We start from the raw sequence: 71,661 nt of genomic DNA, 5'->3' as shown, positions 1-71,661 counted from the left end.
TCCACCCCTCTATTGTATCTGCATCAGTGTAGTTTGATGCAGATCCCTTCTTGCAATTCATCCATTAAATATTAAGCACTATACTAAACCACCGGGACTCAAAGATAGCTCCGATGGGCTCTGATCTCCAAAAGGTTTCAATATAGTTTTAGGTGAAAGTCATACACACATAGGTGATGCAGAAAACATAAGACACGAGAGAAAGTGTTAGATTCTGTTTGGCTTTCTCTAGAAAGTACCTAATGAAAACATTTGAGTTAGAGCCTTAATAAGTACCTTTTTTGGGGGGAGGGGGAGAGGGAAAGATTGGGGATGGAGGTGTATGCTGTTATGGCTTGACTGGTAAACTGCTGACTCAACAGTTGTGCAATGGCTCCTTCCCTGCACCCAAGACCCTCAGAAGAATATTAGACCCCGTATTTTAGAAGTAGCCCAGTTCTAACTCTTTCCCCAAATAATGTGAGATTGCAACTTAACAAAATTCATGAAGTCTATGTGTAATTGGAGATGGGAGATTCAAGTAATACTAGGAAACTAAGGTCAAGAAACCTACAGGAAGGCCCCCAAGCTTGTTAGATGGAACCATTATGAAAGATTTATGGGACACTACAGAGGAGAATTGCACAATTTAAAAGTCACGGATTACAATCTGTGTGTTAGGAGGGAATCCTCATGTCAGTAAGATCACCAATGAAGTGATGTTTACATTTCCGAGAAAACTTTTTTCTTTTGTTTTTCAAACTTCTCTAGAATTTCTTTAGTCTTGATAAGGACATGGAATAGGCCTTTTAACACCTACTATATGCCAGGCACTGTACTAAGTGCTTTTTACAAATATTAACATATTTGATCTTCACAACAACCCTGTCATTATTCCTATTTTACAACTCAGGAAACTGAAATGAATCCAGATTATGTGATTTGTCCAAGGTCACATAGCTAGCAAGTATCTGAAATTGGATTTGAACTCAGATCTTCCTGATTCCAGGTCCAGGGTCTATCCCTTTGGTCATTTGTTTCCTAAAAAAATAGAGTGTAACTCTTTTTGTTGTTTCATTGCATTTTGTTTTCTTTCTCATTTTTTCCCCTTTTTGATCGGATTTTTCTTGTGCAGCATGATATTTGTAGAAATGTGTATAGAATTGCATATGTTTGACATATATTGGATTACTTGCCCTCTAGAGAGGAAGTGGAGGAAAGAAGGAAAAAAAAATTTGAAACAAGAAGTTTTGCAAAGGTGAATGTTGAAAAATTATCCATGCATATATTTTGAAAATAAAAAGCTTTAATAAAAAGAAAAGAAAAGCTTTAATTGAAAAAAAAAATAGAATCTAAGCTCTTTCAGGCAAAGTCTAATTCTTTCTTTCTATCCCCAGAGCTACACACAAACATATGCACACACACATAATTTAAGAAATGTTTGATTGCATAATTGAATATATACCCAATGGAATGCTGATAAAATGTTTAATAGCTAGCTCTCTGTTTAACAACAACAAAAAAAGGTGTAGGTTTTAACTTTAATCTCCATAGTTAATATTCTCTCCATCATTTTCTTTTTTTAAGTTTCTTTTTCCATCACTTTCTTAAGCCTAGACAATCAATAAAACCATAAATCTAAGCCCTGTTTGCAGATTCTGAGGCATAAATGCTCACATTGAAAATTTACAATTTGCTCAGATAGTCTGAGCTGGCCCTCTTACCAAAGCATATTACTATGGAGAAGTGCTTTTGGGAACATGTAAACAGAATTCCTTCCCTCAAAATATTTGCAGCCCTCCTGGGGAGGCAGAATATGCTAATTTAAAGATTTATACCTGCAATATAAGACAGTAGGAAAATAAGAAGATCCTGGACACAGAGAAGAAGTCACATCAGATAGGTAACTGATCAACCAAGATAGTGTCACAGAAGCACAGGGAAAAGAAAGTTTTAAGGAGACAGTGGTGATCAACAGTGTCTGAAGTTGCAGAAATAAATTCTAAAAATAATGAGAACTGAAAAAAGGCCCTCGGATTTGGCAAACAGGAAGTCATTGGTGACTTATAAGCAAGTGGTTTCAATGGTCTTGTGGGAACAGGAAGCCAAATTCCGGGGGTGGGAGTGAGAGGGTGAGGAGGGATGATGAAAGAAGGAATGGATGATGAGAAAGTGAAGGCAGCCATTGGAGAAAGCATGAGAATGCTTTGAATTCAATGAGAATGTTCTGTTTAGCCCCAGAAGGCAGAATTAAAAGCAATGATAGAAGTTGAGAGAGAAGAGATTTAGGCTTGATATAAAGGAAAAAATTTCCAGCAATGGGGAGATGGTAGTGTAAGAGTGATTACCCTGGTCCCCATTAACTGAAGACTAGGTAGGTTACATTTCCTCCCTTCCCCAGAATTCTCAGTTACTTTTAAGGATTTTAAGATGTCCAGTCTTTGTTCCATTGGCTCAACTCTCTACTAATTGTGTTTCTTCGATTTCAGGGGTCTTCTGCACCCTAGATCCATTTAACAGTTAGATTAGCTTTGTCTGGGGTATAATCCCCTCTTTTCAACCTTATTCTCCGAGAAGAAAAGGGGGTCGGGGCTCATAGTTTAGCTCAATTTCTTACATGGCACAGTTCAAGGAAGTCCTGTCTCCCGGGCTCTGGTCCTGAGAACTCTGTAATCTAGGCTGGCAGCAATATCTGGCCTGGAATAATCCTGTTTCCAAGGTTGTCGTGGTTTTGAGTCCAGGTCTGAGGACTTCAATATCTGTGCCTAGAACTAAAAAGTATACATGAAACAGGATACCAAAAACCCAAGGCCATTTCTCTGGGCTACAGGGCTTGGGGTGATGAGGTCCTGAATGGCGGCTGTGGTTGGCCCTGAGAAATTGAAGTCCTGATAAAAGTTATTCCCTGGGGCAGACAGGGAGAAGACTCTGAAAGAGATCAGTTAAGTGGCCGCACCCTCTCTGGAGGTCTCTAGTCAAAAATCCAAGCCCTCAGGCCCTTCTCTGTAGGAGTTTTGGGCAGCTTCACTTTGCCATGTCCTGTCAGAAATCCCAGTCCTTTTCCTGAGGTTAAATTTTCCCTATAAAACAGCTTGTGGGCCATAGCTATTGTCCTTCTTTGGGTCAGTCTGGCAGGACACTCTGTACTGTGATGTCTTTCCCCTTTCCCCATGCCATGTGGTGTTTCTTGTCTCAAACCCCACTTCTCCTTTAGGGTGCTAAAAGTCCCTTTCAGAATTTAGCCTTGCCAGCTAAGGACATGGAGTGCTTCCTTTCTCCTGGTAAAAAACAAATTCCAAGATGGAACTACTCTTTCCTTAAAACCCCTTTCTATGTTCTCCCAACCCTATTTTGTATTTATTATTCCTGGTATCCATTGTATCTCTTTAGTTTGTAATCTTTTCTCCTAAATAAATCCATCTTTTGCCAAAGAGAATGTAAATTCTTCACATGACTGAACCCTAAGATTTTGAGCCTACCATTTTCTGGTGTCCACATCAGCCATGTTAAGAAGACTCATAAATTTCAATTCATAGTGCCATATTATGGATGGATAGGATCTTTACTTCCTTTGGATGAGAGACAGAGACAAGGAAAGAGAAACAGAGAGATACAGGGATGGAGAAACAGACAAAAGTTGTCCAACTCAGTATTTTAAACATGAAATTTGTTCTGATCACATAGCCAATGGTAAGAGGCTGTTCCTACCCAAGTGGTAGAAGAATATATGTTGAGGTGTGAGAATTGAGGGTAAGAGATCCTCTCTGGTTGATGTCACAGATTCCTTGTGAAAGAATCGGGAAACCCAAAGTTTGTGGCAAAAGGGGATTTATTTAAACTGAGAAGACAGTTTTCTTAGTGGGCAAAATCCCTTAGGATAATTTTGCAAAATATCAGGGCCATACAACTACATATATTGGGGCTGCTTTGAGACCCTGAATCACCCTTCCCCCAAAGATTTCTTTCCAACCCTTCTGCCCCACGATTAAAGGGGGACACGATAGAATGTCTTCTCTCAGAAGCTGGTTTGTGGCATTTTCCATTGGGTGGTCCTATGTTAGGTGAACCAGGCAGGTATGATTAAAGTCCTGTTTAGTAGATTAGATATGTATTTGGATTTGGGTTTTTTTGTTTTTTTAAATATGAGGAAACTGAGGAAATTGCCACCCCTCTCTAGTTTCCAAGTAAAAGTTTGATCACTTGTCAGATATAATGTAGAGAGAATCTTGGTCAAGGAGGAGTTGGAGAGATATTGGGCAGAGAGAGGACAGTAGTATTCAGTGAATGCTTCTAATCCAAAGGAGACACAAAAAATAAATAAAACATTGTCACTGCTCAAGGATGATTAAGGCATTATTCCAGTCCTTCGAGAATTTATAATAATGTATTATATATCATGTTTTTGTAAGTTTTGCATAGCACTTTACATATGCCATCATATTTATTGTACATAAATAAACACAATTTAAAGAAAGTGTTGGCTTTTTGCAATGTATAGTCATAAACTGGTCTATAATCTGAAGTGAACTGAGGGGGAGGGGAGGGGTAATGCTCAAGATATACAACTAATGTGCAGAGATAAAACTTTTATCCAGATCTTGATCTCCAAGCAAGACTGACTGTCCATTATTTTAGCTATGCTTGTTGTTGCTATTGTTGTTTAGTAGATTAGATATGTATTTGGGTTTGGGTTTTTTGTTTTTTTAAATATGAGGAAACTGAGGCAAACAGGATTAAGTGACTTGTCCGGGTTCACACCAGCTAGTAAATGTCTGAGACCCATTTTGAGTTTTGAACTCAGTTTCTCCTAGCTCCAAGCTCAGAATTCTGGCCACTTTGATATCTAGCTTGAATCAGTTGAAAGCCAATTATTAAATTTTCCAATATGAACATTTATATCTCAGAAATCAACAAAGCCTACAGATCAGAACTTGGTTTATTGTTTTGTTGATTGTTACTCCAAAATTAAGACAGTGATAGAGAAAATGTTAATAATATAAATGAAACATTCCCTCCCTGGAGAAGTGATTGTTAAACATATCAGTATATCATTGCAGAAAAAGGAAAGTATAGGGTATGTTTGAGGAATGGTGACTAATCTGGTTTGGATATAGCACATGGGTATTCAAAATAGAGAGATATGAAATAAGGCAAAAAAAAAAAATAAGATTGGAGTCAAAAGATTTTTTATGTAGAGCCTTGAAAGTAAGGAGTTTGAAATTATAGTTTAGACAAAGGGGTGCTTTCAAAGGATTTTGAGGATGAGAGTGATGAAACTGCAGTTGTGCCTTAGGAAGATTGCTCTGGCATCAGTATTTAGGGATAAATTGGAGAGGAGGGAGACTAGAAACAGGGAGTTCAGTTCCTGAGGAGGGCTGTAGGATGAGGTATTGCAATAATCTAGGGAAGAGTTAATGAGGATGTGAACAAAGGTGGTGATGGGGAATGGAAAAAAGGTAGCTGATGAGTGTGATGTAACATCAATTTATTGGATGGAGGTGGTGAGGAAGAGGGAGGAGTCAGAGATGACTCAGGTTTCAACCCTAGTTGACTAGTACAATCAACAGATATTGGGAAGCAAGGTGGAAGAACAGGTTTGGGGACGCAAGATGATGTATTCAAAAGATGGGGGAGACTATGTTTGAAAGAAGAAAAAGGGATTGAAGATGCTGGGGAAAGAGGGAATAATTGTGAGAGCAAGTTTCCTCTGGAGTCAGGAAGGATGGGATCAAGAGCACAAGCAGAAAGAATAGTTCTATTTGTCAGTTTCTTTTTAGAAACTAGTTTTATTGATTATCTTTTGTTTTTAAATCATCTACATTCCCATTGTATCCCTCCCCAAGTGAAATTCTTTATAATAAAAAATAAATTTAAAAACCTGAAGAAATAGCAAAAAGTTCCACAAAAATAATATACCCCAAATTTCTGACACCATATTCAATATCTGGCATTCATATTAACTATTCTCCACTTCTGCAAAGGAGTAAGAAGAGAGCTATCATCTGATATCTCTTCTTTTGGGACAAGTCCAGTGGTTATAACTTCTCACCATTCCCATTCAATAATTTTGTTGTTCTTCATTTACATCATTGTAGTCATTGTTTGTGTTGTTTTTCTGGCTCTGCTTTACTTTGTATCAGTCTGTATAAGTTATTCCAAGCTTTTCTGTGGGACCTAGGTGGTGCAGTGGATAATGTTGGGTATCGAGTCAGGAAGAGCTGAATTCAAATGTGACTTCAGATACTTAGTAACTGTGTGATCCTGTACAAGTCACTTATCCCTGTTTGTTTCCATTTCTTCATCTGTAAAATGAACTGGAGAAGGAAATGGCAAAGGATTTCAGTGCCTTTGCCAAGAAGACATCATATGGGGTCATGACAAGTTGAATGGAACTGAAAAAGACACAAGAAGAACTTTGTGGGAAGAATGAGAATACAAACAAACAAGCGGTCAAAGAAGATGATGGATGAAGGCATAGGTACCAATTTCACTTAGTTAAATAAACTATGCAATGAGAGTATTGGAAGTCTCTGAGTCTATAGATGCAGAGGAGAGAGTAGAGTCTGACCAAAATATCAACAATTAAAGAAAGATTGATGTTGTGCTGTAAAGGCAAAGAAGAAATCATTTTCTCAGTAAAAGAGGAGTTGAGTAGATATTCTGAAATCGAAATCAAAGCGAAGAGGAAGTAGGATTGGGATTTAGCACTAGGAAATCACAGAAATCTGGAAATGTCTTTGAAGTTGTGCTAGAGAAAAGAGTGACTAAATGACCCTAAGAAACAGAAATGCTATTTTCTGAAACAAAATAAGGGATAAGAAGGGAATATAAGAACAGGTAGGTTTAAAAGATGATTTCCTCAGTACCTAACTCAGAAAAGTCCACCATAGTAGGAGAGTGATCCCTGTGGTCTTCTATAGCCCCCTTTTTGGGGACATATTGGGTCATGGGATTTTCCTTTACCTACAGAAAGAAAGGTAGCATATCACAGTTATTTTGTATGTAAGAAAGGGAATATGAAGAATCATCTTGCATGTCAACATGACTTGAAGAGATAAATGATTCAATAACTGATTTGCTTAACCAGATAGCATTCTACTTGAGACATCAGCCCAGTGTTTTCATAGCAATGTCTCTGGCCACATGAGTGGAATAGCCTTTCTAATATTTGTTCCCAGAGAGTACTTGACCTAAAAACAATTAGACGGATTCCCCCCTCCTCCAAGAAATAAATGTTCATTGTTGACTGTCTGAAGTCATAAAGTTAAGAGGAATAACAATTAAGAAAAAGGCCATTGGTTTGACAAAAAGGAAATCCTTTAAAGAGAGAAATTTTAGTAGTCCAGTGGGAAAGGAAGTCAGACTGCAGGAAGGTTCAAGAGGAAATGAATGGTGAGAAAGTAAAGGGAGCCACTTCATGTTTTTATTTGGAGCATGTATCAGATTTGTCTCTGATGATGCTGTCCCTTTCCAGAATAAATCTCAGCAATATTATTCAACATATCAGAATATGAAATCCATAGTTGTTTTTATAGATTATGAGCCCCACCTCATCTGTTAAGACTCCCCTCTTTTCTGAATCTTCGGACTTAGAAATTTCAAATACTATCATCACAGAATTCTTTTCTTTTCTTTCTTTCTTTCTTTTTTTTTTTTCTGAGACAATTAAGGTTAAGTGACTTACTCCGGATCACACAACTAGGAAGTGTTAAGTGTCTGAGGCCAAATTTGAACTCAGGTCCTCCTGACTTCAGGGCTAGTGCTTTATCCACTGAGCCACCTAACTGCCCTGACAGTTTTATTTTTAAAAATAATATATACATATATATATATATATTACAATTTTAAAGTCTTTATAAATGCAAAGACTATTTTTAACACCTACTTTTTAAAAATTAAGTTCCAAATTCTCGTCCTTCCTCCTTTACCTCCTTAACCTCCCTAAGATGGTAAGCAATTTGATATAGTTTATGTATATACAGTCATGTAAAATGCATTTCTATATTAGTCATATCACATTAAGCAAATTAAAATTAAAAACAAACATCCTAGGCCTCTAGTTATTTCCTTTGATTATTTGTTTATTTATATTTTTCTTAATATCTTATATTTTAATATCACCTTAAATATATCACTCCCTATTTCTATACCTAGAAATAAGGGGGGGGGGGTAAGGTAATTTAGTAAAATTAACTAATATATTTATTGAGTTTGACAGTCTATGGACCAGTGTTCCATATCTATGCTCTGAAAAGAAAAGGAATATTTTCTCACCTCTTATTCAGAATCAAGTTTAGTCACTATAATAAATTTCTTTGTTGATGGGTTGTTTGTTGTTCTTTCCATCTGTGTTTTTGTAGTCATCATGCACTTTGTTTTCCTTATTTGCCTTTGCCTGGGTCATTTTCTAAACCACCTCCTGCTTGCTTTTACAAATATTTAGGGATGACTGGCAGGGGGGAATTATTGACCCCTTTTCTTCTAACTGAGACTCATAGGAGATAAAGGAAGGGGAAATGCTGAATTGATCCTGGCTCAGGATCACTGACTTTAATTGGGAAAGTGGAGGAAAGAGCATGAAAGAAATTATCTTTCCAGCCCACCAGCCTAATGGAAATCACAACATGGGACTAGAGCTTCCCCTATTTCAAGCTAAAGGCTTCAGTACTAATATCCTGACTCTGGTCTATCCATGGAAGATCAGAAGACCCAAATCAAGACTTGTGGGCATTTTTAACCTGTCGTCCAAATGGTAATTGGGAAATCCAACTCTCAAGTGCAGCAGAAGTGGTTGAACCTAGACAGTGCAGTAGCAGGTTCTTTCTGAGCTTTCAGGTATTATCTCCTAGTAGTTACACTCTGGCTTTCTCTGTCTGTCTATCTCTCTGTCTCTTTCTATCTTTATGTCTCTGTCTCTCTTTGTCTCTCTCTGTTTCTTTGTGTCTCTCTCCCCCCCTCCTCTTTTCCCTTTCTCTCTCCCTCCCTCTTTTACCCCCTTTCTTTCTCCCTCTCTCCTTTCCTTCCTCCCTTCTTTCTCCCCTTCTCTCCCTTCCTCCTTTCTTTCTTCCTCCCTTCTTCCTTCTCTCTCTCTCCCCCCTTCTCTCTATCTTATCACATGACTACCTGCCTTTTACCTGATTAGGAAATGGAAGTTATCTTTTGTGCATTAAGAGAGAGTCAGCTGGCACTGGAACAGGGGTTACATGTGTTTGCCAGGATCATTAAAAACCATTCTCTCTCTCCCTGAACCATCATCATCCTAGGACCAAAGGATAACATTTACAAAAGATAAGAGGGCAAGGTGTGGGTTCAGTCCATAGGAGATTTGTAAATAAGAAATGTAACCAAAAATCTTACTGTAGTTGTACTTTTTGAATACATTATATTCACAAAAAATCCCCCTGCCTCTATGCTTTTGCTTGAACAATTCCAGATGCTTGGAATGTATTCCCTCTTCATTTCTTTCAGGATTTTTATCAGGTACTATCTTCTCCATGAAGCCCACCAGTGGGCAATATTCTTTCTCTTTCCAAATGACCATGTATTTATTTGTACCTTGAAGGCTGGACTTTTTTTTTTTTTTAATTCTGTATTTCCTGTCTAGAATGGTGCCATGGACACAGTAAGCAGGTAAACATGTTTGTTGAATTTAATTGAATATCTCCAAGTTACTGAAAGGAAATGTCCCAATTTCTTTCGAGGGGGGAATGCAGTGGTGTGAGTATGTGTATGTGTTTGTCTGTATGTGTGTTTGTGTGTGTGTTTGTGTATGTGTGTGTTTGTGTGTGTGAGTTTTTATATGTGTGTGAGTTTGTGTGCTGTAACTGGATCCTGAGTCCTAGGGGGAGTCTGGGACCTGAAGAACTTCACCCAAGCTGGGTTTGATGCCCCTTTTTGGGGACAGTGAAGAATCAGTCCGGATCTTGGCCCTCATTCTCACCCGAAAGGGTGAACACTCCCTCCCTGAATCCACCTCCAGAGGACTGCCCACAATAGTCCAGGGCAGCCAGGGAACTGACTTTTCTCCTTCCTGCCAGTGAGAGGCTAAGAAAAGCCTGTCTCGACCCCTAGTCCCACCCCCTTAAGTACAGGTGTCTGGAGTGGAAAAAGGAGAAAGGGAAACAGGGTGGGAAGGAGGGCTGGGGCCCTCGGGGGAAGGAACTGCTTTCCTAGCCACCTCCCGTTCATTTTCCCCACACCCATCACCAGGGGGTGCTGCTATCTCACAGACTTAGAGAAAACTTGGGTCTTCTGAAGACTAGGGCTGGCCCCCAGAGCCAGGTCCTGCCCTTCTATCTATAGCTCTGCTGCTGTTCCTTTCCCATAATGTATATGGAAGGATTTTAAAATACTACATAACTTGAGCTATTATTAATTATTATTGGGGTATGTCGAAGGACCATGGGGAGTATTTGGGAAATCACTGTGATGGCAAATACTAATAATTCATAACTACACAGTATATTCAGGTTTGCAGATTCATTAAAAAATCGAGGTTTGAAAAGAATAATTTTTCACAAGCCAGGGAGGTAGAAGAGGAGAAAGTGTCATCTTCATATCACAGATGAGGAAACTGAGACTCAGATAAGCTAAGTGACTGTGCTAGAAAGTGTTGGAGCACAGGATCAAATTCCAGTCACTTCAAGATCAGTTGTTCTCTTCAGTAGGACATGGGGATGGAATTGAACTGCCTCTGTCTCCTGCCCACCCTGATTCCCCCACTGCCTCCATTCTCAGACTCTCAGTCTTGCAAAGAGATTGGAAATATTCAACAAAATCCAATCAGTTTTTCCTGGCTGGGTCAGCCTAACCTAATAGAGCTGGAAGATATTATGGAAAAGGAGGAGGGGGTGTGAACTTATAAATGGCTTTTTCAGTAGTTTAAATTGGGAATAATGGGCACAAAAAGGTCATAAGTTCCTTTCAGTCAGGGAATATTTGTTCTTATCCTTCTGTATCTCCAAGATACCTGTCATAGTGTTGGCTATGTAGTTGGAAAGCAATAATTGCCTACTAACTGATGCTAAACTCACCATTTCTCATTCCTAATTGCCTCCCCTCCACAAATCCCCCAATAAAACAAAACTTACTTTTCCCCCTCAACATCATTGTTTCTATTGAGGGCCTCACCATGCTCCCAATCAACCAAAGTTCTAAATTTCAACTCATCTTTCCTTCTTCTCTCCTCAAATTCTAATCTATTGCCAAGTCTTGCTGATTCTATAACATTTCTTGTATAAATCAACCAACTGAGCAGCAAGCATTTATTAATTACTTAATATGTACTAGGCATTCTACTAGGCTCTGAGCATACAAATACAAAAATTAAACACTCTCTGCCCTCTAGGAACTTATATTGTATCCAAGACATAAAATAAGACTTCCCTATTACTGTGGAGACCACCACCATCTTGCCAGTCACTCAGGCTTGCCATCTAGGTAGGTGCCATTCTCAATTTTTCACCACCTCTCATCCCCATAACCAATCTGTTGTCTAGGCCTATAGATTTCATCTTTGAAATTGTGGGTCTGCTTGCCACAAGTCTTTCCTTATTCCAATTCATTCTCTATTCAGCCACCAAAGTGATTTTTCTATACTACAAGTCCAACCATGTCCCTCTCCTTCTTGCAAGCTCTTACTCAATGAACTTCAGTGGGTCCATATCAGCTTCAGGATCAAATACAGAATTCTCCTCTCCCCTATTTCCCAACCTTTCCAATCTTCTTATCTCATACCTTAGCACTGTATTCTTTGATCTAGGCTGTTCTGCAACAATATATTTTCAGGAATTTTAACTTGCTGTCCCTCTTGCTTGAATGTCTTCCTCCACATCTTCACCTCCTGCATCCCCTGGCCTTCAAGTCCCAGCTAAAACCTCACCTTCTACTGAAAGCCCCTTCCAATCTTAATTCCTATTGCCTTTTCTCTGTCAATTATTTCCAATTTATCAATAAACATTTATTAAGCACTTACTCTGTGCTAAACATAAGTGTCGATGATACAAAACTGCAAAAAAGCCAGTGCCTTCCTCAAGGATCTTACAATCTAATGGAGGAGATAACATGAAGACAGATAGATGTAACACAGGACAAATAGGAAATGACAGAGGGAAGGCACTGAAATTAAGAGGGACTGACGAAGGCTTCCCCATGGAAGGTGGGGTTTTAGTTAGGACTCAAAGGAAGCCAAGATGGTTAGTAGTCAGAGCAAAGCGGGGAAGCATGGGAGACAGTGAGAAAATGCCCATCTCACAGCCTTTCATCCTGTATATACAGGCTTGTTTAGACATGACTGTTTACATGTTCTCTCTCCTCTTGTGAGCTCTTCAAGGGCAGGGATTATATTTTGCTTTTCTTTGCACCCTCAGCACTTAGCACAATGCTTAGCACATAGTGGGAGCTTAATAAGTGCTTCCCCATTGACTGAGATGAATAAATATAAAATACAAGCAAAATGAACACAAAGTAATTTTGAGGAGGAAGAGACAAGAAACTGTGAGAGCCAGGAAAGTGTTGATGCAGAAAATGATGCTTGAGTTGATTCTTGAAGGAAATTAGGAATTCTAAGACATGGAGGTCAAAAGAGAATGTGTTTCAGGACTGGGAAATAGGCAATACAAAAGCAAGGAGAGAGGACATGGAGTTTTCTTCCTGGAGTTCAATAAGACCGGTTTGTCTGGAGTGCTTGCAAAGCAGAGTAATAATAGGTGATAAGTCTTGAAACTAGAGATAAAGTTACAATGGTTTTATGACGGAGAGAGTCATCTGCACTCAGAGAGAGGACAATGGGTACTGAGTGTGGATCAAAACATAGCATTTTAACTCCTTTTGTTGTTTGCTTTCTTTTTGGTTTCTTTCTCTCTCTCTCTCTCTCTCTCTCTCTCTCTCTCTCTCTCTCTCTCTCTTTAACCTTTTTGATCTGATTTTTCTTGTGCAGTACAATAATTATGGAAATATGTATAGAAGAATTGTACATGTTTAACATATTGCTTGCCATCTAGGGAAGGAGTGGGGGTAAGGGAGGGATAAAAAAAAATTGGAACACAAGGTTTTGCAAAAGTCAATCCTGAAAACTATCTATGCATATTTTTGAACATGAAAGACTTACAAAAAGAGAATGAAAGTAGAGGGGATAGGGAGCCACTCGAATTTAGAGGACAGACAGATGGTACCATACTGCATAGAGCCCTGAGCTTGAAGTCAGCAAGACTCATCTTCCTGAGTTCAAATCTTGTCTCAGACACTCACTAACTCTGGGCTAGTCACTTTATCCTTTTTGCCTCGGTTTCCACATCTGTAAAATGAAGTGGAGAAGGAAATGCAAAACACTGCATTATCTTTGCCAAGAAAACCCCAAATGGGATCAGGATGAGTTAGAAATGACTGAAAAATAACCACAAAAGAGTTTATTGCGAGACATGGTCAGATTTGTGCTTGAGGAAAATCACTTTTGGAGCTGTGTGGAGGAATGATCGGAGTTAAGAGACACTCTAGGCAAGGAAATCAATTCAGAGACTATTGCAATAGTCTAGGTGAGAGGTAATTCTTTCTACTCATAATCACTTTTCTTCATCCCCCTTCTTACCTTTTACCTATACCAATGTAACATATCTTTCTATGTACAGCTCTTTCCCTCTTCAATCCTTCTAACTACCAGCTTAATCTTCCAACTTAATAAGGTACAGGTCTCATCATGCTACTTCCCGGCTCAAAATGCTTCAGTGATTTTATATAACTTCTCTTAGCTTAGTTTTTTTTTTTTTTTAAGGCCCTCAAGATACTGCCTCTAATCTACCGCTTCATCCTTATTTTACATTATTCCCCTTACTATATTCTCTTCCAGTAAAATTGGACTATTACCTGAATTTAGCACCTCATCTCCTGTCTTTGTGCATTAGCTGGAGTTGTGACACTTGTCTAGAATATATTAACATTTCTTTACTTGTACCATGAAAACTTCCCTGGGTTTTCTTTTTCTTTAGATATTCCTAGAGCCTTTGTCTGGATCTCTCTTTTACCTTAACACTCTCCACATTGTATATACATGTATTTATCTGAGTGTATTTCGATTATCTTCTCCACTAGTAGAGTGTAAGCTTCCTCCCTTCCTCTCCAATATAGGGAAGGAAGTGCTGGGAGGTCAAGAGGTAATAGGGAAAGAATAGAGAGAAAAAGAGAAATAAAGAAGCAGAGAAAAAAAAAGTCATTGAAACAGCTTTTTTTTTTTTTTTTTTTTTTTTTTTTTTTTTTTTTTTGATGAGAGGGAATAGGAAGATCAAAAAACAAAAGCACAGACAAGTAGGATAGCTTTGAAAGTTACAGGTTGAACTCTTTATATGCAGAACTTAAAATGAAAAGTGGCAAATAAGAAATAAGTTGTTTCATGAGCAATTTTTTTTCTGATCTGACATCCATTTGAAAATACCCATTTTACCTGATATTCAAGTTCAAAATAAAATTAATCAGAGTTGCTTACACCCTCTAAGTAATTTTCTTAAATGTAAAACAGAGACATGATATTTCTCCTTCACAGGATTGTTGTAAGAAAAAAATGTCATGTGTTTTATAGTGCATTTCCATACATTTCATACATATAGTGTAAGATTTTTATGTTAAATAAAGAATATAAGTTTTTTGAAGGCAGGTGCTGTTTCTTGTTTTTTGTTTCCAGGACCTTTTGCAGGTAGTAGGTGCTTGATAATTTTTTTTTTTTTAGTTTGTATTTCTTTGTATCCGCAGTGTTGGGCATACAGCTTAATAAATTCTTGCCGACTGATTCTTACCCCAGCTCACCCTTGTCTACACTGCCTGTCTGAGGTGAAGGGCATTCATTCATCTTTTAGTATGAAACAGATTGAGATTCGCTGCTACGTCTCTGATGGCCTTGGCATCCCTTGGGGAAGTGAATTGCCCCACTTGTTCACCTGGCCCCAGACCACAGTTTGTGCAAGGGAAATACCCTTCACAGGCAAACCAGGAAGACAGCAGGATGTGACCAGTCTTATGAGACAGTGTTCCTGCTTCATTCTTTTTGCTCCCGTGTAGTGAGTCATGAGCTACTTTGGGCCTTGGGAGGAAGCCTATTCATCCCTCGGTCCCTAGGTCACTGCCCCTTCCTTTTCAGTCCTGCTCCCGCCACCCCAACGATGAGCCCTTGTGGTTAGTCTCTTCCTCCCCAGACTCACAGGGCCTTCAGTGAAGGGGGAGGAGTGAGGAAGCTGGTGGGATTTGCTGTCCCATTGGGCTGCAGGATGGGGGCTGGGGAACCCAGGCCCTTGGGGATCAGTTGAAGAAACCCCTTGGCTATGGTATCTCCAGGGGCCCAGGAGAAGGTGGCAGTGGAGGTCGGAGGGGGTTGGGCCTTGGCTTGGGGAAAGCCTGGCTTGGGAAGAGCTCAGCCATCGGCTATGGGCCAGGGTGGAAAGTATGTGTGAGTGAGCTCATTTGGAAAGCGGCGGCCTGCTTCCCTTCCCCCTTCTGGGCTCTGGTCTTCCCTGTGGCTCCCGAGACTGTTGGGGGACAGGATGGCCACTGGCCGACAAGGTCTCCCCAGGACAGGCTCCTCCCCCTATCCCCCCAGCCCAACAGATATAAAGTCAGACCCAGGGGAGGGGCCACACCAATGACCATATCAGTGGAGTAACTTTGGCAAGAACTTCCTGCTCCCTTCTGATTCCCAAATCCTCCAGTGCCCCTTCCTAAGCCAATGATTAGCTCTTCAAGACCCCAGGGAGCCTGTCGTCCTTTCCTGGTCTTGACCATTTTTATTTGAGTGGAGAGTGGGATGAACCCCGAAGGGAAGAGGATTTTTTTCTAAGCCAAACAAATGCAAACAGGTTCACTTAGAGCTTCACACGTATTGACAATTAGAAAATACTCCCTAGAGACTTTCACACAGAGACCTATGGACACCCAGACTTAAAGAGCTTGGAATTCCCATCCAGAGCACCCGAGTATGTTACAAGTTTGAGGGCTGGCCTGGGAGCCAACAAGACCACCTCTGACACATGCTGGCCGCGTGACTCCGCGTGGCCAAGGGAGTTAAGCTCTCAGTTCCCCAAGCAGCTCCCTGGGATGCTAAGTTGTGGAGAAGTTGAGGGAGAGTCACCCAGAATCAGAAGAGCTTCTGACTGGGAATGGGGATAAGGAGGTCAGTAGGAAGAGGGGAGAACTATGGGAGGGGGAAGGGGAAGGGAGGAGCAGAGGTGGCTGGCCTGGGAGGAGGAGGGGAAGTCAGCCATAGGGTTCCCTCCCTTCCATGACTGGGCTTGGTTCAGCTCTTCCCTCCCCATCCCGCTGACCCAGCGCCTGGCTGGCAGCCCTGCAGGCGGGGAGCCTTGCCGGCCGCAGGAGTCTCTGGAGAAGAGGAGAGATGACAGGGGAGTCCCTAGCACCCCCCCCCAATTAAATGGAAGGGGTGGGGGAAGAAGGATACCCTACCCTCTAGTGGATATCCTTGCCCCCCCACTTCTCTACTTCCCATCTTCTTCCATCTTCAGCCTGGCTCTTTCTCACATGTTGCTGCTTTCGAATAAAGGAACTTGGAATGGGAAAAAGTGGGTCAGGCCGGGCTGGGCGAGTTGGGTCAGGGAAAGATCCAAATAGGGCCAGGTGGCTGTTCTCTCATCCCATAGTTTTCTCTTTCCTCTTCCTCTTCTTCCATCCATTACCCTTGTCCTTCCCCTCCACTGCTGTGGCCCAACCAAAACGATACTTAGGGATACAGAGTAGGGGTGGGGAGTGGGCTTAGGGGACAAAACTTCCATGTTTCTGCTCTCTCAAAGGGGCAGGACTGGGGCTTTCCCAGCCCCAGTGGGAGACGGCACAAGTGGTCTGGGGAGAGATGAATCTGGGGGTCCGCTCTGATGCTACTGGGCTTGTATGGAAGCTACCCTCACCTCATTCCCCCTCTTTTTTTTCCGCCTGTCCCGTCTCTCCCACTTGGCTGCTGAGAGCATCTTGTGATTGCAGAATCAGCTCCAAATAATTTTCCTCGTGATGGGGAAACCGCACTCCAGCAGCAAGAGCCCTGGGCTCCCCTCCTCTTTTCCCTTGGCTGCCCCCCTCCCTCTAGGCTCCACCATTCTCCTTCACTGGCTCCAGCTGTGTTTTGTAGAACTCCCACTGGAGAACATCTGTAATTGCCTCCAGATGTGCACCACACAAACACAAAGGGGCCATGAGCTCATCTTTGAGCTCCATGCCACACGAACTACCCTGCCACCTTTGGAGGCTCCCCCACCCAGGATCCTCTCCCCACCCAATTCCCCCAGATGAGGAGGGGCAGGATGTCTCTGATGGGAGATTCTGGCCCTGCCCGGGCAGGGGCAGCAGTCCAAACAGCTGTTGGCAGGGGAAAGGCAGGGGGCCGGGCATAGGGTCAGGGTTCCTGGTTGGCAGGAAGGTGGGAGACCCCTTCTGCCAAAGCAATCAGCCCAGCCCAGCTCTGCAGAGCAGCTGGATAAACTGTCTGGGTTAGAGGAGACCAGAAGTGGAACCTGAGAGCCCAGAGAGGCAGAATGATGGGGAGCAGAGGAGGCCAGGGAACCCCGGGCGGATTGGATGGGGCTTGGAGGGTCTGGGTCAGGAGTGCCATGTGGGCGCATGCATCTTCCTTACCCCCTCCCAGAAGCCAGGCTCAGACCGGGCTGTACCAAGGGAAGAAACTACCCTTCCCCAGCTGGGCTGACTCAGCATGGTGTTTTTCCTGTCCAAATGAACTGTGAGCTGACTATGCTCATCTTCCTGGTGGGATGGACCCACAGGACAGTAAAGCCTGTTCCTGCGGGAGGGAGGAGGGGACTGTAATTTGGGGCCCTCTTCTGTAGGATTCTCTTTGTTGGAAAAGGGATTCATGTGAGATTTTGATTAAGCATCTTTTGTTCTGCATAATTATTTTTTAACCACCTCAACTTTCTAGCTTTGGCACTGTTCCTTATGTCTGGGATATTTTTCTTCTTCCCCTCTATCTCCTGGTTTCCCTGGTTTCCTTAAGACTCAGCTCAACTCCCACCTTCTGCAGGAGGCCTTTTCTGCATTGTACCCCTGTTCCCCCTGCTATTATTATTATTATTTTTTACATTCTCTCCTTTTCTGTCTCTTAGTTAATTTTATATTGTCTTTCATATTAGATGTGAAGGGCAGGGACTTTTTGCCTTTGTTTGTACTCTCAGTACTTAATACTTTTCTTGGTACATGTTAAAGTACTTAATAGATGCTTTTTGACTGATTGACCCTTCCCTTGGTTGGAATACTCATGTTCAATTCACTCCAATTCATGCCAAATACTCCACTGAGGTCAGACTTCTGCCTTAAGATAGTTCTGTAGCTTTTCCCCTCCTTCCTGATTTCTGGGCTCTTCAGCCTGAGAGGTAATCAGTGCGTAGAAGATTTTGGGTGAACATGAGACTATACTCCATGAAGCTTAGGAGAAGTTTGGAATTCCCCAATTTGCCCAAGATAAAAAGAATATGAGAATTTATGGCTAGATCACATGGATAAGTCAGGAAAATTTAGAAAGATTTTCCTAGATATTACTGGCTTGACCACTTCCTCCCACCAAGGGACCTTCTGAAATGTCTCAGCCTCTCATTTATTATAGTTCATTCTCCACCCTGCACCAGATCTAAGGAATGAAAAAGCAGCCTTGTCATCATCTCCAGGAGTCTGTCCTCTAACTCCTTCAGGGTAGGATTCTGGGAGTTATCCTATCCACTTAATATTTACTTATAAAGAATACCCAAACCCTACCCCATAAAAAACAGAAGGTAAAATTTTCCACCCTCTGTGCCCCTCACTCTCTCCTCTTAAAGCACCATAGAATTGAGAGCTGGAGTATTAATAGCTGGTATTTATATAGCCCTTTAAGATCTGCAAAACATTTTACATATATTATCATTTGGATCTCATAACAACTAGTGAGATAATGCTACCCCCATTTTTCAGATGAGGAAACTGAGGTTCAGAGAGTTGCGACTTGTCTATGGACATGCAAACTAGGAAGTATTCAAACACAAGTATTACTTTCTCTGAGTCCTATGCGTTTTTCACTATATCATGAAAGGACATTCAAGGAAGATAAAGGTCAAGTAGTTTGTCTAGGCTCATATAGCCAATCAATGGTAGAACGTCAAAAATCAGTGCTCTTTCAACAATATCATATATTTTTGTTTTGCAAGGCAATTCGGGTTAAGTGATTAGTTCAGGGTCACACAGCTAGGAAGTGTTCTGTGTCTGTGTCCTGATTTGAACTCCAATCCTCCTGATTCTGGGCCAATGCTCTATCATCCCCTTTGCCTTCTAGTTGCTGCTCAACAATATCCTAGATCCAATTTTTCTCTGGATCTTCCCTCCCCACACGAGCATCCAAATCCCAGCTACCCCGGGAGAGAGCAGTAATCACATGGAGAATGTGAAACATTTTTATTCTTTGTGAAAACACGGAAGGATTTAAAAAAATGTTCTCCTCGGAGGGGATTGACCCAGACCCGCCCTGCAGGTTCCTGGGGTTAATTCCCTCCTTCCCCCCAACCCCCACCCTCCATTTCCCATACCCTTTGTTAACAAAAAGGAACTATTTTAATGGAATCATATAATAATTATAATAAAATATACATTAAAAAAAACAAACAAGAAACAGAAATTTAGCCGAATTGCCAGCACCGTTCACCCCATCCCCATGATGTGCCCCACCCTCTCCCTCTCCCTCTCTCCCCTCTCTCCCAGGGTTCCTCCCTCTCCCAAGTCCCCCAGTACCATGTCCACCTTCTGGTGGCTGAAGGAGTTTGGAAATGGACAAATTGGGTGGGGAAAGGGAAGGGGAGGGGAGGTCCAGGACAAAGAGGGGTAATACTAAGAATAAGGTGTGAGAAGAACCATGGGTGTGAAGGTGCGATAATGTCCCTTGGGAAACACCCAGGGCTGAGAGCTAAGTCCCAACCCTCCCTCCTGACAGCACAGGGGGTTGAGGCTGCTCAGTTCTTCTCACCATGGCCAAGATTTGTCCCAACCATTTAGGGTCAGAGCCTGGGACCCCAGCAATCAGGCCAAGAGATTCCACTGGCCATTGTCCTAGTGGGCCATTGTCCAGGCTCAGGACATTCTTATTATCTCTAGGAGCTTTCCCATCACCTTCTCCCTATTATTCCTCATTCCCCTTACTTTTCCTTGGGTCCCTCTCCCTGGGTCCTGGGTCCTGCTCACATGCAAATTTGTGAGGACCAATTTAAAAAAATAGTCTCTCTTCTCTCTAGCCTAGGTCCTTTCTCTAGCCTTCATAAATGCCCCCCACTCCCATCCCCATCACAAAACTCCTTACTACTCAGTTCCAGCCCCTACCCTTAGCACCAGCTACACCCTCCAGTTTGGTCTTTTGGTTTGATTTTTTTCCACCTTTATCTTCTCTGAGACTACTGATCCTCTCTTCCCCCAGCCCTGCCCCTGGGTCCCAGCCCCAGCTCCACTCCTCATCCGTGTGGTTCTGGTTTCCATTGTTAACAGTCTCTCCACAACAGTCACTGGGCCGCTGATCCTGTTCCCAGTCTCTTCTTTCTCTATATAGCTACACCCCTGAGTTTCCATGACTCTGCCTTCTCTCCTTGGTCCCATCCCTATCCTCAGTAGCTACCCTATGGCTCTTCCAACCTTGGTTTCCCAAATCCAAGGTTAAGGTTTGGAAGGCGACTGAGCAGGGACAGAGCTGGGGAGACGGTAAGTGGGGCAGCTGAGGATTTTTCCCCTACTAAGTTTATTGATTCAAGCTTTTTGCCTTGCAAAGAAATTCCTTGGAGTGAACAGGTGAGTGGGAAAGAAACAGAAACTTCCCATAGAGAGGGAGATGGATTGACCTAGCAATGCTGAAAGCAAAATGGCCACCCTGCTTCTTTGTCTATGTTCCAACCCCAATGTTTTGGGATGGGCAACCCTGGGAATAAGATATCTTGTCCATATAACCCCACTATCTCAGCCCTCAGGGCCTTCTCTTCTTCCCTTGCTGAGGTTCATTTTAGCCAGAAAAGTTGGTGGGAGGCTGCCAACTGGGCAGACCTGGGGTCTGTGGGGCTGGAAATATGCAGAGCCTCCTGAGGTTAAAGTTCAGAGGTGCAAGGTATGTCCAGGAAAGGAATAGGAGCAGGTGACCCAGACTTTGACCTTCACCAGGGAGGTCAGAGAGTCCTAGCCTTCAAGTGCAGAGCCCCCAGGATGACCAGCAGGGGAGGGGATGGCACCAAGTAGGAGAGCTCCCCAGAGGGAGATAGGGGACCTCTATGATACTACTGCTGCCCAGTACCCTAGGGACCTGTATAGTGATAAAGTGAAGGGAGTAGAGGGAGGGGGAGGGCACATGGAATGGGATTAGGGGGTGAAAGAGGACAGAAGGAGGGTTGTGGGGCATCTAGGAGACCATGAGGAAATATGGGACCATCCCTCCCCCTACACCTGCAGCCCCTGGCCCCCAGAGGCAAAGTCTGTGTGGTGGGGGTGGGCAGGGGAGGGGTGGCCAGCCCCCCAGCTTGTTGGGGGGTCAGACCTTGTCCAGCAGGGAACGCTGGCAGTAGAGCAGCTTCTTGGGGGTTCCATGGCGTTTGAAGAAGAAGACAGCCAAGCCGACAGCAATGACACAGAGGAGCAGGAGCACAGGAAGCACCACAGCGGCGGCATTCACAGACCCGCTGCCCTCTTCATCTACCTCGATGATGATCACCTCAGTCTCTTCCTCTGTCTCATCAGGACGGCCCCCAGAGGGGCAGCCCATCCAGTCCCGAAGAGCTGATTTAGGGTAACCTGGCTCCACTTTCAGCTTCTGGTTATTGAATTTCCAGTATTTGTTCCCCTTATAGAAATAGGTGAAAGCTGTAGGGAAAGGAGAAAGCGCACTGGATCATGGGGGGGAAGTCAAAAGGAGGAGAGGAATTGGAGAGAATCAAGGGAGAGAGAGGAACCCCAAGAAACAGGAAAAGTCCCAAAGAGAGGAAGACATGAAAAGAATGCTCTGTTGGTTTGACTTCCACACACTGCTGTCATTTCACAGTCTCCTTCCTTCCTTCCTGTCCTTCCCAGCTCTCATTTTTCTCTCCTCACCTCCCATCCTTCCTTCCTTCTATAGAACCCTACAATTTAAGAGCTAGAAGCAGATCTTAAAAAGAGATCCTCCAGCCCAACCGTCTCAATTTACAGATGGGTAAACAGAGGCCCCGAATGTTGCTGGGCTGCTTTCTTGGTCCCTCACCTTCATCACTGCCCATGAACGATCCTCTGGGAGATTCTGGGATTCCTTCCCAGACTTTGATATCTTTGGGATACTCGCTGTCCACTGTTCTGAACTCCTCATTGAATCTGTAGTATCTGAGGGAGAGAAGGGAAAGGGATCAGTCAGAAGCAGTAACAAACTAACATTTTAGTTAGCTACTAACATAGTTAGCAGTTAGTTAGCTACTAACATAGCTAACATTTCTATAGGGTATTAAGGTTTGCAGTGTGTCTCCTCTGACCCTTACAACATCTCTGAGATCAGTGCTATTATTATCCTTATTTTTTAGGTGAAGAACAAGAGACAGAGAAAAGCAAAATGATTTTCCCAAGTCCTACAGCTAATAATACTATGTGACAGAATTAAAACTCAGGTTTTCCTAATTCCAAATCTATAAGTCTATCTGGTGTGCTGCCTTGAAGCCTAGTAATTTTAATGTTTAGAGCAAGGGAGACCCTTTCAAAAAACGTATACCCAAATGGCCATTCTAAGGCAAGCTCATTTGCAATGATGGGGAGTCCCTAAGACTTTTTTCTCACAAAGGGAAAGATCTCAGGAAAACATTTTCTGGTGGAGAAATGGAGACCCTAGATCACTGCAAGATTGATACTGGAGAGTCTGTCCTAAGGAAAGAGAGGGTCAGATCACAAGGCAGACTTGGTCAAAACTTCACTTAAAATATGGCTACAGGGGCAGCTAGTGGCACACTGGTTAGAGCACCAGCCCTGAAGTCAGGAGGACCTGAGTTAAAATCTGCCCTCAGACACTTAACACTTACTTCCTAGCTGTGTGACCCTGGGCAAGTCATTTAACCCCAATTGCCTCAGGGGGAAAAATTGGACTGTTTGGTTGCTTCCTGTTTTAAGTATTTTTGCTAACTAGGTAGGTACTAAGCTCGATTATTTCTATGGGGCTGAAGGATTAAAAATGTGGTCAGCACTCTTTAAATTTCAGTGCCCTTGGGGCAAGGATCCAGGCATCTCATCCTTCCTTCTAGCTAAGGATGCTGGGTATAGGGACTGCCTGTCTGATAATGAGGGACTGCTGCACTGGGGAAAGGGGAGGGACTGGGCCTCCTACAGTACCCATGATTAGCCCTCAGATGAACCACCAGCAGCCTTTAATCATAGAGTTAGGCCAGAGGAGGCCAGACAGCCTGGGTGGAGCTGGGGAGGGGGAGGTTGGGCTGGAGAGAGGGAGGGGCGCTGGGGCAGAAAGCACCAAATGACCAGGTCTGAAATGATGACCCGGTCACATCCCACTGATTTGATTCAGCACCTGATTTTGGCTGTTGTTGCTAGGCAACAGCAGATGGCCAGTCACTTTGTGGGGAAAGGTCTCTGCAGGGCTAGAAGGGTGCCTTTCCCTGGGAGGGGGCTGGGATGCCGGAGGCAAAGGCTTTTTGGGGGTGGTGAGGGGGGTCCTCACTTGTTTCCCCGGAAGAAGTAGGTCTTGCCACTGGGCATCCAGAAGAGGGCCGCATCAATCTTGTCAGTGGGTAGGCCCCGTCCCAGCTCCTTGATGTGCTTGGGGTAGCCGGGCTCCAGGGAGGCCTCGTCGAATACCCAATGTTTGTCTCCTTTAGAGAGGGAAGTGGGGAGGAGATCTGTAGTTAGTTCAGAGACCCACTGACTCACTAAGAGTCTGTTATTCCACAGGACCTGCCTCTCCCACCCGAGGACCCTCATCCAAGTGCCTGGTCACCTTTGAAGAACACAAATTTGCCATCTTTCCTTTCGTAAGCCGTGTTGATAGAAGCAGGCAGGCCCCTCCAGAACTGACCAATGGGCATCGGGTACCCATCCATCACCTGGTTATTCCGCACTCGCCAAAACCAGCGCTCCTGAATGTGCAAAGAAGGAGATGACCCCCAAATGTGCTGTCTCCACCCTATCACTGCCCCTCCCTCACTGAGCTACGCTGATAATCCTATTGGAGACCTCCTCCCACTTCCAGTCAGAATCCCTTACTCTCCCAAACTCTGTCCCCATTCGCTTGATTCCTGCTTCCCCTTACCTTGAAGACAAACATTTCCCCCCGGAGCACAGCCACGGTGTCGAAGTTCCCATCGCAGATGTTCGGTCCATAGCTGGGATTTTTGGGCTTGCCTGGGACGGAGGGCCTGGAGGTGGTCCTGGGCTGTGAAGGAGTCTTGGTGGGGGATGCAAACTTACTCCCTGGGACCAAGAACAGGTACACATCAGACATGGGCTCATTTGAGAGAGGACAGTGCAAAGGCAAAGAGACCACCTTGAGGATTTCTAGATGGGCAGAAATGGGGTGTGAGGAAATAGAAAGCTGGGATGTGGAGAGATGAGAAACTAAGCATGAAGAATTAGAACATCAGCAAGAGAGACATAGGGGTTTAAAAATGAAGAAATTGGATGTAAGGAAAGGACACAGCATTAAGGAGTTGGGATGAGATGGAGGAGCTTGTTTGTGAGGAGATGGAGGAAGACAAAAAGAAGAATATTTTATTCTCAAATTCCAGGATTCTATTTTATTGAACACCCATAGTGCCAGATACTCTTAAGTGCTAGGGATACAGAGACAAAAAGGAAAGAGTCCCTGACCAAAAGGAGTGTCTATTCTAACGGAGGAGACACAGACAGAAGTGCGTAACAACATAGGGAAGATAGAAAATAGAAACAAGGTAACCTTAAAGGGAAAGATACAAGTCGATGGCCGGGGGGTAGGGAGGATTGGGGGGGGGGGTATAGAGAGCCAGAGCTTTAAATGTCAAATAGACAAGTTTGGTCCTAGAAGTAAAAAGATGAGAATATAAGGCAATAAAGTGAGACTGGAAGTGAAGTATTAAAAAATGGAAAGAGACTGGGTGTGAGGCTGAGAGAGATGGAAGGAGGGAATGAAAACAAATGGCTATAAGAAAATGGAAAGAGACTGGGTATAAGAAGATGGAGAAAGATGTGATGAGAGGAACAGGCAGATTAGGTATGAGGAGATGAAGAAATTGTGTGACGAAGGGAGACATGTGAGGTGCAGAGATGGAAAGAGACTGGATGTGAGAAAATAAAAGATGGGGCTGGTAGACAAGGGAAGAGAGTGAGTGTGAAGAGGGACAAAGGGGTTTGAGAAAATGGAAAGAGATGGAGAGGAGGAAATGAAAAGAGACCAAGAGAGACTTCTGAACTGTATTCAATTCAATTAAATTTAACAAGCATTTACAATGCCTAATGTCTGCCAGGCACTGTGCTAGACAACAAGAATACAGAAGGGGAGGAAGGAGAGAGGGACAAAGGGAGAGAGGGAGGGAGGAAGAAAGGGAAAGAGAGGAGACAGAGAAAGAAGGAGAGAAAGATTCCTTGCTCCTGATGTGTTTTTGTTTTGTTTTAACACAGGTATTATTACTACTAATGATGACCAGCTGTCAGAGGAAATGAGTGTATGAAAGGCTGAAATAAAACAAGATTCAAGAGAGGGGAGACTACCAGGGGGATCCTGGATGTAATGTTGGGGATGCTCACCATAGAGTTGCTGGATGCCTCGACGGTCATCCTCAGGAAGGACGAAGTTCTCTGTGTCCATCCACTGGTAGAAGGGGGCCATGATGGCTGAGGGATCATTGGAGTGCTCCAGACCCAGTGCATGGCCCAGTTCATGTACAGCCACAAGGAATATGTCATTCCCTGAAAGGAGTAGGTCCTGTCATATACACAGCCCCTCTCTATTGTTCTTGTAGCTAGCCCTCAGCTATAAGGGCCGATAGTTCCCTATCCAACCCAGCCGACATTCTGCATAATCATCCCGTCACTCTCCCAGCCAGCTTTGGCTCTACATGTTATTGCAGCTTTGTTAACTGAGCGATAACTCAAGCAATTCCTGCCCAACACTCTGGGAGAGGTAAAAAAAGGAATGGAATGAATGCAACCAGAGGGCTCTCTACTCTCCCTGTTATTCACTCCACCATGGAAACCATGGAAACTATCATTCATATAAAGTCTTTTGTTTTGTTTTGTTTTTGCTGAGGCAATTGGAGTTAAGTGATTTGCCCAGGTCACTCAGCTTTATAAAGTTTTTTGGAGGAAGCCATGATGAAACTGGGTTTCAAAATCTAGGTTCTGATGCTAAATTTGAATGACCTTGGATAATTCAGTTAACTTCTCTGGGACTCAGTTTCCTTATTTGTAAAAAGAGAGTTAGACCAAATGATCTCTAAGATCCTTTCCAGCTCTCAATCCTATAATGCCATGACCAAAGGCAAGTTATGGATAGGAATACCAGCTCCAATATTCTACATCCTTTGGAACTTAGGAAAAGTTTTAGGAGAAACCTTAATCAAATTTCCTGATTTTTTTCTTTTTCTTGTTGTCTTGTGCCACATCTTCCTAAAGAATTAGAGGTGTTCTTTGGGGGGCAACAGGGAGCTTATTACTTCACTGGTATGGGAAACTCCCTTCACAGATATAAATAGGCAGAATCTGTATGTTACCATTTTAGAAGCATCTCTTGTTTTCAAAAAAGCTGGAAAGATTTACAGGAACTGATACAAAGTAAAATGAGCAGAAACAGGAAAACATTGTACATAGTAATAGCAATATTGTAAAATGATTATGTAAAATGACTGAATTAGCTATTTTCAGCAATTCAAAGATTCAAGACAATTCCAAAGGATTCATAATGAAAAATGCTATCCATTTCCAAAGAAAGAATTGATGGAGTCTGAATACAGATAGAAGCATACTATTTTTCGCTTTCTTTAATTTTTTTTTTTTTTTAGTCTGTTTTCTTTCATAACATGACTAAACCTATAACAAATTGCTTGCCATTTCAGGAAGAGGGAGGGGGAGGGAGAAAGAGAATTTGGAATTCAAAATTTAAAAAAAAATGAATTTTAAAAATTATTTTTACATGTAATTGGGGAAAAATAAAATATTATTTAAAAAAAAAAGAAGTGTCTTTGGAATTTCAGACTTAAGTGATTTGACCTTATGCGATCACAGAATTAGTGTGTGCCCAGGGCAGGTTTTCAATCCAAGTATTCTTGATTCCAAGGCTGGCCCTCTATCAACTATGCCATGGCACATTAGCTGGGAAGAATTTGATAGAATAAATTTCATAGAGTAAGCTACCTCTGAAAAGGCAATGAAAAAAATCATACACAACGAGCCGGAAGAGACTTCAGAGCTCATCTAGGCCAATCTACTCATTTTACAAATGAGAAAACTGAGAACCAGGGTGTCTAGGTGACTGCTACATAGTTTACAAAGGTATCAGAGATAGGATTTGAACAAGAATCCTGGAATTTGAGAATAGGAAGGGACTTCAGTAGTCATATGGTCCTAACCATATATGAGAGGCACCCCCTCTCTCACATCCCTGAGGAGTGGTTGGTCCTCTGATTTCCCGGAGTCAATATTCTCTGTCTCTCTCTCTCTCTCTCTCTCTCTCTCTCTCTCTCTCTCTCTCTCTCTGTCTCTCTCTGTCTGTCTCTCTCTGTTTCTCTCTCTCTCTCTCTCTCTCTCTCTCTCTCTCTCTCTCTCTCTCTCTCTCTCTTTCTCTCTCTCTCTCTCTCTGTCTCTCTGTCTCTGTCTCTCTCTGTTTCTCTCTCTCTCTCTCTCTCTCTTATTGAAGCTTTTTATTTTCAAAACATATGCAAAAACAATTTCCCCATCGACCCTTGCAAGACCTTGCAAAACATATGCAAACCTTCCAATTTCCCCCTCTTCCCCCCTTCCCTAGATGGCAAGTAATCCAAAATATGAGTCAATCCTCTTTTGCCTTATACCACAATGATACTTCCAGGTGTCAACTGTAAGATTTCTCCTTGAAGTTTCATCTTCCCGGTCCCACGCTCTCGTGTCTCTCTCACCCCGGCCATCCCACTCACCATTGAGATCCTCGTTTCGGACTGTCCAGGGCTCGGCTGAATCGAAGTGCGTGTCTCCTCCAATGTTGGGGCCAGGGAAGTACGCGTGGGCCAAGAAGCCGCCTTCCCCGTCAAACGGAGTGCTGTCGCCGTGAAAGCCCTCGGCGAAGAAGATCATGATGTCTGCTTGCTTCTCGTGGCCTTCTTGTATGTAGGAATAGGGCACCTCCCGGAAGCGCAGAGGTGTGGCCCCCTCCCACACCTTGAAGGCTTTTCGGATGGCTTCGAACGTGTTGTATTCACCCACTTTGGGCGTGTAATTCTGGATGCTGGGGTCCAGAGTGGGAGAAGACCCGAGGTACAATCATTAGCATGGAGGGTACAGGGAGCCTTCTCTATGGCCGGGGCTGTCCATGCTGCCAGTAGTCATATGGTCCTAACCATATATGAGAGGCACCCCCTCTCTCACATCCCTGAGGAGTGGTTGGTCCTCTGATTTCCCGGAGGAAATCTCTTTCTCTCTCTCTCTCTCTGTCTCTCTCTGTTTCTCCCCTGGGCTGCCTTCTCTCCCGAGCCCTTTCCTGCCAGCCTTGGGCTGCCCCCCCACATTTATTGCGGATAGGCGCTCCGGGGCTGACTGATTCCCCTTCTCCCCGCCATGGTCTTGAGCTGGGGAAGGTTTGTCTGTGACTGGGGGAGCCTCAGGGTGAATCTGTATCTTTCTGGGACTCACCAAAATGTGATCTCATTGTGTTGCCATTTTAGACCTTGGATGGCGTAACGCTTCCTCCGCACGTTGGCCTTGATTTCTGCACCAAACTTGTCGGGGACACCACATCTGGGGCGCTTCATGGCCCTGAGGAGGGGAGAAGGGGGGAGTTCGGGTCAATGGGAAAGGGGGATCAAAGAATAGCGGGAAAAGTTGGTGAAGTGTTGGAGAAGGAAGAGGGCCTGTCCCAGCGACTGGCATTTTGTAGATTAATTGAAAGACATGGTCGAGGTCAGGCCATGGGTGAGGTCAGGATCAGTTGAAGGGAGAGGGGTGGTGGGCCAGCTTTTCTGAGGAAAATAAGATCACCAGCGCTCAAGCACCATTCCAAGTTTTGGGTTTGTGTCTCTGTGGCCTAGCACAGCCTGGATCACAGTAATAAACGTCTGCTGATGAATTAATTAATTAAGAGTCACAGCCGTGTGGTGCAGTGGATGGAGCACCCGGCTTGGAGTCAGGAAGGCTTGAGACACTTACGAGCTGTGTAACTGAGCAAATCACAACCGCTGCCTGCCTCAGTTTCCTCATTTGTAAAATAAGGATAATCCCAGCACCTCTCTCCCAGGGATGTTGGGAGGATGGAATCAGGTAATAATTGTCACGCATTTGGCAGTGGCCGGCACAGAGTAAATGGTAGCTAGTATTAATTGATGAAGTGTAGGGAGTGGGGAGGGGAGTCAGGGGGTTGGGTCAGTCCCAGCCGGCATTTGGCACTCACTTCATGGTGTCTCCGTCAGCAGTGCCCGTCACACGCAGCCCGTAGAACCTCTGCATGGCGGCGATAGCAGTGGAGAGGGACTGAGGAGAGCGCTGGGTGTGGGTACGGAGGTCTCCCGGGGGGAGGTAGCCATACTGCTGGAGCCAAGCCTGGAGGGGAGAAGGGAGCAGTAGTAGGCTAGCCAAGGGGGAGGCAAAGAATAAGGAGGCCTTGTTCCTCTACCCTTTCAGTGTTCTGGATTTCTTCATCCTAGATCTCCCTATTCCCTTTAATGGAGTAGACTAGGCTTCTCCTCCGGATGAACCTTGTAGCACTGACCAGCTGACCTATCTTGAATGCTTTTTTTCCTGGAAAAGCAGAACCATATTTTATCTAAATCTTGATCTGAGAGGTTAATATTGATTCTGTGATAGTGGGAGGCCCTGGATTCAAATTAAGACTAATTTACTTTTTATGGCTTTAGATGATTCACTTAGTCTCATGTTCTGTTTTATCATCTGTAAAATGAATGACAAAGTATACTGAAATTTCAGAAGCAAAACATTCAACAAAACCCCTCATGATATCCTTGCAGATCTAAAATGGAAAGATCCAGTCCAGATGACAGAGGAATGCCAGGACTGGTGGAATGACAGGACCCCCAAAATGGTAAATAATGAGTTGAGGTCACCTTAGAGAGAAGTCTCAAGTGAAGTGTTCCTTGTATATGTATACAATTATATGTAGTTTAGTCAGATTTGTAGATAATATGGAACTGGAAGGGATAGGTAGCAAATTGGATGACAAAATCAGGATCTAAAGAGATCTTAATACATTAGAACAGCAGCTAATTCTAATAAGGTGAAATAGAGGTGGATCTAAAGTTTTAAGTTGGATTTTTAAAATGAACTTCACAAATATAGAATGGTCTTTCAGTAAACAAGGGAATTATGAATATGGATTATTGAATACACTATCAGATATTAATCAAACCAAACCAAACCAACAAACAAACCAAGTGAAGATTCCTAACAGGATAAATGGGTTCATAGCTGGAAATGACTGTGAATAAGGAATCTTTTTTTTTTAAATTAAGATTAAGAAGTGATTGGAAGACAATGTCTTAGGGAAAAATCTGGAGGTTTTAGTGAATACAAGCTTGAAATAAGTCAACAATGTGACAGAGCAGCTAAAACCATGTTCTCCTATACCACATTGAGAAACATAGACATTCATGTCTAGAATGAAGTGATTACCTCCAATGGGTTTTATTTTGGGAAGGATATTGATAATGTTGGATTGTGTCCAGCATAGTTGACCAGGATGGTGAGGAGACTTAAACTGGAGAAGATTAGATTTAGAAGGAATATGGAGTTGTTTTCAAGCATTTGGAAGACAATCCAGTGAAAAACATGAAATCTGTTCTTCTTAGCCTCAGAGGGCAGAATTAGAAGCAGTGGAGTGCTGTAGCAAAGAGAGCTTTGGTGTGACATAAATGAAAAATATGAGAGCTGCTTAAAAGGAGGGTGAGCAGCCTTGGGAAGTGGTGGGTTTTTCTTCCCTGAAGGTTTTCAAGCTGAGGATGGATAATTAGTTCATAGAAGGAATTTCCGATCAAGTGTCATTTGGTCTCTATGGTCTCTGGTAATCTTTCCAACTCTGAGCTCAGTGATCTTACTTGTATGATCTCCTAAGTTCTCTCCAGTTCAAAATGTTATGATCTACACACATATCATGGGAAGCACGATGGAAAAGTGCATAGAACGTGGAGGTTGGAGTTAGAAAACTCATCTTTCTAAGTTCTAGTTCAAATCTGGCTTCAAATACTTACCTAAGCAATACACTTAATTCTGTTTCCCTCAGTTTCCTCATCTATAATATGGATTGAACAAGGAAATGACAAACTGCTCCAATATCTCAGTCAAGAAAACAACAATGGGGTCACAAAAAGTCAGATACAAGTGGAGAAAAATGACTAATCATACAGGGATCATGAGTATTAACTCTGTTCTCTAGCTTAGCCAAGGGGACTGCCCAGGAATTCAGAACAAGACAGGAACTGAAAGTCCTTGATCAGGGTATAAAACCAAGTCCCACCTTGGGATTTTTCCTACTGATATCATTCTTCCTTAGCAAGCAAAGTCCTTAGCAAACTGAAATGTTTGGGGAGGGTCCTTGAGTGATCATAGGGTCATGAATTTAGAGCTGAAAGGGATTTCAGAACTTTTCCAACCCCCTTCTTTTTACAGGTGAGGGAACTTAAACACATCAAGAGAATAAATTACTAACCCGACACATAGCTAGCAAGTATCTGGGGCAGGTTTTGAAGTCAGGTCTTCCTGAATTCAGTGCTCTATTCATGGTGCGAGAGGAAGGGTGAAGGACTGACTCTAAAACTGTCTTTGCTATTTACTATCTGTGTGACTTGGGGTAAGTAATATGTATTTCTGGGCCTTGATCTATAAAACAAGATGTTTGTCAAGATAAGCGAGATAGCTCTACGGTCCTTTTAGGCTCTTTGGCAGATGCCTCTAAAAAAGAATGATTTTTAAAGCTTAGCATGAAGCCCCTATTGGGCCTGGGAAATCGATAGCTCATGAATTCAATATTGGTTCATGGCTCCTTTGGGATACCCCCATTAGAACCAAGAACAGGTTTAATCTATTTTTCACTAGATTGTCTTTCAAATGCTTGAAAACAGCTCCATCTTCCTTCTAAATCTAGTCTTCTCCAGGTTGTCTCTTCACCATGGTCATCCTATGCTAAGCCCATTAGAGTAAGATGGAGAAGGTAGGAAGAAAGTGACTGAGGTTATAGATGTACATGAAGATTGGGATGAGACAGGGTCATGGTGTAGTTGGTATAGCAATAAACATAGACCAAGGACTTAGAACAAGTATATGGAGCTAACCTCATGCCTATTTACATACAATTATATACCTTTGTTCACTATAAAAAAAGGTTACCACTAAAAGGGGGTAAGGTATTGGACCTGGAGTTAGGAAAATCTGCCTCAGATTCATATTAACTATGTGACCAGGACAAGTCATTTAAACAGATATGACTGGACTCAATGACACCTTAAAGAAGGTATTATCCATCCCTAAATCTGTGGTCCACTGAAATTTATCTCCATTCTTCTACCCAGAATTGAACAAGAAGGAGAGAATAGACTAGTTAGCATTTGGAACATTATATATTACTCTTAATAACTCTAGATTTCCTAAAACAAATCCTTGTCTTTTAAAAGTCTAGTATACATAGTTTTATGGCAGCAAATCATGGAATACTATAGTCTCTAGAGAACTAAAACTTCAGGTCATTCAAAGAGCAATGAAAACACTTGGAGGGTTATAGCTTACAGTCAATGAAGAATTATCAGAAGAAGTGGCAGAAAGAGGTCTCCAAAGAGATAGATGTATGACTGGAAAAGGAGGACATTCGAGTAGCAAGACTGAAAGATAACCAATTGGCAGCCTACGTGGTCCACTGGTACCCCCTCCCCAGCTGATGGAGTCATAAGAATACCTGGGTAAGAGTAAGATGAATAAGGAGAGGATATAGACAGATTTAGCTCTTCAAGCAACCTTAGAGATCATCTAGTCCAGACCTTTCATTTTACAGATGAGGAAACTGAGGCTCATGAAAGGGACATGACGTGTCCAAGAATTACCTGCCTTATTGAGATCAGAGGATATCCATCCAAATGTCAAAAGATCCCAATTTTAGGCACCATCAGACCTCTGGGTTGATGGTTTGCCCAAAAGGCCTATAACTTGCTTTCAGCATCTTAGTGAGATAAGGAAAAGAAAGGAAGGTTGAATGAGAAGGACAATATTTGACCCAAGGTATCAATTGTTCATATGGTGAAGACTGGGTGATTTGTTTTTTCTTTAAAACAAAAACAACAACACTGAACTGAGGCTTTTTTGGAGGTGTTTGAATGAAAAACACACATATATTGGAAAAGCCCAATTTCTAACAAAGTCAGCCTTTATTGTAGGAACAATGAGGTAGGACCCAGAGCCTACAATTTAAAATTGAAAGTGTAAAGTACTAAGTATAGAATATTGATATATTTGAGTTCTTTTTTTGGGGTTTTTAAGACGTAGAAGGATGAGTGGAGATAGGATTAAGGGATGCTTCAGAGTATACCCTGGTTTTGCATTTTTTAAGAGCTGGGGAGAAGGGTTGGAGTGACCAGCAGCTTGGGTTTGGGCTCAAAAGGAACAGAGATTTATTAGCTGCAGATGGGACTTCAGTGTGCGTGTGACAATTAGGTAACTCCAAGCTTTGCACAAGAGTGATAACTTCTGCGGTAGAATTGGGACTTCTGCTGTGGGGTTGGCTGGAGGTGACTCAGGAGCAGCTGACAGGGGTCCTGAGCCCAGAGGGATCGACGTTGCAACACTGATTCTGGGAAGCTGTTCTACGAGGACTGAGAGGAGGTAGGGCCCAAGTTGTAAACGAAACAATCTATCCAGAATCCCCCAATCCCCTTTTCTGTTTAGTCCCTGCTTTGGAGAAATGAGAAGAGGGAAGGGAAGGAACTTAACCTCCTAAGTCCTGGAGCAAAACCATTTCAGACATATTGGGTCTCTGGGAGGAAAGGATCTGTCCTGACGTGTGTTGGCTTGGCCCCGTTCCCCCCACTGTCAACGCCTGCATAAGGCCTGCTGTGGCCTGTACTCAAGTATGTAGGGAACTCCCATCGTCCCTAGAGCATCCCTGGGGTTTTACCTGGGCAAGGACTGGGCAACCCTAACAAAGAGACAGGACTTTCTGGGAAGGAGATTGGGAGTCGGGCAGCCACACTGGAGGGTGAGAGGTCTCAGGATTACCTCCAGGACTGGGTCAACAGAGCTGAATCCTAACTTTTGAGGCTCTAGGACTCCTGGTAGGATGAGTAGAGGGGAGAGCAATAAAATTTTAAAATATGCTTTCAAATAACATTAATCCCCTACCCATACCAGCCTCTGTCTCTGAGGGTACCTATAGGGAGTAGGCAGTAACATTCACATCCCATAAACCTAATCCAACCTGCCTCCAATCCATTTTCTAGACAGGAAAACTGAGGCCATGAGTAAGACGGTAATTTCTCCAGAGTCAAACAGTAAGAAAGTCTTAATTTGAGAAATGAAGCACATGAAACTCCATATGAGTTGGAATCATCTCTTATTTAAAGCATGTCATTTTCCCAATTCAGCATAATTTGAAGAACACCTCAGATTCCCTATCTGTAGCAGTGAAGGTTGGAGCAAATTGACCTCTAAGGTCTCTTCCAGTTATAAGATCCTATGGTCCCTCTTCCCTGGCCTTCAGACTCTCTGCCCTTTCTCTCGAGCGACAGGAAGCCCAGTGGGGTAAGAACCACAGAATCAAGCCGAGACCACAGAGAAGACTTGTGTCTGTGGTGAGGGGGGTGTGGGGGGAAGGATAAGTTCCAGACAGGCTGAGGGGAAGGGAGGTCAGCCATGGAGTTAGGACTAAAAAGGCCTCTAGTTCAAGATTTGGAGATTTCTGGAGGGAAAAAAAATTGCTCCAGCTCCCTGGAGCTCTCCATGCACTCGTTTGTTAGAGCTCCTGTCTCTGGAATTCTCCATGTCCTAGAATTTATATGGAGCAGGAGGAGGATGAGTGGGGGTGAGCCCAGTCTTGGTGGCAGCCAAGGTCAAGAGGCCCCTTCCCATCTTCCTGGAAACCTTGCCTGAGGATTTCCCACCCTGGAGCAGGACTTAAGCCCCAGCCCCCCTAGTCTGCTCCTCCCTTCCTCTCCTCCACCCCTCAGTGGTCCAAGCAGAGGCCCAGAAGCAGATGGTGGCTCTGGCGCTGGGACTGGTTATGACCCATTTCAGCAGAGTGCCAGGGCTGCCCAGCCCCTCCCCTCAAGAGGACCTGGGCCAGGGCCCCAGGGAAGGGGAGTCTGGATAGGATGGGGGCAGGAGCTGGCAATGGGCAGGTCCTACAGATGTCCAAACTCCTTTTGTTTTGGGCTCTCCTCTTCACCCCACAGAAAGGCTGGAACTCTGGGCCCTGGCCTGCCAACCAAGAAAGATAACTGCCTCCTCCCAGCTCTAGCTGTGACACAAGCCTCAGGGCAGGGATTTTTCCTCCTGGCATCTCTGAGTTCTCCCAGGCCCAGGTCTGGGAGACATTTTTTTCCATTCTGGGCCTCTGGGTTGATATAGATAGCCAAAAACGCCTCCCTATTCTTTTCCCTGGAGAGGTTTCCCCTCTTTTAGGTTGCCCAACTACCCTGGGCCTAAAGGGGTTGACTCCGGATGCTTCCCCTTCTGTCCCCCCTGCCCTACCCAGCCCCTCCCTGCCGCACCCAGCCTCTTGCCACGGCTGAGCTGAGTGGGATGGGATGGCCCAAAATAAGAAGCTGGTTAAATCTGTCTCCCACCTTCACCCCGAAATAAAGAGCAGAGAGAGGAAAAAACTCCACCGACAACTCCCACACAGTTTCCTTTGGAAGACCTGAAGCCCCAAAGCCCTGGATTGTCGGGGCAAAGGGAGAGGGGGGGAGGGAGACCACAGGAGACTAAGGACCAGGTCAGATTGACCCAGAGGTAGAAGGATTATGTGCCGGGGGTCTTCCCCTTTGAGAGTCAGAATGGGAGGGCCTGATGAAGGTAGCTTCTCCCTTCAGGGTTGACCCAGTTCTGCTCTCTCCGAACCCTCACAGCTTCTTTTTCTTACATTAAAAAGGAAGGAAGGTTTCCTCCCTCCCCCCCCCCCCCTCCAGAAGACTAGGGGTGGGGGTGGTAAGAAGTGGCCCAGTCCTAAGCCCAGCTCCAGCGGAGCCCCTGGCTCACAAGGAAAGCTTTGTGCGGACGAAAACCCCAGCTCGGGTGTGGGGCCCGGCCAGGCCAGGGTGACCGCCCTGCGGACCTCGACGCCAGGGCACAGAAACGGTCCTCTTGAGGAAGAAGGACGAGAGAGGAACCCAATGTGGAAGAGGGAAGGGGAGGAGACAAGCAAAGGGAAAACCAGAGGAGGGGAGATGGGAGGCACAGAGCTCCCTTTCCCTCCAGTGCCAGACTTCCAAACTATTAACTCTTTCCCCCGTCCCCCTCCCCCACCGGGCCCTGGGACGAGCGGAGGAGAGGGGGCTGGAGGGGAGGGAAGGAGAGAAGGAGGGAGGGAGGGAGGTTGGCTACGGCGTGAGCGGTGTGCGGGTGAGAACTGGAGATGTGGAAAGTTGGAAAAACAACCAACTCGGCACATGACAAGAAATGGGGACAGCGGCAGGGGTTTGAGCCGGCTCCAAATATTTATCAAAGTCCCAACCCGTTCCAGAGCTGAGCTCAGAGCCCAGGGGGATTCAAGGGGAAAGTTCTGCCCCAGATGTACGGCTTTCCTAAAGAAAGGAATGGGAAAGTTAAGCATGGAGCTGGGAGGCAAACAAAAGTTTTACCAACTTGGAGGCAGGAGACGAAAAGGGAGAAGGAAGCTGGGGAGGAGAGCCCGGAGCCAGAGAGGCTGAGGCGCCCAAGAAACAATCCCCCATACAAATCCAAGTCCCTTGTCTTGTCCTTTTGAGAAACGGAGAGGGTCATCCCCCCCATGACAGAGAGGAAGGGGGGAAGGAGGGAGAATCACACTTACTTCAGGGCTAAAGTTGCTGTCTGCGGAGCAGAGGGAGGTGAGGGCTGTGCTGAGAGTGAGGAGAGAGAGAAGCAGGCTCCCGTCGGGGCAAGGGCCACAGAACATGGTTCACACCCGAGTCTGGGCAACTTTTGGGAATCTCTCTGTTGGTACTTTGAGTCTTGTGCACCCCCTATCCCCCACACAACCCCCTAGTGTCTCTGTCTCTTCTCTCTCTGGGCTCCTTTGTTCTGTCTCGTTTCCCCCTTGGATTTCAGTTGCAGGAGCAGGCTGGAGTTGGGGGGTTTGTTCTGTGGAAGTGGTTGTCTGGTTCTTCCTTCGGATTCCTGGGGTTTGTTTTTTTTTTTTGTTTTTTGTTTTTTTTTTTTGTTCTTTTTCTGCTTACTCGGCGATCTGGAGCCCTCTTCTCTCTCTCTCTCTCACTCACTTACTACTCTTGTCCCTCCCTTTTCTCCCAGCCTCTTCCCCTTGCCCCCTCCTTCTTTTCTGATGGGGACGTGGTTGCTTTAGTATGAATCCAATTACAGCAAAGAGCAGGAAAAAAAAATAATAAGTTGCCTTTTTGTGGTATAGGCTGCCATCTGCAGGGGCTGAGCCCACAGTCAGAAACAGGGATGAGGAGGGGGGGTTAGAGGCTGGATGTGGGAGGTTTTCTCATCATAAGCATATTTAGGGTGGCTTTGTTCTTCTGGTATTTAGACTTTTTCCCTAGGGAGTGGGAAGTCTGGGAAGGTTCAGGTTGGGGGTGGGGGCTAGATAGAATTAAGTATCCAGAGGTTCAACATTTGGGGTAGGAGAAAGAGCAGGACACAGCAACAATTAAGGGTCATTATACAGATCTAGACAATTTGAATTATAGACCTTTGTCCCTTCATTGCTTTCTTTTATCCCATGATCCTCACAAATAGGTAATCGTTGGGGTAACTACTTAGGATCAGAATATAATTTGACAAAAAACATCTTTTGTAAAACCCTGTTAGAAGCAGCCCTTAAAAAAAAACAAAACCAATTAGGTTGGAGTATCTAATCTATAGGGACTTTATCTGAAAGTATTTCTTAGGGGTGGAGGAAACCTGGTGCTTTTTTTCAGTACCTGAAATGGGACCAGGGCTCAATACAATGACTTAGTAGAAAAATGAAAAGGTGCTTGGTAAAATAAGGAAACAGAAAGCAGAGAGACGTTTGTATTGACACATTAAACACTTCAAGGATTAGGTTTTTAAAGGAACAGATTTGGGAGAAGATCCAGCTGACAGAGTGGGAAGGAAGGAGGGGGAACCTGATAAGAAGCTGATCTAGAGAGGCAGCACAAAAGCAAGCAGGAAAAGAGTGGGAGACAAAATTGACAATCAGCGAAATCTAAGAGCCAAAAATTGCATTTGGTCAGCGGGAGAGGAAAAAGGAAGGGAGGGGAGCAGAATGGGAGGGATCTAGGGAAGAAAGGAGGATTAGCAGCTAGCTAGCCAGGTAGGGGAATTCCTGGGTAGGGAAAGAAGAATCCAGCTCACAAAAGAGACCAGAACCAGTTCTGTTAAAAGTTGTGGCACGATGGAAATGAGAAAACCTGCCTGCTTCAATGGTGGCTTCTACTCATTCTGGGCCATTTCCTTACCAAGATCCTGAAACAAGTTGCAAGGGCAAGACTTCTTCCTAATATCCAAACATCATTTTAAGACTTGCATTTGTCCAGTTCAAATTTTTCAAGCGTCTTCTGTAGTCAAAGGGAATGAGCACTTTTATACCTTCCTTGTATCTATCCCCAGATACCCATCCCTTTCTTGTCAACTTTTGGTATGTTTCCCAACAGCCAGAAATGGAGGTGTTTTGACTCCTTTCTCTTCATTCTGGCCTCACCACACTTCAAGATTAACAGAGTCCTAGACAGATTGGATCAGTGGCTTATGGGAATGATATGAACCCCAAAGCTAATTGTATTTATTATTAAATGCTTAATGGGAGCATGTTGTCTTGATTCTGCAAGGCTTGGGTTCCTAGCCTTGCTCCTGTGTTCAGTTGGTAGAGTTCCTTTGAAAATGCAGGTTATGGGCCAGTCTTTATCCTGAGGTAGCAAGAGATTGGCATTTTTTGTTCAGCAAGTGGAATCAGGGATAATAGGATCATCCATGACCTTAGATGCAGATGAAGAAGTTGGGGCCCATAGAGCTTAATGACTTACGAAGGTCCCCCAGCCACTTGGTTGGGCCTCCATCTCTCTCTCCAATGTACTGTGTTGCTTCCCAGAGACAAGGGCATTGACTGCCCTACTAGATAAATGACCCCAGTGTTCCCCTCTCCCTGGTATTCATGTTTTTTTTTTTTTTTTCCTTGAAGAGTGGGGGAAGCCTGGAGCTGTGAAAGGCTCTCTTTACTGAAGCTGAAGAGAAAATGGAAAGCAACAGGAAGGAACGCTGGGCGCTAGAGAAGGGGGTTAGGTTTATTGATTCATAGGTCCTTCATGGAAGCCCTTTTGGGCTTCAGCAGGTTTTGCTGTTTCTTCTCCTCCTCCTGCCGTTTCTCCTGCTGCTGTTGCTCCCACTTCTTCAATCCTGCATCCATTTCTTGGGACAGCAGCACAATTCGTCTCTGAAAGGGAATCAGTGAGAACAGGTTAACAGGATTTGGAAATGGAAGAGAGCCTAGGGTTCATTTCATCTAACCTTTTTATGGTAGAGATGAGGACACTGATCCCTAAGGTTAAGTACAGTGTTCACCTGGGGACTGCAGTCCTGTTGTCCAGCCTTCTACTGTCCAGCCAAGACAAATGTTTCTGACCGGAAGGGAGGAATGGGGAGCTGGGCCTGGGGCTTGGAAGAATGGTGGGGCCAGACATTTTTACAAAGTCTAAATATTGATTATTTTGTTTAAATTGAACCTATTATTGAGGAATTATGAGGAAGGAGTGAAGAGAAAGCAATATGACCATGTAGGCGAGGTAGGCAAAGCATTATAGTCCATCAACAGATGGACTAAATTTCAACAGAAATTTAGAAAGGACAGCAAAGGTGTGTGCTGGAACCAATTCATACCAGCTCAAGAGAGTTCACTGTTCAATTTTCAGTGTGAGCATTTACATCTGGGAAATTGTCAAATGTTATATATTTTGTTAAGTGACTTGCCCAGGGTCACACAGCTAGGAAGTATTACGTGTCTAAGGCTACATTTGAACTCAGGTCCTCCTGAATTCAGGGCTGGTACACTATCTACCTAGCTGCCCCCATAGATGTAGAGGGCTGGAATTCTGAATAAGTATACTTGAAACAAGGTATTAACTCAGTGGAATTGATGAGATGATGGTTCTCCAGTTCACATATATAGTTAGCACTTGGTATGGTGATGTAATGGTTCTCTAGTTCACACATAATCAGTTTGCTATAATACTGTAATTATAATAAGGTATATAAAGGCTAAAAGGACTGGAAGATAGACATTCCATTTTTGACCATCCTCGTGGTAGCTCTCCTGACTTCATCACTTCTCCACTAAGACCAAGGACTCAGGCTGATCCAGAGGTCCTACAGAAAGGAGCTAGCCTGAACATTACACATTAATACATTTTTTTAAAAAAGAGAATCAACTTATTTAGCATTTATGAGCATCCCATTGGGAGGTGCACACATATACAGGGATATATGTACACACCCACACAATTTAGGAAGAAGATGGAGCTCAAGTTTTGGACATATTGAGTCAAGGTGATGGTAAATCACCCAAGTGATCCAGTAGGATGTGGAACTAGAACTTAGGGGAGAGATCAGGGTTTTAGACTTTACGAAGTAGTATTAAAAAGTCATTAATGTGTATAAGATCACCAAGGGAAAACAAAGAGGGTTGTAAAAAATAGCTTTGTAGAATGCCAACGTTTTTAGAGGGCAAAGAGATCAGGGAGGTGGGGGATAAATCAGGAGAGAGTAGTATCATGGAAGCCAAAGGAGAGGATATTATAGAAGTAGTCTCCTTCACATGTAAGTGATTAAAACCTGCAGGTCAGAGGAATTCCTGACAAAGCCCCTGAAAAGGGTTCTGGTTACTCACCGCAAGCTTTTCCCTCTGTGCCTTTCTGTGGAGTTGGCCTTTCATTGGGGGAGCACATCTACCATCTATAAATAGAGGTGAGAAGGAAAAGGCATGTCTTGTGAAAGGCAGTCACCAACATTAAGTACAAAATACCCTATCATATTTGTCTATTTCAGGAAGAGCTCCACTCATACCTGGATTATTAGAATAATTTGATATTGTTGTTTTTAGGTTCTCCTTTTCTAATCCATCCTGTATATCAAGGCCAGTTTTTTGTTTTGTTACCCTGAAGGCATAGTAAAATAATCACCACTTTACATAGCATCTTAGTTTTCTTTTTTTGCTGAGGCAATGGGGTTAAGTGACTTGCCCAGGGTCACAAAGCCATGAGGTGTTAAGTGTCTGAGACCAGATTTGAATTCAGGTCCTCCCCACTTCAGGGCTGGTACCCTAGCTGCCCCCTGCATCCTAGTTTTCAAAGCCCTTTTTCATATACTACTAACAGCTTACTGTATACAAATTTTAATGGTGGGGGCAAAAGTTTAAACAAGTGAAGGCTTGTCCTTTTAAGGCTTGCTGTCCCCCCCAAAATAACCAAAGAGCGATGTGAGGTCCATAGAAGGTCATTAAAATAATTAGGGAAATCATGGTAGATTTGATATATGAATTGGGCTTTAATGGATGGATAGGAAGATATTCTGAGCTTAGAGGACTTCATGAGTCAGAGGCATGTAGACAGGAAAGTATATGGTGTATGCAGAAGACATGGTGGTCCAGTTTGGTAGGAACAGAGTAAATATAAAGAGAATGATATCAGATAAGGCAGAAAATTGGATGGTTAAGATCTCACCACATTTTAGATGGCTTTGAAGGCCATACAAAAGAATCTTTTTTTCGTAAAGATATTAGGTAGCTTGAGAAGACTTTTGTAACAAAAGAGTAAGATAATTAGAACACAAACAATTACTCTGACAGCAATATGGACAGCTGAGTTGGACTCATTCAAATGGTAGAAAGATCAGTGCAAAAACAATTTTAGTAGTCTGGGCAAGTGGTAAGAATAGTTTATACAGTTGGTAGCCAGCCTACCTTGGTGTTTGATTGGTGAGAGCGAATATGTTCAATAGATATTGTAGAGTTGTTATTGAGAAATGACATCCATTATCTCCTTTGGTACTCATAATATCTTTTTCAAATAGGGCAAAAATTAGCTCTTATCTCACAAGTGGGGAAACTAATTTGCTCAGTGAAATTAGGTGATTTGATTTCCTCTACTTTTCCAGTCTTAATCTTAACTTTCCTTCCTGTTATGTATTTTCCCATCTAGTGAGGATGGTTTCCACAATGTTCCATGAACAATACTCTCTATCTCTTAGCTCTGAATATTTTTCCTGGCTATCCTCTATCCATGTCTGAATGCTTTCCCTCCTCATCTCTGTATATGGGCTTCCTTCAAGTTGCTGCTAAAAATCTTATTTCCTACAGGATGACTTCCACAATTTCTCTAATTCTAGTGCCTCCCTTGTTATTTTCTATTTATCCCACATAGTTTTTAAAAATATACTTTTTTGCATGTTTTCTCCCACATTAGACTGTGAGCTCTTTGAGGGCAGGGCTATTTTTTTCCTTTGTATCCCCAGTACTTAGCACAGTGGCTAACACATAACAGATGTTTTGTCAATGCTTACTGCCTTACTGATTTATTTAAAGTGATAAACTTTTTCCATTATACCATATTACATTTTTGAATCTCTCGGGGCTACCATCCTAGCATTCAATTCAACAGATATTTGTTGAATGCTTACTATGTCCAAGGTCTGGGGTTAGGCTCTTGGGATGAGAAAATAGGAAAATAAAACCTACAACATCTCTGCTCTTAAAACCTAACAGGGAAGGGAGCTAGGGTATGTATTTAAGAAGGCATATAAGAAGGTAAAGTGGGATAAGGGCAAAATGGAAAGCCTGACAAAATATTTTATGAAAATAAAGGAAGGAAAAGGTAACTTACACTGGGCAGTATCAGTATTTATTGCTACTGAAGAAGAGCAAAGACCCTGTTGTTTTTTCCTGGAAGAAGCTGTGGTATAGTCCAAAGACCACCTTTGAGCTTCAATTTATGTATCTATAAAACAACAGGATTGGACTAGATGGTCTCTTACTATTCCTTTACAACTCTATTCCCAGTATTTACTAGTAAAACTGATAAACATTTGTTGTAGCAAAGAATAGAGATGGGTACCTTGACTACTGGTCCAGCATGTTGAAGAAATGACTGTTTTTAATGACTTTTAAAAACTGACCTTTTTATCCCCAACTGAGAGGCAACAGGGTGTAGAGGATAGAATTGGTATATAAACCAAGAAGCCCTGGATTCAGATCCTGTTTCTGACATATACTGAGCCTGGGCAAGTCACTTGACCTCTCAACAAGCTAGAAAACTCTCTGATGCTAAGAAGGTGCTGACTTGAGTTGGCAGAGGTAGTTATGAGATCTGGTCCCTCAATCTATCTCCAAAGCCCAGAACAGCTCCATTCAAATAAGAGATATTTAATAAATGGGAGCTGGGGGTATATTGAATAGTGTCTGAGTTAGAGTCAGGAAAACCAGAAATCAAATTCTGACTCCAAACTTGCTAACCATAAAACTGAAGGAATATCACTCAAGCAGTTTCCTCCATCCAGAGAAATAATAAACCTTCAAGGTTTGTTGTGAAATTCCGATGGAAATATTTGCAATCACTCTGCAAACCTTAAGGCTAGCAATTCTTACCGACCTGGCCCCTGCCTCAAATGCACACAAACAAGTTAAATAACTTTAACCTCTGCCTCAATCCTCAACTGTAAAAAGGGGCGAATGGCGGCTCTGGTGGTTGTTCAGTCTTCTCCTGTGACTCTTAGGAACCCATCTGGGGTTTTGACAAGATGTTGTTGAGTGGCTTGGCAATTCCTTCTCCATTTTTACAGATTAAACAGAGGCAAAAGGGCTAAGTGACTTGCTGGGAGTCACGGAGCTAATGCTGGAATTGGTCATTAGGTCATTCTGACTCCAGGCCAGGTAGATCTGGCCACTGTGCCCCCTCCCAAGGTTTGGTAGGATCAATGAGTCCACGAATGTAAGGAGATTTGCAAGATTTATAGGTTGCACAAAATGGACCGGGCTGTTATGATTGCCCCAGCATTTCCTTCCCTTCCAGTCTCAGCTGACATCTCAAGGTCGCTGGGCCGGGAGGCTGCAAGAGCTCACCTGCATAGGACCAGTCCGGTAGTTCCGTGAGCGGCCCATAGCCAGAGGGGCTGGCGGCCAGGCCCTTCCTGGGGGTGGGGGGGAGAAAGGCCAGAGGTCAGTGAAGCCCCGCCCCACACCTGGGCTCTTCCCAGCCCCGCGCTTCAACCACCCCTTCCTCCCTTCTCCCATCACTACCCCGTAGCCCGCCAGAGATGGCTCCCCCCTTCTCCCCGGGCGCTCCTCGGTCAGTCCAGGACTCCCGGATCCCCCGGCCCGGACCCTCACTGGATTCGCCACGCGCCGCCAGCCCGGCCCGCCACACTCAGATGGAGCTGCCGCACCCCTGGGAAGGAAGAGGAGCATCATTAGCTACCCTAGGGCCGGGAGCTTCCAGCCAGCCCGCACCCTAGTCACTCCCGATTCCAGAGACGCTTCTCAGCCCTGTCCCGTACCCCAAGCTCCCACCTACCCAACCACATAACAGCCAGCCCAGCCATGCCAGGGGGAGGATTAAAGAAACCGGAAGGGGCGGCACTACGGGAAAAGGGAGGGGCGGAAGTACCGAACTACTGTCTGCGAGGAGAGCGCTGGGTGCCGCCATCTTGGTGCCGCAGCTCTAGGGAGCCGCCATCTTGGGTGAGCACTCTTAAAGACCCTGCCATCTTCGGTCTTTGTACGGACAGAACGCAGTTGCCATCTTAATCAGACAAATTCCATCGCAGGCATTTTTAGTTGTTGTGGGAAGGGATCTTTCTGCGCCTGCGTTCTAATTGGCGCTACCTGCCTTTAATTCAAGCCCATTTATTTAAGCAACATATGTGCTAAGCATAGGCGTTAAGACCCCAGCGAGGATTCAAAGACAAAAATTAAACAATCCCCTTTCCTCGAGGAGTTTATATTCGTGTGGAGGTGGAGAAAGTTAGCATGCAGCAGGTACAGAGAAAAGTAAAAAATTTCGGTTGTTTGACAGACTAGCAATCAGACAGCTAGTATGTGTTAAGCATTTTTTTGTCCTTCCCCTTCTCCTCCCCTTCCTTACCTTCCCTTTCCTCCCTCTTCCCTCTTTCCCTCCCTTTCTTCCTCCCTCCTTTTACCTTCCTTTTTTCTTCTTTCTTCTCTTCTACTTCCCCCATTTATATAACATTCTTAACATTTTGCAAAGTGTTTTATAATTCTTATTTGATCTTCACAAAAGACCCTAGGGATAGACACTATTATTATTTTTTGTACCTTTTTATTTTCAAATATATGTAAGAATAGTTTTTAACATTCGCCTTTGCAAAACCTTGTGTTCAAATTTTTCTCCTTCCCTCCCACTTCTCCCTTAGACAGCAAATAATCCAATATATATTAAACATGTACAATTCTTCTATGTTTCCACAATTTTCATTCTGCACAAGAAAAATCAGATCAAAAAGGAAAAAAATGAGAAAGAAAACAAAATGTAAACAATGACAAAAAAAGTGAAAATACTTTGTGTTGTGGTCCACTTTCAGTCCCCACACTCTTCTTTCTATATGTAGATGACTTTCTTTATCACAAGTCTATTGGAATTGGCCTGAATCACCTCATTGTTGAAAAGAGCCAGACACTATTAGGAATGAGGAAACTGAGGCAGAACTCTGGACTAACTGATGGGGGTCTTTGGAAAGTAAGTGGGCATTAACAGAGAAAGTCTGAATTACTCTTCCCCCCCTTCCAAGCAATTGGGGTTAAGTGACTCCAGGATCACACAGCTAGGAAGTGTTAAGTGTCTGAGACCAGATTTGAATTTAGGTCCTCCTGACTTCAGGGCTGTTGCTCTATCCGCTGCCCCACCTAGCTGCCTCTACCTGAATTACTCTTAAACAATCTGGAAGCTAAGGAGGAGCACTGATAAGATTTTTGATCAAGTCTTCTGTTTTCCTAAGTAAATCTTTATTACAGTGAATGAATCTGGGAGGGGAAGACCTTCAGGGTTTCTGGCCAAAGCAGAAATGATTGCTTTCGACTTTCAAACTGAGTCGATCTGGAACCTAAACAAAGACTAAAAGAAGCTTGGCCCAGGACCTACTGGTGGCCCATCTCAGAGAATAGGACTGGTTTTGGATTAAGTCTGATTCTTGGACTAGGTGAAAGAGGAGATTCTTTGCCTCAGTAGCGATCTACCTTTAATTACTGAATGGGGGTGGTTTCAGTCAAACCTGTTGAAGACCTTAGCTTAAAAAGACCAAGGTCTATCTCCAGGCATGTTGATCTATATCCTTCCACTGCACCCAGAGGGCTCTGGAGGGGAAAGTGAGACAGGTGAGCTTGTCCAGCCTCCCTCACTTCAATCCAATCCACTTTCAGGTCAGGTATCCCTTCCTTGATGTCATGATCCTCTTAGAGAATGAAGGACAAGAACAATTGCAGTAAGCTCTGGTTGAATTCCTTGTTTCTGACCAAAGCAGAAGTGACTATTATTGACAATTCATCTGAGTCAATCAGTTCCCAAACAATAGCTAAAAGGGGTTAGGGCTAGGACCTATATACAGGTCCTTAATTCCTTGCATTGACAAACCCTATAGTTACTGTATCCAATCAGAAGGTCAAGTTAGGATGTCAGTTCTACCCCATTGTTTTCCCCCTATAAAAGAAACTACTGGACCTTAATCTTACACTAAACTCCTTTTTGGTATTAACCGCCAACCAATAGTGTAATTTCTCCAATTCTTTGAGAGTTCATTGGGAACCTTCCTGCCTTATGGCAGCAAATTACCTTTGCCTGCCATATAGTGTCTTTCTCCTTATAACTAACTCATTAGTCTGCTAATCATTGTTGTAACACCTCATTTCTTTGTGGAAAAGGTCATCCTTGGGTTTTTAAAGCCAAAGAAGTTCATGTTTGATTTTAGTGGCAGTAGGGAGCCACTGAAGTTTACTAAGCAGGAGAGTGATAAAATCAGTTCTTTTTTTATTTTATTTTATTATATATATATATATATATATATTTATTATTATAGCTTTTTACTTACAAGATATTTGCATGGGAATTTTACAGCATTGACAATTGCCAAACCTTTTGTTCCAGTTTTTCCTCTCCCCCCTCCTCAAATGGCAGGTTGACCAGTACATGTTAAATATGTTAAAATATAAATTAAATACAACATATGTATACATGTCCAAACCGTTATTTTGCTGTACAAAAAGAATCGGACTTTGAAATAGTGTACAATTAGCCTGTGAAGGAAATCAAAAATGCAGGAGGACAAAAATGGAGGGATTGGGAATTCTATGTAGTGGTTCATAGTCATCTCCCAGAGTTCCTTCCCTGGGTGTAGCTGGTTCGGTTCATTACTGCTCTATTGGAACTGATTTGTTTCATCTCATTGTTGAAGAGGGCCACATCCATCAGAATTGATAATCATAGTCTCAGTTGATCAAAGATAGACAGAAGCAGCTACACCCAAAGAAAGAACACTGGGAAATGAATGTAAACTATTTGCATTTTTGTTTTTCTTTCCGGGTTATTTATAACTTCTGAATTCAATTCTCCCTGTGCAACAAGAAAACTGTTCGGTTCTGCACACATATATTGTATCCAGGATATACTGTAACTTATTTAACATGTAAAGGACTGCTTGCCATCTGGGGGAGGGAGTGGAGGGAGGGAGAGGAAAAATCGGAACAGAAGTGAGTGCAAGGGATAATGCTGTAAAAAATTACCCTGGCATGGGTTCTGTCAATAAAAAAAAGAATTGATGATCATATAGTATTGTTGTTGAAGTATATAATGTATATAATGATCTCCTGGTTCTGCTCATTTCACTCAGCATCAGTTCTCCAACCCTTTCTGAAATCATCCTGCTGGTCCTTTTTTACAGAACAATAACATTCCATAATATTCATACCACAATTTATTCATCCATTCTCCAATTGATGGGCATCCATTCAGTTTCCAGTTTCTAGCCATTACAAACAGGGCTGTCACAAACATTATTGCACATTCAAGTCTCTTTCCCTTCTTTAAGATCTCTTTGGGGTTTAAGCCAGTAGTGACACTGCTGGATCAAAGGGTAAGTACAGTTTGATAACTTTTTGAGCATAGTTCCAAATTGCTCTCCAGAATGGCTGGATGTGATCACAATTCCACCAACAATGTATCAGTGTCCCTTTTTTCCCACATCCCCTCCAATTATTCCTCATTATCTTTCCCTGTCATTCTAGCCAATCTGATAAGTGTGTAGTGGTATCTCAGAGTTGTCTTAATTTGCATTTCTTTGATTAATATAGCATCAGTTCTTAAGAAAATTTTTTGGTAATGGTATAAAATTCTTAATTTTGGAAGGGAAATACTTGTGGATGGTTGGCTGTGAATGGTTCATTCTCGAAGAGGACCAAAAGGACATCACTATAAGTAGAGTTACAGTATGTCTGACTGTGGCTGATCAGACTAATATGTGCTCTAAAATGGGCTGCCACTAATATTCCCTATGAACATTTGAGTGGAATCTCGAGTTTCTTCTGAGCTAATTCAACTTTCTTTGAGGAGGGCACACTGTGCTGGGTAGTTCTCTGCCAGTTTCTCCCATGTCATACAATAAATTCTATAGTTCTTAAGGGAGACCTTGAGAGTATCCTTGTATCATCTTTTCTGACCACCTTGTGAGGGCTTGTCCAGTGTGAACTATCCATAAAATAATATTTTATTTTTGGATACTTAGTTGTGAATTCAAAGTCTATGAATGGACTTTGAAGTTTACTGCTCTTTCACTTTGTTACTTTTTTATGTACTGAAAAGAAGGGAATTTATTTGGCCAAAGTCCAGCACTTTACAGTTAAGACAAGGTTTTCTATTTTTTTTATTTTTTTATTTTATTTTTTTCTGTATTCCCCAAAGCACCTGGTCCAGGGCAGTAGCTATCTCAAACACTCATTCCCCAGGGGCTAGTGGAGTGAATGGGAATGGATGCTGGGAGGGAGGAAAGCGGAAGAGTCATTAATACATTCCTTGGGAGTTATTCATTATTTCTTCTTTAAATTCTGGGAATTCTGGGAAGGTCAGAGAAAGAGGGGAAGGGAGGAACCTACTTATAGAAAAAAAAGACAACTCTTTCCATTATAGTGGGAATGACTGTACTGAGATGGGGAAGGAAGGAGGAAATGCAGGTCTTCACAGAGGGAACATGAAACAGGCTAACTAGACAAGATAGATTTGAAAGTCAATTATCTGTACAAAGCTTTTTTTTTTTTTTTTTTTTTTTTTTTTTTTAAGACAATGTTAGTGATATCTTTTGTTTTTAACTTATTTACATTTGCCAATATATCTTTTCTCTACCTTTCCCCTCCCCTACCAGAAGGCCATCCCTTATACCAAAGAATAAAAAATAGGGATTAAAATTCAGCAAAATTGACCAGAACATGGAATAAGACTGACACTACATTAAATATTTCACACCCACTGTCTCCCGCCTCTGCAATAAATCTATGTTATGTATCTACTATATACAAAGATATTATGTTAAGCTCTGGGTATGTGATGATGAAAGATGATACAGCCCTTAACCTCCAGGAGTCTGCATTCTACATAATATGTCTCTAAGTGTGTGAGATAGGGCATGAACCCAGATTTGATTTATTTAAACAAAACATTAACTAATCACCTGTAGAGCTCAAAGGCACTGTAATAGGAGACACAAAGATGAAAACAAAGCAGTCTGTTCTCAAGAAATTAATAAAAGTAAGGCTGATTGGGGCAAAAGAGGAATCTTAATGAAATAATCTAAGGAATTTGATGCAGGAAAGAAGATAATGGGAACAACAATAATATATTAATGCTTTTTACTTTCCAGGGAAGTCTCATATGCATTATTTCATCATTACCTCATGACCTGCGATGAAGTATGAGAAACACAGTCATTTGACAGATGATTTGTAGTACTAGTGAATGAAGAACCAGAATCCACCAAGTAGTTAAATTACTAATTCATTCTTTTTTCTTTCTTTCTTTCTTTTTTTTTTTTTTTTTAATATTAAGGCTTTTTATTTTTCAAAACATATGCGCAGACAATTCTTCAACATTAATCCTTGCAAAACCTTGTGTTCCAATTTCCTCTCTCCTTCCCTCACCTTAGATGGCACCCCTAGAGATGGCATCCCTTAGGTGGCAAGTAGTACAATACATGTTAAACATGGTAGAAATATATGTTAACTCCAATATACTAATTCATTCTTAAGCAGTGACAGTCAGGACTCCTAGTTCATGTTCTGGAGCTGTTGGCTTGAACTGCAAGCTGGAATAGGTTCATTGTGGCATTTTAAAATTGGAAGTATAGTAGCATTTGGAAGATAAAAGGTTTGGACAAGGGAATCAAGTTGAAATAGAAGACTTAGATGATTAGTGGGAAGAGTTTAGGATTTCACATCACAGAAGTTCTGATGTATGAAAATAATCTAATTCAATCCTTCTCTAAGCAAAGAAAATGAACAAACACCTCTTAATTGTCTCCTGTCATAGGAATTGGGGGAGGGACAAAGTTTAGGAAAGACAAGGAAGATGCTGAGTTCAAGTAGGAAGATAGAACACCAAAATTAACAACTATAATAATTATGTATTTATAATATTATGTGATAAATACATTGATAGTTACAAAATGCTACTAACCAGGGGATTAAGGAAGACTTTCTATAGAAAGTAAACACTAGAGTTGGATTTTAAGTTTTGGGTAGAAGTTCAGGCAGATAAGTAGGAAGGATATTGTAGGCATGCAAGTTTGAGAGTATAGTCTGTGTTGAGAGTGGGGCAAAGAGTTGTTGAATTTGGCTAAAATGTAGAATGTAAGGACGGAGTAAATATGTGATAAGAATGAAAAGATTGGGTGGTACTAACTTGTGAGGCTTTTTGCTTAGTAAAAGAATGTGAATTTAACTGAGAAAGTAATAGAGAACTGCTGAATTCTTTTGAGCAGAAAAGTGATATGATCAGATATATTTGTATATATCTAGATATATATATTCTGAAAAGGAAATCAGTATTGATTATTTTGATTTATTTTTACTTTGATTATAGGGTTGAGCTCCCTTCTTTAAGAAAAACTGAGGCAGCTAATTGGTGAAGTGGATGGAGGACCAGCCCTGAAGTCAGGAGGACCTGAATTCAAATCTGCCCTCAGACACTTAACACTTTCTGGCTGTGTGACCCTGGGCAAGTCACTTAACCCTAATTGCCTCAGCCAAAAAAAAAAAAAAAAAGAAAAAGAAAAAGAAAAGCTAGCCCTAATAACTAAGCCAGACTTAGTATAAGGACTTATACATCCTTCAATGTATATAGTCTTTGGAGTCCAAGTTACTGATAGATTTAGTGAAGATAGAAAGATTGATAAGACATCATTTAGTAGCAGATAATATAGAGCAATAAAACAAACAGAGGATTATAAGGTTTTTAAAGGTTACGTTTCCCTTTGTGGCAGGAAAGGGGATTGTCTGGAGGCTTGGCAGCTGAAAAAAGTTGGGTTAGAGATTGAGATCCTCTTTCCATTCTTAGTGCATAAACTTCCATTTTATTTTGATCTAGAATCTAAGTTGAGTAATAGAATCTTCTAAACTTGGCAGCTAGAAAATGGTGGTGGTAGTAGACATGGTGGGGGTGGGGGGTAGGTGGGGAGATGACTGCTAACTCTAAACCCAAAGTTCCACTTTCTCAGTGAGCTTTTCTGGTTACAAAAGGCATCACCTCTAAGGCAAGGACTCTGGGTAGGATTGTTGTTGTTCATCCTTCATTCTCAAAAAAATCCCCAATGACTTCAGGAAGGTAATGTTTTGATTTAAAAATGAATTGGATTTTAATGAAGCAGGGTTGTGCAAAGTCATTAGTCTCACTCTGTTTTCCACAGTCATTGTAGTCTAATGGCAAGATATATATCTAGATGATGGGCTATGGCCCCAGATGCGGTAGGAGACCTTTGCCTTTTTAAGCTAAGATCTTTCCTAGGTCTCAGTTTCTCTGAGATGATGCCCATTTAGTTATTGAAAACTGGGTAAAAATTGAGGCAAAAGATGGCCTACTTTGACTTCCCTAAAAAATCATTGTGTGTGTGGGAAGACCCTCAGATTTTCTGCGGTAAGATTAAGAAAGGCCGAAAAAAGTTAACTAGTTAAGTGACTTGCCTTGATCAGTTATGTTTGGAATAAGTTTTTTGTATTTTTAAAAAATTCCTCTTTTCTGTTATAAAAAAATCAATTTTATAAATTACTCTTGGTCCCTGGTATCTGAGGAGTCAGGTGACTTGATTTGATATGCAAATGCCAGCTTTGCAAATTAAATCACAGATGATTGATAACTTTGTCCTAAATTTCCTTTTATTATTATTATTATTTTTATTAATTAATTACTATAATAAAAATGTAATTATTATTATATAATATTATAATTATATATTAATATATAATTAATTTATATAATTATTAATTTTAACAATTTACTTCTGCAGACACACCATTCCAGTTCAGTGTGGGGCTAAGAGGCAGACTTCTTAGTTCTAAATAATTATTAAAAAATCTAATGAGAAGCTATAGTGACTTCTACCTCAGAATTACATAAAGACATCAACCAGGACCAGTGCAAGCTAGCTCCTAGCTTTTGACAATCTCTGTTCTGAGGCAGAAGTAGGGGAGGCTGTCCTGAAAAAGCTTTAAGATAGTCAGAAAGCCCCAAAGTGGGTATTTTGGAGGTGCTAGAAAATCCACAGCCACATTCATGATACTCTAATGCTCAGGGCAAAAGAACTAAGGCCAGGGGCTTTTAGCTAAAAACCCTCTAATATTTTGTACTGAAATGGCAGAGAAGACCTGGAAGATCCAATGCTACCAAGATGGTTGGAGGAAATCCTCAGAGGGAGAGATCAGTGTAGAAGAAACTCAGGGCACTGTAGGCCAGTCCAAGCAGGGTTGACCATCTTAAAATGTAGTAGAGGATGGAGTCTGTTCTTGGCATAAAGACCCAGTTCAGAAACTAAAATTGTAGAAATGAGTAAATCAAGGAAAAAATTTATTGCAAATCTGGAGCTCTCCCCAAAGAAGGCGATCATACCTTAATAACAATTGCAAACAGACTCAAAGGAAAAAAAAAAAAAGATTTCCACAAGAATTACATAAATAAATATAGAAATAAATAATATTTATTTATAATAATAATATTTATAATAATAATATATATTATTTATAATTTATAATATAATTTATAATAAATATAATATAAAAAATATAATAAATATAATATAATTTATAATAAATATTATAATAATAATATAATAAATAAAGAAATAAAGTAGGAGATTAAAAAATGAAATAAAATCTCTAGAGGAAAGAATAAAAGGATAAATAGCTTGGAAAATAAGTTGGCAAGCCTAATTCAAGAAATGGGTTTTCTGAAAACTCCAATGGACCAAACAAAAATCAATGAATTTCAGATAGTAATAAATATTAGAATAAAATAAATGTAGAGACCAATATTTAACTTAAGCTGGTATTTACTATCTTCTCTATCAACAAGCTAGGAAGTTATGAGGAAAACCTCTGTCCCCCCCTTTTTTTTTTAACATCTCACACCTGGACCAAACATGTGAACTTGAAGATTTAAGGAGTACTAGAGGGACAAGAAGCAGAATTGCATTCTGGCACACATTATACAGCCCCTGCTTTTCTTAACAGTATTCTCATCAATTATAAATTTGCACTCCTTGCAAGGCACATTGGGTATACAAATATAGATTCTTAGGTTCACACCTAAGCATCCATTAATTTACAAACAGGAAACTCACAGAAAAATATTCCAGATACGTGGGCCACATTCAAGTAAGTATATAGTTTATAGTTTCATATAACAAAATTTGTGCAGTAGATCACATTTGTGTTTGGTCTATTGCTTTGGCTAGAAGAAGGATTACCTTTGGAAAGTCTAGGAGAGAATGTTTGAAACAACTGTTATGGAGGGTGGGATGAAGAATCAGTTAGGGAGGAGATAAAGGATTGATTTGCTTTGGAAATAATCTAACACCCAGCAGTGCCACTACTGGGTCTGTATTCCAAAGAAATCATAAAGGAAGAGAAAGGATCCATATTTGCAAAAGTGTTTATTTTTGCAGCTCTCTTAGGGGTGGCAAAGAATTAGAAAATGAATAGAATACCCATCAATTGAAGAATGGCTGATTAAGTTATGATATATGAAAGTAATGGAGGGAGTATTATTGTTTTATAAAAAATGATGAACAAGCTGATTTTAGAAAGGCCTGGAAAGACACAAACTGATATTGAGTTAAACAAGAAGAACCAGGAATACATTGTACACAGTAACAGTAAGATTGTGAGATGATCAAACTATGACAGATTTAATTCTCAGCAGTTCAGTCATCCAAGGCAATCCCAATAAACTTTGAATGGAAAACACCATCCACATTCAGAGAGAGAACTGTGGAAACTGAATGTAAATCAACATATGGTGTGTTCACTTTCTTTTTTTTTTTCTTCTGTTTTATTTTTCTCTTGCTGTTTTTCCCTTTTGTTCTGATTTTTCTCTCCCAACATGATTCATAAGGAAATATGTAAAAAAATGAATATACATGTACAGACAAATAAATAAATACCTAATACCATATATTAGGGTTAAATAGATGGAAAGACAGAACATTTATTATTTACATTCTATAGTAATAGCTAAAATTTATATATCCTGTATCATGTGCCAAACATTGTGTTAAGCAACGGGATTATATATAAAGTACATATTATATAGATTTTATCAGAGGACACTGCTGACAAAATGTATTATTTCTCCATCCATAACCCTTGTATCATTACATATCTGGTCTCTGGTTATAGAATCTTATCATTTTTATTTTTGGTGCCTCTTCTCCTTTCTGCATGTTTCATATTCTCATGTTCCACAGCCTCTAGACTTTGATCCTAGAAATCTTTTGATGACCTAAGCTTACCACTATTGTCTCTAATTTCTTTTTAAAATCTAAATTCAAGCACTTAGCTCAAGTATTTGAATGGGTCATGAATTAATAAGTCATCAGGTATAATGGTACCCCTTCTAGTCCCTGTTATACAGTAGCTTACAAATATGTAGGGTATCCCAATAGATGATGTGCTGAACAAAGCCAGTTGGTTCTTTGCTTAACTGAATTTGTTCTTTCAGAAACTTATAGAGGCAGCTAGGTGGCACAATGGATAGAGCACCAGTCTTGAAGTCAGGAGGACCTGAGTTCAAATCTGATCTCAGACACTTAACACTTCCTAGCTGTGTGACTCTGGGCTAGTCACTTAACCCTAATTTCCTCAGCAAAAAAACAAAAACTGAAACTTACATAATAGGAAAAGAATGCCCCCCAAATTTTGCTATAAACAAATTCTTGTTTGCCATTTGCATTAAATGACTTCAAATAAGAAGAAATACCTGTATTAAGATAGAATATATATAATATACACACATATATATACATATTCATATTTATTGTAATATCTTTAAAAATAATTTTGTATTTGTGTCTTCTATGTCCAAATTCCTGTTCTCCCAAATGATAGCCCTATAGATAATACCTGGTTGGTAGGGTGGTGCCTCATGGTTTGAGCAGGTATAGATAAGAGAGTTTTGCAGCTTCTAACTCAAGGCTGTTAAGCAACATGGTTCAAACATTCCAATCTGAGTTCACTGACCCTTATCTTAGCCAATCTCTGTTAGACTCTGGAGAAATGGGGAAAATAATGACACATTGCCAAAAAAGTCAGAGTTGGGACTCTTCCTCCCCTCCCTCCCCCCGTCCATACAAAGGAAAAATACAATCCATTTTCTGTGCTATTGCTATCCCTATGAGCTGATCAAGGGAGAAATTTGTGCAGAGAGGAGGGAATTGCTATAATGAGATCCTGGAGGAAGCTGAAGAGACTGGAATCAGTGGTAAAAGTTAAGTGAAAGGTGAACAGCAAAGATGTCCCTTCTATAACATCTTTGAGAAGTGGTCAATCTCCACTTAAATGCCTCCAGTTAAGGAGAAACCTGAGGCAGCCCATTTTACTTTTGGATAGATTTAATTGTTAGGCATTTAAAAAAAAATTCTAATCCTAAATCTCTGCATGTCTTTGGTGAGGGTACACTGCCTCTTCATCAGAGACTGAAATAAATGAGGAAATGGCAGGACATGAATTTGAGTTTTGAGATGAGAAGTTGTGGGAAGAGGAATTTTCAGTGAATAATCTAATTTTTATTGTTGTTGTTCAGTTATTTCAGTCTCTTGATAAACTTATTTGTTGTTTTCTTGACTGATGTGCTTTCCCATTTCTTTCCTCAAGCTCATTTTACATATGAGAAACTGAGGCATTTAGGATTATATGACTTACCAATTTACACAGATAATAAATGTCTGAAGACTGGATTTGAATTTAGGAAGATGAGGCTTTCTAATAGAGCCTAGTGCTCTTATCCATTGTGCCACAAAGCTGCCCAAAAAGTCTTTTTTTTAATTTATAACTTTTTATTGACAGAACCCATGCCAGGGTAATTTTTTACAACATTATCCCTTGCACTCACTTCTGTTCCAATTTTTCCCCTCCTCCCTCCACCCCCTCCTCCAGATGGCAAGCAGTCTTTTACATGTTAAATATGTTACAGTATATCCTAGATACAATATATGTGTGCAGAACCGAACAGTTCTCTTGTTGCACAGGAAGAATTGGATTCAGAAGGTATAAATAACCCGGGGAAAAAAACAAAAATGCAAGCAGTTTATATTCATTTCCCAGTGTTCTTTCTTTGGGTGTAGCTGCTTCTGTCCATCATTGATCAATTGAAACTGAGTTAGGTCTCTTTGTCAAAGAAATCCATTTCCATCAGAATACATCCTCATACAGTATTGAAGTATATAATGACCTCCTGGTTCTGCTCATTTCACTTAGCATCAGTTCATGTAAGTCTCTCCAAGCTTCTCTGTATTCATCCTGCAGGTCATTTCTTATGGAACAATAATATTCCATAACATTCATATACCACAATTTACCCAGCCATTCTCCAATTGATGGGCACCCATTCAATTTCTAGTTTCTGGCCACTACAAGCAGGGCTGCCACAAACATTTTGGCACATACAGATCCCTTTCCTTTCTTTAGTATTTCTTTGGGATATAAGCCCAGAAGTAACACTGCTGGATCAAAGGGTATGCACAGTTTGATAAATTTTTTTGCCCAAAAAGTCTTAAATGTATTTTAGTAAAACATAGAGTGAGAACCTTAGTTGAGAGGATGGCAGAGGGAATGTGGTAGGAGATTGTGATTTGTTAAAAAAATTTTGAGAATTCTTGATCATTAAAATGAAGCACTTGCAGGTGGTGACAAGATCAACAGTATGCCTATTTCTATGGAAATAGGAATTAGGGAGAAAAGGAACTGGGAGAATTTAAAATATTTGGAGGCAATCAACATGTAAGTTGAAGTTACCTATTATTAAAGACATCAACTTGAGTAGAGAAATACCATGAACTAGGCACTGAACTCATTGAAAAAAGAGGAAGACTATCCTGGAATATAGTTGCTACCAGGATTTGGATTGGATGATAAATTTTATATAGAGTAAATCTCAAAGGAGGAGAGGTTGCTGAGTGATATTGATAGAGAGTTTAGAAGTGGAAACAGAGGGCAAGAAGTATTTTTTAAAAATTATACTTTTGGTTTTAGTGAATTAGAGAATATAAGTAATGGTGTAACCAGTATTACATGGGAAGGTCTAGAATTCAATCTTATTTGAGAAAACTTAGTGATGCCTAGGTTTTAATGACAGCTGGAAGATGGAAGAAGCATGAGAGGAAGAGATCTTAAAGTGAAGAGAAATTTGTAGCATAGGAGTTCCAGAAGGAACACTGGAAAGGGCTAATAGTTATAAAGTAGTGGTGGGGAGAGGAATATTGAGATTATTGTGGATAAGTCTGAGATTTACTTTTACTTTCTGGATGGGGAGAGTAAGAAGGTTTGAAATTTCCTAACCAATGAGGAATGAATGAATCAGGCAGGTATCATTAGATGGGAAGATTTCTGCTAATAAAAACAGGTGAGTAGAATGTTCTTTGACAGATCTGGCAGTCCACAGTAACAATCTGGTAGCATAGACTCAACAGTGGTATTGCTGGTATCCATCCAACTTCAGTGTCTTCTCCAAGAAGACTTCCTTAATTATCCTCTTCTCTTTAATAAAGTACTTACCTCTTCTACCTAATATAGCATTATTTTATACTTCCTAATCCACTTACCATATTTATAATTTATTATAATTACCTGTAGACTTGTGTACTGATGTTATCAGTGTCTGTGTTATCCTGTTTACTAAAATGTGACCTCTTTGAAGGTAGGATTTAATTTTTATTTCACTAGTTCCTACTTGAGTATTGTGGATGTAGAGGGCATTGTATGTGTTGAATTTTATTTATCTCTTATTTCTGCTATGAAATGGCAAGCTTCATGAAATCAGGGAGGTTTTTTCCTTCTTTGAATGAAGCAAAAAAAAAATGTGGAAACTAATTGGATGTGCAGGGGAATTCAATTCACATCAACAGTCATGGTCCAAAGGGACAACCCACTGGATTTGGCAGAGGACTGGGGTTTGAATTCCAGCTTTTCACTTATCTGAATTTGTTTTTTCATCTGTAAAATGAGGGGTTGAATTAGATTACCTCCAGGGTCCTTTCCAGCTCTAAATTTATGGCTCTATTGTAAAGGTGTTAAAATGGGGACCCACTGATTATTGAATTCTTATCTCCACTAAAAAGTAGTTTCATTTATTAGATGAGAATGCTTCCTGGTTAAATCAATCAATCAAAACTAGGTAAGGTAGAAAGATTGCTCCTATTGGATGGACAAATGTGGTCACACCCTGAAGAACTTGTATGAAAGCGGGAGTTGAGAAAAGGAGGATCTTGCAGAACAGAAGCTCTGGACACATCCAGAGCTGAGCTTGAAAGAACCTACGGCCACAGGGACTATCACCAGAAGGAGAAAAAGAAAGTCAGATTGGGCTGTGGCGGAGAAGGAAGAGATCTAGGAGAGTTATCAGCCCTCTAGGCATCTTGGAGTAAAAGATACTTCTGATAACTGTTGTACTCAACTACTCAAGGACTGAAATTCCAAGAAAAGGTCTGCTCTTTTTATAACTTTTCCCTTCCAGGGCCTATTTATCCTAACATTTCTGGTATCCTGAATTTTTCAACCATGTCAGGGATTACCTTGAGATAGCAATAAATGTTAATTAAGGCAGGGAGTCAAACTTCTGCTAGAATATTAAGTGTTTTTCTAACTGGTATTCGGAGTGATTATTATGATGTTTCTATTTTTCATTTAATATAAATTCCCTAAAGTGGCAGAGGAGGGAACTACGTGGATCCGGGGAAACATTGTATTTTCCCTAAGCCTAAAATGAATGAATTGTTGTAACATGATATTATAGGATGATCCTAATTCAAGAAGCACTTTTTTTTTTTTTTTTTTTTTTTGGTATGAAGATCTGTGTTGGGGCTGGGGACAGCAAAGACAAAAATAAAGAAGTACCTGCCCTTGTGTATCTTTATTTTTAGTTAGGCATTAGACTTAAGCATTTTAGGCTTTGGATAAAAAACAATATGGTGATATTTTGGTAGGAGGTGGGGAAACTGGGAGTGAAGAGATTGTCAGAAGGAAGACAAAGTAATTCTATGACAGATTAAGTTTGATATGGCAGCAGTAGTCTCATCAATAGCAAAAAATGTGGGATTGGATTGTGGGAGAAAGAATAAGAATCATCTGCGTTCTTGAGAATCTCTTAGTAAAGGCACTTAAGTAACTTTACTACTCTCTGACTTCAAGAGAAAGTTGTTTCACTCTCTAGCTAGGTATTCTTTAGTCTTAAAGCCTTTAGCAAACTAATAGAGGAAACAGGTTTAGTTGAAATGGTTAGGACCAAGACCATTATTGAGATTTTTTTCTGCCAATTTAGAGCCATTCAGAATCCTCTTTAGATCATTATCTTTTAGGATTTCAAAGTCAGCAGCTTTTGGCTTGATATGAGTGAAGGGATTGGGAAAACAAATACTTTTGTGGCATTTTTTGGATCTTGGTCCTCTCTTCTTTAACTTAGTGGAATAATCCAAAGGGAGTAGACTGCTTTGGAAATCATAAATTTCCCGAATTTCAACTGTATTCAATCATCTCCCTCCTCCCCCATTTTACTTATTGATTTTTCCCAACTCTGTCAATTAAAAAAAAAAAAAAAAAGAACCCTTTTAAGAAGTACATGTGTTGAGGAAAACAAATTTTCATGTTGTTTATCCCTGTCGAAAAATGTATTTCTTATATTTACAGTTCTAATCTATTGGTTCATCATTGGGAAGTGAATAGCATCTCCTCAAGACAAATTTCTCTTCACATATTATCTTCTCCAGCAGATTGCTCTATCATTCTCCATTCTCTCATTTATCGTCAATCTCTCTCTGCTTATTGGCTGCTGCCCTACTGTCCACAAATGTGCTCATGTCCTCAAAAAACCACTCTCATCCTCAAGAAACATTCACAATCTATTCCTGCTGGCGTTATAATCCTCTATCTCTTCTCCCTTCTGTGGCTAAACTTGAGAAGGCAGTCTACAACCCCTTCCATTTCCTAGTCCCTCTCTTAACTCTCCGCAATCTTCTAACCTCTTTGTTCAACTCAAACTCTCCTCTCCAAAGCTACCCATGATTTCTTAATGGCCAGATAGCATGACTTTTTCTTCAGTTCTCACCCTTCTTGACCTTTCTGCCTCTTTTTATACTGTTGATTAGTATCTTCTACTTGATCACTCTAGATTTTTATGGCACTCCTGATCATTACTTCTCAGTCTCATTTGCTAAATAGATCTTCATCCCTGTCCTAACAGTGGAAATTCTTCAGGAGGATCTGTCCTGAATTTTCTTCTTTTCTCCCTGCCTACTATTTCATTAGCTCCCATGGATTCAACTACTATCTCTTTGCAAAAGATTATTAAGTTGATTTGTTCCACCCAATCTCTCTTTTGATCTCCAGCCTCACATCTCCAATTTCCTAGGCATCTCAAAATGGATGTTTTATATACATCTTAAGTCCTAAGCATTTAAAACAGACTTCACAATCTTTTCCCCTTTTCCTCCTTCTCCCCTTCTCTCCCCTTTCACCAAGCCTTTCCCTCTTGCTAATTATTCTATCTATAAGTATAACTATCATCATCTTTCCAATCACCCAGGTTCTCAACTTAGGTGCCATGCTGGACTCTTTACTCTTAAGGTCCCATATCCAATCTGTTGCCATGGTCTATTGATTTTTATTTTTGTAGCATTTCTTAATGGTACATCTTTAACATTCCAATCCATGCTTCACTTAATTGTCAAATTAATTTATCTAACTTTAAGTCGACCATATCAGTCAGACCTCTATTCAGTGAACTCTAGTGCCTTTCTATTTGCCTCCAGGATCAAATATAAAACCCTCTGTCTTTTAAAGCTTTCCATACTATGGCCTTTTTCTACCTTTCAGTCTACTTATACCTTACATTCCCCCACCCCCACCTTCTGACTGAGTATTTTCACTTGCCTCGTTTGCTTTATCTCTTCATCTCCCTTTCCCTGACTTTTAGTCTCTGCTACATTCCTTCTGCCAGAAGCCTTTCCTTACAGCTGATTTTTTTTTAAAACTCTGGCTTACATATTGTTTATATTTTGTTGTTCTGTTGTTTGCTTTAGTCTGTTCTTTGGCCTTTTCTTGAATCCCAGTGCTTAGCATGGCTCTTGACTAATAATAGGGATTTGATCACCCCATTCTATTTAGCATGAATTTATTTCAGACCTCTTGTTTTACGAACCAGCCTTCTGAAGCAGCCTGGTGATTCTTTGCAATGCAAAAATCACTTTTCTTTTTAGTGCTCTGGCCAAGTATATTGTCCAATCCCATCCCATATGTAAGGTACTAAGTTTTTGTAGCTGATGCTTTCCTTCCTGCAGTGAGGTTAGTACAAATATTATCATCCTTATTTTATAGATGAAGAAATTGAAGCTTTTACTTGCCCCTGCTCCCCGAGTTGGGGTCAGCTAAGATTTGAAGTCTGATCTCCTTACTCCATGTTCAGCTTTCTATCTTCTATTTTCTCTCAGCTTTCTATGTTGCCAATCAACCTTAATTATGCACATTTCAGTCTTTTACTCTTACTTTGAGTGTTCATTGTTAAATATGTGTCTGTTCTTTTTTTTTTTTTTTTTTTTTTTTTTAGCATAGACTGTATACAAGACACTTTTCTTTAGAGTGTGTGTAGGTGTAGAAAAATGTATTCTTTGCCCTTAAAGGAATTTACAATCTGGTAGATTGTCTTCATTTTGTTACCCATTCATATTTTCTATTTAGGTATATTCTTATTCTGTACATTTGTTCCTGCTCCCTAAGACTGTCAGGTCTAAGGCGGCAAAGCTCTATAATAATGCAACTAGTCACTTTATGATTCTGATGATAAATAAATGAAATGAATAAAACTGATTTACTTTGGGTGAGTGGCTATACTCCCCCTCTCCCTTTCCCTTCTCTTCCATTCTGGCACACTGAAGCCACTTAATAAATGTTTATTGATTGATTGAATAATTGTTCCTTGTAGGGATCTACTTGAGAGGTTGTAGGGAGTGGACTGGCTGGAGTCCATAATGCATTACTGGAAATACATAAGGCTGTTTCTTTTTTCACATTCTGTCATGTTCTTTCTGTTTCCTCCCTTCGGCAGCACCCAAGAAGAAATTACATCCATTTCATTTAATGGCAATCAACGATGCGATAGTGATGATAAAATGAACCACAGAACAATAAAATATTAGTTTGTCTATTATTTACACTTCATTTACATCCTTAATTTAATATAAAAAATTTCCATCTCTTCATCCAACAATAGCCATAGATGTGACACCGACCCCCCTCCTCTCCCCCCCACCTCCCCCCCAGGCTTTTACTGTTGCACAAATGTTCATTAAGTTCTAAATGAACTGGTTTTCAAAGTGAGAATGAACTCATGCCTCTAGTGAAGGCCTGGAGCCCTCTAGTGGATGGGGGAAAAGCATTACTCTGAAAGAACTTTACTTAGCGAACAGATCAAAGTCAAATCAACAAGCATTTATTAAGTACCTATTATATGCCGTGCACTCTGCAAAGTGCTGGAGATACAGTGAAATCGAAAGCTGTTCCTGCCTTCCAGGAACTCACAATGTAATGATAAAAACTGATAATTTGGAGTCAGATAGACTACAGTTCAAATCCACCTCTGACACTAGCTGAGCAAGTCAGTCTCAGCTTAAGTGTAAATGAATATAATAGTACTTCAGTATCTACCTCACAGAAACCTGGCTTTTGACAGTATTGGAAAGACCCTTACATATTCCTTCATTTATTGAAGAAATATTTATTGATCAACATTTTTTTGGGTGATGATGATAAGGTTCTCAATCGATGATTTTGTCAGTGAGGGAACTCCTTCAGGCAGACTCTTATATAATTTATAATTTTAGGAAGTTGCTTAGAGTACCAGCAGCAGCAGGATTTGAACATGAGTTTCCTTTACTCCAACATATGATGTCTGTTGACCATCTGTTGTCTCCAATCCATTAGGCCACTACTAATAGTCGATATTTATATTGTGTTTCAAGCAATATGTGTACATAGAGAACAGGCCTTCAAGATTTGAAAACCTGAGTTCAAATCCCATCTCTGGACATGTACTGATTGTGTGGACTTTTCAGACAACCCTCTAAGACTCAACTGCAGACAAGGTGCAGGGAATATGTTTTCAGAGGCAGTTTCATCATTGGGAGTTTTCTATACCAATAGGAAGAAGTATCTGAGTGGCTCAATGGATGGAGTGCTAGGCCTGAAATCCAGAATACCTGAGTTCAAATTAATTTACTAGTTATATGATCCTGGCCATGTCACTTAACTTCTACTTGTCTTAACCCATGAAGAAAATGACAAGCCACTCCAGTATTTTTGCTAATAGAACTTCAGGGCAGTGTGATGCAGGGACCAAATGAACAATCACAGTTGTACCAGTGAGAAATCACAGCTTCAATTCTAGTCAGTCAACTATCTTTTTAAAAATTTATTTAGTCCTCCCTCTTCCCTCCCCTCCCCAACACCTCCCCCCTCACCCCCCCCCCCCCAGGCAATTGGGGTTAAGTGATTTTGGACGGTCACACAGCTCAGAAGTATTAAGTGTCTGAGGCTAGATTTGAACTCAGGTCCTGACTTCAGGGCTGGTGCTCTATCCACCACAACTGCCCCTAGTCAACTATCTTTTATTAAGTTTTTGCACTTTGCCTGATCACAGTGCTAAGCATTGGGAATACACAGAAAAGACAATCTCTGCCCTCAGGTCAGTAATAATAGTTTCAAGGAGGAGTTTACAACTTATTCTCTCTCTCTTTTTTAAATTATAGCTTTTTATTTACAAGATATATGCATGGGTAATTTTATAGCATTGACATTTGCAAAACCTTTTGTTCCAACTTTTTCCCTTCTTTCCCCCAGTCCTTCCCCAGATGGCAGGATGACCAATACATGTTAAATATGTTAAAGTATAAATTAAATACAACATATGTATACATGTCCATACCGTTATTTTGCTGTACAAAAAGAATCGGACTTTGAAATAGTGTACAATTAACCTGTGAAGGAAATCAAAAATGCAGGCGGACAAAAATAGAGGGATTGGGAATTCTATGTAGTGGTTCATAGTCATCTCCCAGAGTTCTTTCTCTGGGTGTAGCTGGCTCAGTGCATTACTGCTCTATTGGAACTGATTTGGTTCATCTCATTTCTGGAGATGGTCAGGTCCATCAGAATCTATCATCATATAGTATTGTTGTTGAAGTATATAATGATCTCCTGGTCCCGCTCATTTCACTCAGCATCAGTTTATGTAAATCTCTCCAGGCTTCTCTGAAATCATCTTGTTGACCAATTCTTATAGAACAATAATATTCCATAACATTTATATATCATAACTTATTCAGCCATTCTCCAATTGATGGGCATCCATTCATTTTCCAGTTTCTGGCCACTACAAAGAGGGCTGCCACAAACATTCTTGCACATACAGGTCCATTTTCTTTCTTTAAAATCCCTTTGGAATATAAGCCCAGTAGTAACACTGCTGGATCAAAGGGTATGTACAACAATTTAATCTCTTTAAAGCTTGCACTGTGCTTTCTATGTGATGGGCATCCGCTGAGACAAGGAATAATGGATAGTGGGAGGCTTGCATTAAGGATTCCAAAATATTTAAAAGGCACAAAATTTCAGTGGCAGCCAGTTGTGTAAGGGCTTATGGCTACTAGGGACAAAGAGGGAGAGATTGGTTAGTTGGGAAAAAGAAGAGGTGGGAGTATTTTAGCACATTTTAATATGAAATCTTGATATGTACAACATATTTTCAAATAAGACAATATTTTTTGTTGGGATGTCAAAGAACAGAATCATTAAAATAGTTCATGAGGGCACAGTGTAATTAGTCTAAACTTCTTATTTCCCAGATCCACTTAGCACAGTGTACAGCACACGGTAAGTGCTTTTGACCAAATATACTATAGCATGTAGAACACTGGGCTTATAGTTTTATTAGTGTAGGGAACTCTCAGATGATAAAATTTCCTCTACTAATTCATGCTTAAAAATACTGAAAAGTCAAATGATTTGTTCAATCACACAGTATGTATCAGAGATGAGACTTTAACTTAGATTTTCAAAGATTTAAGACCTGCTCCCTATGTACTACATCATCATATTCTTATAGCCTAGTTAAAGCCCTACTTCTTAAACTGGGGTCACTGCCCCATATGGGGTCTCATAACTGAATGTGGGCATTGCAAAATTATGGTTTACTATCAGCAAATGTTTGATTTATATACCTAGCTTGTATATCTACATACTTGGAGTCACATAAAAATTTCTCAAATGAAAAGGGTTTGCGAGTGGGAAAAGTTTAAGAAGCCCTGGGTCAAAGCACAATATAAATGTTAAATATTGGAGCAGCTAGGTGGGGCAGTGGAGCACTAGTTCTGAGTTCAGACTGTGTGATCCTGGGCAGATAGTTAAGCCTCCCCCCCCCCCCCCCCCCCCCAAAAAAAAATCAGCTTTTATCAGTTAGAAATAACCTGACCTAATGGATTGGAGAGAGCATACCGTGGAGTCAAGGAAACTCAGGTTTAAGTTCTGTCACTGGTACCCTGGGCAGCTCCCTGAAACTATAAATTACATAAAAGTTGTCTGCCCGAAGAGTTTTCCTACTGGGAGTCCCTACTGACACCTTTCTACTACTCCCCCCCCAAAAAAACAAAACAAAACAAAACATCTTATTAATGACTCTTAATAAAATGAAGGAATATGTGAAGATCCTTCCAACACCTTCAAAAATTAGGTCTGTAATGTTCCACAGAAATTTACATTTCTTTATATGCTTTATCTCTTTTGAGCCTTACAACCCTGTGGGGAATATTGAAGGTATTATTAGTCAAAGAGGGAAACTGAACCTGAAAAAGGTTAGCTGAAGTCCATGGCCTCACAGCTAGTGTCAGGGATGGTATTTGAACCCACCTTCCATTTAATAGTACAATTAACTTAAATCCTTCCAGATATTTTTTTCCTCTCAACTAATTAGTCTTAAGTGCTTCTTGTTGCCACTTAGATCAATATGGCTATAAAATGATTCAGGGCCTGAGCTCGAAGTAGCATTTCTGCTGATCCTAAAGCTTACCTCACTGCTGCCTCCCAGCGACGATTACTGGCACATTGTCCCCTCCCCTACCTGGCAGAGAAAGCCAGAACCAGGGGATTCCTGAGCTGATGCAATCGCTGTTCAGCGGGGGCGGAGGGCCTGGCAGTGGAAGTGTGGGAGGGATGGGGCACTTTTCAGGGGCACCTTGGCCCTTGTAGAGATGCCTCAGATTCTCCATGGCCTCGGGTCTCCCTGCGTTCTAGCAAAATATTTCCTCTGCCCCAGCTCCCAGCTAGGTTGCTTTGGGTGGCAGCTACCTTCTCTGCCCATCCAGAACATATGGGCTTTGTGCCCATGGAGACAAGACTAGAAGGGAGGAATAACAGGTGACCTGGGGGAGGGAGCAAAGTTAAGAGACAGAGAAACGTACATTAACACATACATGCACAGAGACTACATGAAAGTTTATTGTCGAGGCAGGGGTGGGGGGAAAATAATTTTTTTAAAATAGTATTTTCCCCTAATTAAATGTGAAAGAATTTTAAAACATTCATTTGAAACATTTTTGAATTCCAGATTTTTCTTCCTCCCTCCCCTCCTACTTTCCTAAAACAGTAAGCAATTTGATATAGATTATATGTGTATGATCATGTAAAACATTTCCATATTAGTAATGTTGTGAAAGAAGAAGCAGACCAATAGGAAGAAAACACACACAGCGAAAATAGTATGTTTCAATCTGCTTTAAGATCCCATCAGTTCTTTCTCTGGATGTGGATAACATTTTCCATCATGAATACTTTGGAATTGTCTTGGTTCATTATAGTGCTAAGAGCTAAATCATTCATAGTTGCTCATTGCATAATGTTGCTGTTATGCACAATGTTCTCCTGGTTCTGCTCTTTCACTTTGTATCAATTCGTGTAAATTTTAAGCTTAATTTTTTGGGGAGAAAATTGGGGTTAAGAGACTTGCCCCCAGGGTCACTCAGCCAATAAATGAGAATAATTTTTAGTGACTGAGTAATAGAGTGGCCTTGACAAAGACCTGAGGGCATAAAAACAACCTTTTCCCCTGCCCTCTAGCTCCAATCTATTTCTATTATTATATTATATCCTTAATGAGGTCCACATTTCTATTCTTACATCTCCACCCCTAGATAACTTAGTCATAATAATGAATTCAGCAACCATTTACTTATTTTTTAATTTCTATCTTTTATTTTTTTGAATTAGGATCCTATATATTCTCTTTTTATTTTCAAAATGTATGCATATTTTTCAGTACCTTTTTTTTTTTCTGAGACAATTGGGATTAAGTGACTTGCCCAGAATCACACAGCTCAATGTTAAGTGTCTGAGACCAGATTTGAACTAAGGTCCTCCTGACTTCAAGGATGCTGCTCTATGCCCTGAGCCACCTAGCTACCCCTTGACCCTCATTCTTTCTTTCGTTTTTTTTTTTTTTTGGCATTATTACTTTTGTTCTTTTATTTTTAAAAAATAATTATAACTTTTTATTGACAGAACCCATGCCTGGGTAATTTTTTTACAACATTATCCCTTGCCCTCACTTCTGTTCCTACTTTTCCTCTCCCTCCCTCCATCCCCTCCTCCAGATGGCAAACAGTCCTATACATGTTAAATATGTCACAGTATATGTTAGATACAATATATGTGTGCAGAACCGAACAGTTCTCTTGTTGCACAGAAAGAATTGGATTCAGAAGGTAAAAATAACCTGGGAAGAAAAACAAAAGTGCAAGCAATTTACATTCATTTCCCAGTGTTCTTTCTTTGGGTGTAGCTGCTTCTGTCCATCATTGATCAATTGAAACTGAGTTAGATCTTCTCTTTGCTTGACACTCATTCTCGCAAAATCCTGTTACAATTTTTTTCTCTCTCCATCCCAACCCTTCCCCTAGACACAATTATGCTGCACAAGAAAAATCAGATCAAAAAAGGAAAAAAATGAGAAAAAACAAAAAGCAAGAAAACAATAGCAAAAAAGGGAAAACACTATTTTGTGATCCACACTTGGTTCCCACAGTCCTCTTTCTAGATGCAGATGGCTCTCTCTATCACATATTTATTGGAATTATTTGAATTATCTTGTTGAAAAGAGCCACGTCCATCAGAATTGATCATCGTATAATCTTGTTGTTTCTGTGTACAATATTCTTTTGGTTCTGCTTAGTTCATGTAAGTCTAGGTTTTTCTGAAATCATCTTGCTGATCATTTCTTATTCCATTACATTCCATTACATTCATATAGCCTAACTTATTCAACGATTCCCCAACTGATGGGCAGCCACTCAGTTTCCAGTCTTTGCCACTGGCTGCTTCAAACATTTTTGCACATGTGCACATTTTTGCACAGTAGTAGAGATACTACTGGATCAAAGTTTGATAGCTCTTTGGGCATAGTTTCATATTACTCTCTAGAATGTCAATAACCATTTATTAAGCTCCAATTAAGAGAAAGGCATTTTAGGATTTTGAAGGGGAATCAGGGAAGGATGCTGTCTAAACCCAGTAGGGTCCTCTTAGCACTCCTCCACGCCTTTCCATTTCCTCAAAACCATTAGATTCTTTTCAGGTTACAGTATTCCAAAGAAAGCAAAAGGGCTAGAGGGAAGAATAGAAAGAAAGGTAGAAAATTAGAGTTCTGGGCAAAGATCCCAACAAAGCACACAACTTTTATTTTTGGGTAATAGTCTTCATGGCAACAAGGGATTGACCTTTTTAGGTTGGGCACAGCAGAACTTGTTGGCAGATCCCAAAGAGGGTGTTAGGGTGGGAAGGAAGGGAGGAGAGAGAATTAAATAAGTGATAAAAGCAACCGAAAGTGATAGAGAAGCAGGGTTTGGAGGAAATATGTAGTCTTGTTAGATGGAGAAGAGGTAGAAAAGATGAGAATATTGAAAAGATGTGAGATAGCGGAAACTGATAAACATGTTCTAGGTAAGAATTTGATGAGAATTTTGGGATAGGGTGAAATAGATTAGCACAAAGAGAGAAGAAATTATGGGAAAAGGTGAGAGTTTTGAACTACATAATGGGGAGGAACAGATTAACAAAATCAAAACTAAAAACCCAAACAAAATCATAATTCAACATAGCATCAAGAAACAAGATTCTATGAATAAATAGTCAAGATAGTTAAATAACAATTCACTTAAAAGTCTATGGAGATAAAATAAGAAAGAAAAATGAAAGAAGAGTAAGGATTTAAATCCCTATTTTGATTTCTTGGATTCAACTGAAATTTCCATCCATCTGTTTTCTGTCTTACTTTCCTTATGTGCAAAATGAAGATATCTTCAGTACCTCCTATTAGTGAGATAAGGAAAATAAGACAACAAAGTACTTCCCTGGGAACAACAACAACAACAAAATATATATGAGAAAGAGCCTTGGAATCAGGAAAAATTGTGTTCTAATCCTGCTTCTGACACATATTAGTTATGTGAACGTGAGTAAACTTTAATGCTCCCAAATAAATTTTCAGTTCTCTATTACAGAAGAATCACCCATCTGGTTCAGTGAAGGAGGAATTATAGGTTGTGTGTGTGTGTGTGTGTGTGTGTGTGTGTGTGTGTGTAAACATCAACTAGCATTTATATAGTATCTACTATGTGCCAAGCATGGTGCTGAGTGTTTACAAATATCTAATTTGAGACTTTGAACAAAACTGGGATATAGTGTTATTATCCCTATTTTACAGTTGAAGAAACTGAGGCAGACAAGTTAAATGACTTGCTCAGAGCTCACATCCATTAAGTGTCTGAGGCTGGATTTGAACTCAATTCTTCCTTCCCTTTTCAGTTGTCCCCCCCACCCCCACCCCCATGTACCATCTATTATGGTCCATTCTTGTCCATATTCTATCATGAGTTTTGATCTAGAGGTTCCTGAACCAGGTTGGAGCTCTTCCTCATTTTCTTTTGACATGGAAAAAGATACCAATCTGGCTGTTTACTTGTCATCCTTCATCCCTGTATGTCATTGGGTATAATATATAAAAAAGTAGACATCGTTTCTAGGAAATTAATAACATTATTAATCATTCTAGTAATAATTAATAAAAGGTGTCAGTGGCAGTCTCAAATGCCAAAAACCTCTCATGGAACCTATTCAATGATTATATGTTCTTGGAAGAGAGGGTATTTCTGAGAGTGTAAATCACTTGGTTAACAGGCAATGAGAATAACTAATATTCTAATAAGGGGTAGGTTTTTCTAATGAAGGGCCCTGGGGGAATGATTTTGATCATTCAGTCTGGATCAGAAACTTATCTATATCTATATCATCCTGCCTAGGGTAATCTAAACAAAAAGGGTAATTCACTTTTTTCTAAACCTGAGTAAAATGCAATGAGCTAGAATCCATCAATTCATCTAAACCAAATTTTTTTTGCCTTTTAATCAGATCTGAGTTTTCCAATTGGATCGATTTCATTAATGATTTCATCTCATTATAAACCCTTCAAAGGTTGCCTGAATAATTTCAGAGGAGAGAAATAATCATTTTTCTTACTGGTCCACCTAATCTTTCTATCATACAAC

General features: G+C 41.2%; 2 protein-coding genes across 2 annotated transcripts; both read right to left on the bottom strand.

Annotated features, from left to right (window-relative positions):
• Positions 1-19,384: 19,384 nt before the first annotated feature.
• On the bottom strand, positions 19,385-39,443 carry MMP14 (matrix metallopeptidase 14). The gene is made up of 10 exons (XM_051980434.1): positions 37,133-39,443; positions 29,543-29,691; positions 28,789-28,911; positions 28,077-28,384; positions 25,714-25,875; positions 24,245-24,405; positions 23,933-24,071; positions 23,657-23,807; positions 22,208-22,323; positions 19,385-21,831 (listed from the first exon to the last, which is right to left on the bottom strand). Exons 1-10 carry the CDS (start codon positions 37,235-37,237, stop codon positions 21,503-21,505), a joined length of 1,743 nt encoding a protein of 580 aa, XP_051836394.1. The 5' UTR covers positions 37,238-39,443; the 3' UTR covers positions 19,385-21,502.
• Positions 39,444-39,546: 103 nt separating this feature from the next.
• On the bottom strand, positions 39,547-44,897 carry MRPL52 (mitochondrial ribosomal protein L52). Its single transcript, XM_051980435.1, has 5 exons — positions 44,841-44,897; positions 44,657-44,714; positions 44,390-44,457; positions 41,165-41,229; positions 39,547-39,715 (listed from the first exon to the last, which is right to left on the bottom strand). Exons 1-5 carry the CDS (start codon positions 44,866-44,868, stop codon positions 39,575-39,577), a joined length of 360 nt encoding a protein of 119 aa, XP_051836395.1. The 5' UTR covers positions 44,869-44,897; the 3' UTR covers positions 39,547-39,574.
• Between the last annotated feature and the right edge of the window lie 26,764 nt (positions 44,898-71,661).

The sequence above is a fragment of the Antechinus flavipes genome, chromosome 2 (genome assembly GCF_016432865.1).
Source record: "Antechinus flavipes isolate AdamAnt ecotype Samford, QLD, Australia chromosome 2, AdamAnt_v2, whole genome shotgun sequence".
NCBI lineage: Eukaryota > Metazoa > Chordata > Mammalia > Dasyuromorphia > Dasyuridae > Antechinus > Antechinus flavipes.
This window is presented reverse-complemented; position numbering and strand designations above follow the sequence as displayed.

Bases quoted from the DNA above. Each gene is read 5' to 3' on its own strand.
- MMP14 (XM_051980434.1), bottom strand. From the start codon at position 37,237: ATGTTCTGTGGCCCTTGCCCCGACGGGAGCCTGCTTCTCTCTCTCCTC. The intron at 28,912-29,542 runs GTGAGTGCCAAA...TCCCCTCCTCAG, and splicing joins GCTGACGGAGACACCATGAA to GGCCATGAAGCGCCCCAGAT. The intron at 24,406-25,713 runs GTGAGCATCCCC...TCTTGGTCCCAG, and splicing joins AGGCATCCAGCAACTCTATG to GGAGTAAGTTTGCATCCCCC.
- MRPL52 (XM_051980435.1), bottom strand. From the start codon at position 44,868: ATGGCTGGGCTGGCTGTTATGTGGTTGG. The intron at 44,458-44,656 runs GTGAGGGTCCGG...CCCCACCCCCAG, and splicing joins GGCGGCGCGTGGCGAATCCA to GAAGGGCCTGGCCGCCAGCC. The intron at 41,230-44,389 runs GTGAGCTCTTGC...CTCTATTTATAG, and splicing joins ACCGGACTGGTCCTATGCAG to ATGGTAGATGTGCTCCCCCA.